The sequence below is a fragment of the Procambarus clarkii genome, unplaced genomic scaffold (assembly GCF_040958095.1).
Source record: "Procambarus clarkii isolate CNS0578487 unplaced genomic scaffold, FALCON_Pclarkii_2.0 HiC_scaffold_96, whole genome shotgun sequence".
Classification (NCBI taxonomy): domain Eukaryota; kingdom Metazoa; phylum Arthropoda; class Malacostraca; order Decapoda; family Cambaridae; genus Procambarus; species Procambarus clarkii.
The window spans coordinates 2,236,617-2,308,705 of NW_027189129.1; positions in this window are offsets into that span (position 1 = coordinate 2,236,617).

The window sequence follows — 72,089 nt, forward strand, 5'->3', positions numbered from 1 at the left end:
CATATATCGACGTTTCAGGCGGATTTGAGCGGTTTTACGTGTACATCTTCCATCGGTAATATAAACGGAAAATCAGGAACATTTTAGTTAATTCTAATGAAAACACATTGATTTTTATTATTTGTATTGGAAACAACATTGTCATATGTCTTTTCTTGGATCTAAATAATACGAAACCTCGCTCTATGATTTGAAGTTAAAATCCTCAAATGTGGTAAAATAGTGATTTTTTCAAGTTTCTCATGTAGTGGGATTTTACGTAAATATATTCGTTTTTACCAATACTTCGATACTACTTCATGTTTTCTCACGATATGTGATTTGGAATTCTTATCCCAGAATTTCGCAAATTTTTCATTTTTAAGCATGTTTCTTGCATTTTGTTTTGTACTAAAAATCATCGAATTCAGCAATATTTTAACGTTCATCATTCCCTTTTCCTTTATGTGATTTAAACAAAATATCATCGAATTAGGCATAATTTTGCCGTTTTTCCACGTTTTTGTGAATTTTCAGTTTATTGCTTTTAAATGATTAAATATACGATAAAAATGATGCAAACACATAATTGATTAGATAATAACCTTAAATACCTCATTTTTCAATCAACTATTTGTTTCTCGTTAAAATACTGAGTAAGACATTGAAAAGGGGAGAAGTTCTGTTTTTATTGCATATATCGACGTTTCAGCCGGATTAGAGCGGTTTTACGTGTACATCTTCCATCGGTATTATAAACGGAAAATCAGGAACATTTTAGTTAATTCTAATGAAAACACATTGATTTTTATTATTTGTATTGGAAACAACATTGTCATATGTCTTTTCTTGGATCTAAATAATACGAAACCTCGCTCTATGATTCGAAGTTAAAATCCTGAAATTTGGTATAATAGTGACTTTTTTCACGTTTTACATGTATTTTGATATTATGTAAATATATTCATTTTTACCAATATTTCGATACTATTTCATGTAGTATCACGATATGTTATTTGGCCTTCATATCTCAGAATTTCGCAGAATATTGCATTTTAAGCAAGTTTTTTCTTACATTTTGTTTCGTACTAAAAATCATCGAATTTAGCAATATTTTGACGTTTATCATCCCCTTTTCCTCTATGTGATTTAAACAAAATATCATCGATTTAGGCAATATTTTGCCGTTTTTCCACGTTTTTGTGAATTTTCAATTTATTTTTATTAATTCATTAAATATATGATAAAAATGATGCAAAAACATAATTGATTGAAAATTAACCTTAAATACTTAATTTTCAATCATCTATATGTTTCTCGTTAAAATACTGAATCAGATATTGAAAACTGGAGAAGTTCTGTTTTTATTGCATATATCGACGTTTCAGGCGGATTTGAGCGGTTTTACGTGTACATCTTCCATCGGTAATATAAACGGAAAATCAGGAACATTTTAGTTAATTCTAATGAAAACACATTGATTTTTATTATTTGTATTGGAAACAACATTGTCATATGTCTTTTCTTGGATCTAAATAATACGAAACCTCGCTCTATGATTCGAAGTTAAAATCCTGAAATTTGGTATAATAGTGACTTTTTTCACGTTTTACATGTATTTTGATATTATGTAAATATATTCATTTTTACCAATATTTCGATACTATTTCATGTAGTATCACGATATGTTATTTGGCCTTCATATCTCAGAATTTCGCAGAATATTGCATTTTAAGCAAGTTTTTTCTTGCATTTTGTTTCGTACTAAAAATCATCGAATTTAGCAATATTTTGACGTTTATCATCCCCTTTTCCTCAATGTGATTTAAACAAAATATCATCGATTTAGGCAATATTTTGCAGTTTTTCCACGTTTTTGTGAATTTTCAATTTATTTTTATTAATTCATTAAATAAATTATAAAAATGATGCAAAAACATAATTGATTAGAAATTAACCTTAAATACTTCATTTTCAATCATCTATATGTTTCTCGTTAAATACTGAATCGGATATTGAAAACTGGAGAAGTTCTGTTTTTATTGCATATATCGACGTTTCAGCCAGATTAGAGCGGTTTTACGTGTACATCTTCCATCGGTAATATAAACAGAAAATCAGGAACATTTTAGTTAATTCTAATGAAAACACATTGATATTTATCATTTGTATTGGAAACAACATTGTCATATGTCTTTTCTTGGATCTAAATAATACGAAACCTCGCTCTATGATTCGAAGTTAAAATCCTGAAATTTGGTATAACAGTGACTTTTTTCACTTATTTCATGTAGTTTGATATTACGTAAATATATTCATTTTTACCAATATTTCGATACTATTTCATGTAGTATCACGATATGTGATTTGGAATTCAAATCTCAGAATTTCGCATAATATTGCATTTTAAGCAAGTTTTTTCTTACATTTTGTTTCGTACTAAAAATCATCGAATTTAGCAATATTTTGACGTTTATCATCCCCTTTTCCTCTATGTGATTTAAACAAAATATCATCGATTTAGGCAATATTTTGCCTTTTTTCCACGTTATTGTGAAATTTCCGTTTATTGTTATTATTTCATTAAATATACGATAAAAAGGATGCAAACACATAATTGATTAGAAATTAATTTGTATTGGAAACAACATTGTCATGTCTTTTCTTGGATCTAAATAATACGAAACCTCGCTCTATGATTTGAAGTTAAAATCCTCAAATATGGTAAAATAGTGATTTTTTCACGTTTCTCATGTAGTGGGATTTTACGTAAATATGTTCGTTTTTACCAATATTTCGATACTACTTCATGTTTTCTCACGATATGTGATTTGGAATTCATATCTCAGAATTTCGCAAATTTTTCATTTTTAAGCATGTTTCTTGCGTTTTGTTTTGTACTAAAAATCATCGAATTCAGCAATATTTTAACGTTCATCATTCCCTTTTCCTTTATGTGATTTAAACAAAATATCATCGAATTAGGCATAACTTTGCCGTTTTTCCACGTTTTTGTGAATTTTCAGTTTATTGGTTTTAAATGATTAAATATACGATAAAAATGATGCAAACACATAATTGATTACATAATAACCTTAAATACTTCATTTTCAATCATCTATTTGTTTCTCGTTAAAATACTGAGTAAGATATTGAAAAGGGGAGAAGTTCGGTTTTTATTGCATATATCGACGTTTCAGCCGGATTAGAGCGGTTTTACGTGTGCATCTTCCATCGGTAATATAAACGGAAAATCAGGAACATTTTTGTTAATTCTAATGAAAACACATTGATTTTTATCATTTGTATTGGAAACAACATTGTCATGTCTTTTCTTGGATCTAAATAATACGAAACCTCGCTCTATGATTTGAAGTTAAAATCCTGAAATTTGGTATTATAGTGACTTTTTTCACTTTTTTCATGTAGTTTGATATTACGTAAATATATTTATTTTTACCAATATTTCGATACTATTTCATGTAGTATCACGATATGTGATTTGGCCTTCAAATCTCAGAATTTCGCATAATATTGCATTTTAAGCAAGTTTTCTTGCATTTTGTTTCGTACTAAAAATCATCGAATTTAGCAATATTTTGACGTTTATCATCCCCTTTTCCTCTATTTGATTTAAACAAAATATCATCGATTTAGGCAATATTTTGCCGTTTTTCCACGTTTTTGTGAATTTTCAGTTTATTGTTATTAATTCATTAAATATACGATAAAAAGTTTGCAAACACATAATTGATTAGAAATTAACCTTAAATACCTCTTTTTTCAATCAACTATTTGTTTCTCGTTAAAATACTGAGTAAGATATTGAAAAGGGGAGAAGTTCTGTTTTTATTGCATATATCGACGTTTTAGCCGGATTAGAGCGGTTTTACGTGTACATCTTCCTTCGGTAATATAAACGGAAAATCAGCAACATTTTAGTTAATTCTAATGAAAACACATTGATTTTTATCATTTGTATTGGAAACAACATTGTCATATGTCTTTTCTTGGATCTAAATAATAAGAAACCTCGCTCTATGATTCGAAGTTAAAAATCTGAAATTTGGTATAATAGTGATTTTTTCACGTTTCTCATGTAGTGTGATTATACGTAAATATATTCGTTTTTACCAATATTGCGATACTACTTCATGTTTTCTCACGATATGTGATTTGGAATTCATATCTCAGAATTTCGCAAATTTTGCATTTTTAAGCAAGTTTCTTGCATTTTCTTTTGTACTAAAAATCATCGAATTTAGCAATATTTAGACGTTTATCATCCCCTTTTCCTCTATGTGATTTAAACAAAATATCATCGATTTAGGCAATATTTTGCCGTTTTTCCACGTTTTTGTGAATTTTCAGTTTATTGTTATTAATTCATTAAATATACGATAAAAAGTTTGCAAACACATAATTGATTAGAAATTAACCTTAAATACCTCATTTTTCAATCAACTATTTGTTTCTCGTTAAAATACTGAGTAAGATATTGAAAAGGGGAGAAGTTCTGTTTTTATTGCATATATCGACGTTTCAGCCGGATTAGAGCGGTTTTACGTGTACATCTTCCATATGTATTATAAACGGAAAATCAGGAACATTTTAGTTAATTCTAATGAAAACACATTGATTTTTATTATTTCTATTGGAAACAACATTGTCATATGTCTTTTCTTGGATCTAAATAATACGAAACCTCGCTCTATGATTCGAAGTTAAAATCCTGAAATTTGGTATAATAGTGACTTTTTTCACGTTTTACATGTATTTTGATATTATGTAAATATATTCATTTTTACCAATATTTCGATACTATTTCATGTAGTATCACGATATGTTATTTGGCCTTCATATCTCAGAATTTCGCAGAATATTGCATTTTAAGCAAGTTTTTTCTTACATTTTGTTTCGTACTAAAAATCATCGAATTTAGCAATATTTTGACGTTTATCATCCCCTTTTCCTCTATGTGATTTAAACAAAATATCATCGATTTAGGCAATATTTTGCAGTTTTTCCACGTTTTTGTGAATTTTCAATTTATTTTTATTAATTCATTAAATATATGATAAAAAAATGCAAAAACATAATTGATTAGAAATTAACCTTAAATACTTCATTTTCAATCATCTATATGTTTCTCGTTAAAATACTGAATCAGATATTGAAAACTGGAGAAGTTCTGTTTTTATTGCATATATCGACGTTTCAGGCGGATTTGAGCGGTTTTACGTGTACATCTTCCATCGGTAATATAAACGGAAAATCAGGAACATTTTAGTTAATTCTAATGAAAACACATTGATTTTTATTATTTGTATTGGAAACAACATTGTCATATGTCTTTTCTTGGATCTAAATAATACGAAACCTCGCTCTATGATTCGAAGTTTAAATCCTGAAATTTGGTATAATAGTGACTTTTTTCACGTTTTACATGTATTTTGATATTATGTAAATATATTCATTTTTACCAATATTTCGATACTATTTCATGTAGTATCACGACATGTGATTTGGAATTCAAATCTCAGAATTTCGCAGAATATTGCATTTTAAGCAAGTTTTTTCTTACATTTTGTTTCGTACTAAAATTCATCGAATTTAGCAATATTTTGACGTTTATCATCCCCTTTTCCTCTATGTGATTTAAACAAAATATCATCGATTTAGGCAATATTTTGCCTTTTTTCCACTTTATTGTGAAATTTCCGTTTATTGTTATTATTTCATTAAATATACGATAAATAGGATGCAAACACATAATTGATTAGAAATTAATTTGTATTGGAAACAACATTGTCATGTCTTTTCTTGGATCTAAATAATACGAAACCTCGCTCTATGATTTGAAGTTAAAATCCTCAAATGTGGTAAAATAGTGATTTTTTCAAGTTTCTCATGTAGTGGGATTTTACGTAAATATATTCGTTTTTACCAATACTTCGATACTACTTCATGTTTTCTCACGATATGTGATTTGGAATTCTTATCCCAGAATTTCGCAAATTTTTCATTTTTAAGCATGTTTCTTGCATTTTGTTTTGTACTAAAAATCATCGAATTCAGCAATATTTTAACGTTCATCATTCCCTTTTCCTTTATGTGATTTAAACAAAATATCATCGAATTAGGCATAATTTTGCCGTTTTTCCACGTTTTTGTGAATTTTCAGTTTATTGCTTTTAAATGATTAAATATACGATAAAAATGATGCAAACACATAATTGATTAGATAATAACCTTAAATACCTCATTTTTCAATCAACTATTTGTTTCTCGTTAAAATACTGAGTAAGACATTGAAAAGGGGAGAAGTTCTGTTTTTATTGCATATATCGACGTTTCAGCCGGATTAGAGCGGTTTTACGTGTACATCTTCCATCGGTATTATAAACGGAAAATCAGGAACATTTTAGTTAATTCTAATGAAAACACATTGATTTTTATTATTTGTATTGGAAACAACATTGTCATATGTCTTTTCTTGGATCTAAATAATACGAAACCTCGCTCTATGATTCGAAGTTAAAATCCTGAAATTTGGTATAATAGTGACTTTTTTCACGTTTTACATGTATTTTGATATTATGTAAATATATTCATTTTTACCAATATTTCGATACTATTTCATGTAGTATCACGATATGTTATTTGGCCTTCATATCTCAGAATTTCGCAGAATATTGCATTTTAAGCAAGTTTTTTCTTACATTTTGTTTCGTACTAAAAATCATCGAATTTAGCAATATTTTGACGTTTATCATCCCCTTTTCCTCTATGTGATTTAAACAAAATATCATCGATTTAGGCAATATTTTGCCGTTTTTCCACGTTTTTGTGAATTTTCAATTTATTTTTATTAATTCATTAAATATATGATAAAAATGATGCAAAAACATAATTGATTGAAAATTAACCTTAAATACTTAATTTTCAATCATCTATATGTTTCTCGTTAAAATACTGAATCAGATATTGAAAACTGGAGAAGTTCTGTTTTTATTGCATATATCGACGTTTCAGGCGGATTTGAGCGGTTTTACGTGTACATCTTCCATCGGTAATATAAACGGAAAATCAGGAACATTTTAGTTAATTCTAATGAAAACACATTGATTTTTATTATTTGTATTGGAAACAACATTGTCATATGTCTTTTCTTGGATCTAAATAATACGAAACCTCGCTCTATGATTCGAAGTTAAAATCCTGAAATTTGGTATAATAGTGACTTTTTTCACGTTTTACATGTATTTTGATATTATGTAAATATATTCATTTTTACCAATATTTCGATACTATTTCATGTAGTATCACGATATGTTATTTGGCCTTCATATCTCAGAATTTCGCAGAATATTGCATTTTAAGCAAGTTTTTTCTTGCATTTTGTTTCGTACTAAAAATCATCGAATTTAGCAATATTTTGACGTTTATCATCCCCTTTTCCTCAATGTGATTTAAACAAAATATCATCGATTTAAGCAATATTTTGCAGTTTTTCCACGTTTTTGTGAATTTTCAATTTATTTTTATTAATTCATTAAATACATTATAAAAATGATGCAAAAACATAATTGATTAGAAATTAACCTTAAATACTTCATTTTCAATCATCTATATGTTTCTCGTTAAATACTGAATCGGATATTGAAAACTGGAGAAGTTCTGTTTTTATTGCATATATCGACGTTTCAGCCAGATTAGAGCGGTTTTACGTGTACATCTTCCATCGGTAATATAAACAGAAAATCAGGAACATTTTAGTTAATTCTAATGAAAACACATTGATATTTATCATTTGTATTGGAAACAACATTGTCATATGTCTTTTCTTGGATCTAAATAATACGAAACCTCGCTCTATGATTCGAAGTTAAAATCCTGAAATTTGGTATAATAGTGACTTTTTTCACTTATTTCATGTAGTTTGATATTACGTAAATATATTCATTTTTACCAATATTTCGATACTATTTCATGTAGTATCACGATATGTGATTTGGAATTCAAATCTCAGAATTTCGCATAATATTGCATTTTAAGCAAGTTTTTTCTTACATTTTGTTTCGTACTAAAAATCATCGAATTTAGCAATATTTTGACGTTTATCATCCCCTTTTCCTCTATGTGATTTAAACAAAATATCATCGATTTAGGCAATATTTTGCCTTTTTTCCACGTTATTGTGAAATTTCCGTTTATTGTTATTATTTCATTAAATATACGATAAAAAGGATGCAAACACATAATTGATTAGAAATTAATTTGTATTGGAAACAACATTGTCATGTCTTTTCTTGGATCTAAATAATACGAAACCTCGCTCTATGATTTGAAGTTAAAATCCTCAAATATGGTAAAATAGTGATTTTTTCACGTTTCTCATGTAGTGGGATTTTACGTAAATATGTTCGTTTTTACCAATATTTCGATACTACTTCATGTTTTCTCACGATATGTGATTTGGAATTCATATCTCAGAATTTCGCAAATTTTTCATTTTTAAGCATGTTTCTTGCGTTTTGTTTTGTACTAAAAATCATCGAATTCAGCAATATTTTAACGTTCATCATTCCCTTTTCCTTTATGTGATTTAAACAAAATATCATCGAATTAGGCATAACTTTGCCGTTTTTCCACGTTTTTGTGAATTTTCAGTTTATTGGTTTTAAATGATTAAATATACGATAAAAATGATGCAAACACATAATTGATTACATAATAACCTTAAATACTTCATTTTCAATCATCTATTTGTTTCTCGTTAAAATACTGAGTAAGATATTGAAAAGGGGAGAAGTTCGGTTTTTATTGCATATATCGACGTTTCAGCCGGATTAGAGCGGTTTTACGTGTGCATCTTCCATCGGTAATATAAACGGAAAATCAGGAACATTTTTGTTAATTCTAATGAAAACACATTGATTTTTATCATTTGTATTGGAAACAACATTGTCATGTCTTTTCTTGGATCTAAATAATACGAAACCTCGCTCTATGATTTGAAGTTAAAATCCTGAAATTTGGTATTATAGTGACTTTTTTCACTTTTTTCATGTAGTTTGATATTACGTAAATATATTTATTTTTACCAATATTTCGATACTATTTCATGTAGTATCACGATATGTGATTTGGCCTTCAAATCTCAGAATTTCGCATAATATTGCATTTTAAGCAAGTTTTCTTGCATTTTGTTTCGTACTAAAAATCATCGAATTTAGCAATATTTTGACGTTTATCATCCCCTTTTCCTCTATTTGATTTAAACAAAATATCATCGATTTAGGCAATATTTTGCCGTTTTTCCACGTTTTTGTGAATTTTCAGTTTATTGTTATTAATTCATTAAATATACGATAAAAAGTTTGCAAACACATAATTGATTAGAAATTAACCTTAAATACCTCTTTTTTCAATCAACTATTTGTTTCTCGTTAAAATACTGAGTAAGATATTGAAAAGGGGAGAAGTTCTGTTTTTATTGCATATATCGACGTTTTAGCCGGATTAGAGCGGTTTTACGTGTACATCTTCCTTCGGTAATATAAACGGAAAATCAGCAACATTTTAGTTAATTCTAATGAAAACACATTGATTTTTATCATTTGTATTGGAAACAACATTGTCATATGTCTTTTCTTGGATCTAAATAATAAGAAACCTCGCTCTATGATTCGAAGTTAAAAATCTGAAATTTGGTATAATAGTGATTTTTTCACGTTTCTCATGTAGTGTGATTATACGTAAATATATTCGTTTTTACCAATATTGCGATACTACTTCATGTTTTCTCACGATATGTGATTTGGAATTCATATCTCAGAATTTCGCAAATTTTGCATTTTTAAGCAAGTTTCTTGCATTTTCTTTTGTACTAAAAATCATCGAATTTAGCAATATTTAGACGTTTATCATCCCCTTTTCCTCTATGTGATTTAAACAAAATATCATCGATTTAGGCAATATTTTGCCGTTTTTTCACGTTTTTGTGAATTTTCATTTTATTTTTATTAATTCATTAAATATATGATAAAAATGATGCAAAAAACATAATTGATTAGAAATTAACCTTAAATACTTAATTTTCAATCATCTATATGTTTCTCGTTAAAATACTGAATCAAATATTGAAAACGGGAGAAGTTCTGTTTTTATTGCATACATCGACGTTTCAGCCGGATTAGAGCGGTTTTACGTGTACATCTTCCATCGGTAATATAAACGGAAAATCAGGAACATTTTAGTTAATTCTAATGAAAACACATTGATTTTTATCATTTGTATTGGAAACAGCATTGTCATATGTCTTTTCTTGGATCTAAATAATACGAAACCTCGCTCTCTGATTTGAAGTTAAAATCCTCATATATGGTAAAATAGTGATTTTTTCACTTTTATTATGTAGTGTGATTTTACGTAAATATATTCGTTTTTACCAATATATCGATACTACTTCATGTTTTCTCACGATATGTGATTTGGAATTCATATCTCAGAATTTCGCAAATTTTTCATTTTTAAGCATGTTTCTTGCATTTTGTTTTGTACTAAAAATCATCGAATTCAGCAATATTTTAACGTTCATCATTCCCTTTTACTTTATGTGATTTAAACAAAATATCATCGAATTAGGCATAATTTTGCCGTTTTTCCACGTTTTTGTGAATTTTCAGTTTATTGGTTTTAAATGATTAGATATACGATAAAAATGATGCAAACACATAATTGATTAGATAATAACCTTAAATACTTCATTTTCAATCATCTATTTGTTTCTCGTTAAAATACTGAGTAAGATATTGAAAAGGGGAGAAGTTCTGTTTTTATTGCTTATATCGACGTTTCAGCCGGATTAGAGCGGTTTTACGTGTACATCTTCCATCGGTATTATAAACGGAAAATCAGGAACATTTTAGTTAATTCTAATGAAAACACATTGATTTTTATTATTTGTATTGGAAACAACATTGTCATATGTCTTTTCTTGGATCTAAATAATACGAAACCTCGCTCTATGATTCGAAGTTAAAATCCTGAAATTTGGTATAATAGTGACTTTTTTCACGTTTTACATGTATTTTGATATTATGTAAATATATTCATTTCTACCAATATTTCGATACTATTTCATGTAGTATCACGATATGTTATTTGGCCTTCATATCTCAGAATTTCGCAGAATATTGCATTTTAAGCAAGTCTTTTCTTACATTTTGTTTCGTACTAAAAATCATCGAATTTAGCAATATTTTGACGTTTATCATCCCCTTTTCCTCTATGTGATTTAAACAAAATATCATCGATTTAGGCAATATTTTGCTGTTTTTCCACGTTTTTGTGACTTTTCAATTTATTTTTATTAATTCATTAAATATATGATAAAAATGATGCAAAAACATAATTGATTAGAAATTAACCTTAAAAACTTCATTTTCAATCATCTATATGTTTCTCGTTAAAATACTGAATCAGATATTGAAAACTGGAGTTCTGTTTTTATTGCATATATCGACGTTTCAGCCGGATTAGTGCGGTTTTACGTGTACATCTTCCATCGGTAATATAAACAGAAAATCAGGAACATTTTAGTTAATTCTAATGAAAACACATTGATTTTTATTATTTGTATTGGAAACAACATTGTCATATGTCTTTTCTTGGATCTAAATAATACGAAACCTCGCTCTATGATTCGAAGTTAAAATCCTGAAATTTGGTATAATAGTGACTTTTTTCACGTTTTACATGTATTTTGATATTATGTAAATATATTCATTTTTACCAATATTTCGATACTATTTCATGTAGTATCACGATATGTTATTTGGCCTTCATATCTCAGAATTTCGCAGAATATTGCATTTTAAGCAAGTTTTTTCTTACATTTTGTTTCGTACTAAAAATCATCGAATTTAGCAATATTTTGACGTTTATCATCCCCTTTTCCTCTATGTGATTTAAACAAAATATCATCGATTTAGGCAATATTTTGCCGTTTTTCCACGTTTTTGTGAATTTTCAATTTATTTTTATTAATTCATTAAATATATGATAAAAATGATGCAAAAACATAATTGATTGAAAATTAACCTTAAATACTTAATTTTCAATCATCTATATGTTTCTCGTTAAAATACTGAATCAGATATTGAAAACTGGAGAAGTTCTGTTTTTATTGCATATATCGACGTTTCAGGCGGATTTGAGCGGTTTTACGTGTACATCTTCCATCGGTAATATAAACGGAAAATCAGGAACATTTTAGTTAATTCTAATGAAAACACATTGATTTTTATTATTTGTATTGGAAACAACATTGTCATATGTCTTTTCTTGGATCTAAATAATACGAAACCTCGCTCTATGATTCGAAGTTAAAATCCTGAAATTTGGTATAATAGTGACTTTTTTCACGTTTTACATGTATTTTGATATTATGTAAATATATTCATTTTTACCAATATTTCGATACTATTTCATGTAGTATCACGATATGTTATTTGGCCTTCATATCTCAGAATTTCGCAGAATATTGCATTTTAAGCAAGTTTTTTCTTGCATTTTGTTTCGTACTAAAAATCATCGAATTTAGCAATATTTTGACGTTTATCATCCCCTTTTCCTCAATGTGATTTAAACAAAATATCATCGATTTAGGCAATATTTTGCAGTTTTTCCACGTTTTTGTGAATTTTCAATTTATTTTTATTAATTCATTAAATAAATTATAAAAATGATGCAAAAACATAATTGATTAGAAATTAACCTTAAATACTTCATTTTCAATCATCTATATGTTTCTCGTTAAATACTGAATCGGATATTGAAAACTGGAGAAGTTCTGTTTTTATTGCATATATCGACGTTTCAGCCAGATTAGAGCGGTTTTACGTGTACATCTTCCATCGGTAATATAAACAGAAAATCAGGAACATTTTAGTTAATTCTAATGAAAACACATTGATTTTTATTATTTGTATTGGAAACAACATTGTCATATGTCTTTTCTTGGATCTAAATAATACGAAACCTCGCTCTATGATTCGAAGTTAAAATCCTGAAATTTGGTATAATAGTGACTTTTTTCACTTATTTCATGTAGTTTGATATTACGTAAATATATTCATTTTTACCAATATTTCGATACTATTTCATGTAGTATCACGATATGTGATTTGGAATTCAAATCTCAGAATTTCGCATAATATTGCATTTTAAGCAAGTTTTTTCTTACATTTTGTTTCGTACTAAAAATCATCGAATTTAGCAATATTTTGACGTTTATCATCCCCTTTTCCTCTATGTGATTTAAACAAAATATCATCGATTTAGGCAATATTTTGCCTTTTTTCCACGTTATTGTGAAATTTCCGTTTATTGTTATTATTTCATTAAATATACGATAAAAAGGATGCAAACACATAATTGATTAGAAATTAATTTGTATTGGAAACAACATTGTCATGTCTTTTCTTGGATCTAAATAATACGAAACCTCGCTCTATGATTTGAAGTTAAAATCCTCAAATATGGTAAAATAGTGATTTTTTCACGTTTCTCATGTAGTGGGATTTTACGTAAATATGTTCGTTTTTACCAATATTTCGATACTACTTCATGTTTTCTCACGATATGTGATTTGGAATTCATATCTCAGAATTTCGCAAATTTTTCATTTTTAAGCATGTTTCTTGCGTTTTGTTTTGTACTAAAAATCATCGAATTCAGCAATATTTTAACGTTCATCATTCCCTTTTCCTTTATGTGATTTAAACAAAATATCATCGAATTAGGCATAACTTTGCCGTTTTTCCACGTTTTTGTGAATTTTCAGTTTATTGGTTTTAAATGATTAAATATACGATAAAAATGATGCAAACACATAATTGATTACATAATAACCTTAAATCCTTCATTTTCAATCATCTATTTGTTTCTCGTTAAAATACTGAGTAAGATATTGAAAAGGGGAGAAGTTCGGTTTTTATTGCATATATCGACGTTTCAGCCGGATTAGAGCGGTTTTACGTGTGCATCTTCCATCGGTAATATAAACGGAAAATCAGGAACATTTTTGTTAATTCTAATGAAAACACATTGATTTTTATCATTTGTATTGGAAACAACATTGTCATGTCTTTTCTTGGATCTAAATAATACGAAACCTCGCTCTATGATTTGAAGTTAAAATCCTGAAATTTGGTATTATAGTGACTTTTTTCACTTTTTTCATGTAGTTTGATATTACGTAAATATATTTATTTTTACCAATATTTCGATACTATTTCATGTAGTATCACGATATGTGATTTGGCCTTCAAATCTCAGAATTTCGCATAATATTGCATTTTAAGCAAGTTTTCTTGCATTTTGTTTCGTACTAAAAATCATCGAATTTAGCAATATTTTGACGTTTATCATCCCCTTTTCCTCTATTTGATTTAAACAAAATATCATCGATTTAGGCAATATTTTGCCGTTTTTCCACGTTTTTGTGAATTTTCAGTTTATTGTTATTAATTCATTAAATATACGATAAAAAGTTTGCAAACACATAATTGATTAGAAATTAACCTTAAATACCTCTTTTTTCAATCAACTATTTGTTTCTCGTTAAAATACTGAGTAAGATATTGAAAAGGGGAGAAGTTCTGTTTTTATTGCATATATCGACGTTTTAGCCGGATTAGAGCGGTTTTACGTGTACATCTTCCTTCGGTAATATAAACGGAAAATCAGCAACATTTTAGTTAATTCTAATGAAAACACATTGATTTTTATCATTTGTATTGGAAACAACATTGTCATATGTCTTTTCTTGGATCTAAATAATAAGAAACCTCGCTCTATGATTCGAAGTTAAAAATCTGAAATTTGGTATAATAGTGATTTTTTCACGTTTCTCATGTAGTGTGATTATACGTAAATATATTCGTTTTTACCAATATTGCGATACTACTTCATGTTTTCTCACGATATGTGATTTGGAATTCATATCTCAGAATTTCGCAAATTTTGCATTTTTAAGCAAGTTTCTTGCATTTTCTTTTGTACTAAAAATCATCGAATTTAGCAATATTTAGACGTTTATCATCCCCTTTTCCTCTATGTGATTTAAACAAAATATCATCGATTTAGGCAATATTTTGCCGTTTTTTCACGTTTTTGTGAATTTTCATTTTATTTTTATTAATTCATTAAATATATGATAAAAATGATGCAAAAAACATAATTGATTAGAAATTAACCTTAAATACTTCATTTTCAATCATCTATATGTTTCTCGTTAAAATACTGAATCAAATATTGAAAACGGGAGAAGTTCTGTTTTTATTGCATACATCGACGTTTCAGCCGGATTAGAGCGGTTTTACGTGTACATCTTCCATCGGTAATATAAACGGAAAATCAGGAACATTTTAGTTAATTCTAATGAAAACACATTGATTTTTATCATTTGTATTGGAAACAGCATTGTCATATGTCTTTTCTTGGATCTAAATAATACGAAACCTCGCTCTCTGATTTGAAGTTAAAATCCTCATATATGGTAAAATAGTGATTTTTTCACTTTTATTATGTAGTGTGATTTTACGTAAATATATTCGTTTTTACCAATATATCGATACTACTTCATGTTTTCTCACGATATGTGATTTGGAATTCATATCTCAGAATTTCGCAAATTTTTCATTTTTAAGCATGTTTCTTGCATTTTGTTTTGTACTAAAAATCATCGAATTCAGCAATATTTTAACGTTCATCATTCCCTTTTACTTTATGTGATTTAAACAAAATATCATCGAATTAGGCATAATTTTGCCGTTTTTCCACGTTTTTGTGAATTTTCAGTTTATTGGTTTTAAATGATTAGATATACGATAAAAATGATGCAAACACATAATTGATTAGATAATAACCTTAAATACTTCATTTTCAATCATCTATTTGTTTCTCGTTAAAATACTGAGTAAGATATTGAAAAGGGGAGAAGTTCTGTTTTTATTGCTTATATCGACGTTTCAGCCGGATTAGAGCGGTTTTACGTGTACATCTTCCATCGGTATTATAAACGGAAAATCAGGAACATTTTAGTTAATTCTAATGAAAACACATTGATTTTTATTATTTGTATTGGAAACAACATTGTCATATGTCTTTTCTTGGATCTAAATAATACGAAACCTCGCTCTATGATTCGAAGTTAAAATCCTGAAATTTGGTATAATAGTGACTTTTTTCACGTTTTACATGTATTTTGATATTATGTAAATATATTCATTTCTACCAATATTTCGATACTATTTCATGTAGTATCACGATATGTTATTTGGCCTTCATATCTCAGAATTTCGCAGAATATTGCATTTTAAGCAAGTCTTTTCTTACATTTTGTTTCGTACTAAAAATCATCGAATTTAGCAATATTTTGACGTTTATCATCCCCTTTTCCTCTATGTGATTTAAACAAAATATCATCGATTTAGGCAATATTTTGCCGTTTTTTCACGTTTTTGTGAATTTTCATTTTATTTTTATTAATTCATTAAATATATGATAAAAATGATGCAAAAAACATAATTGATTAGAAATTAACCTTAAATACTTCATTTTCAATCATCTATATGTTTCTCGTTTAAATACTGAATCAAATATTGAAAACGGGAGAAGTTCTGTTTTTATTGCATACATCGACGTTTCAGCCGGATTAGAGCGGTTTTACGTGTACATCTTCCATCGGTAATATAAACGGAAAATCAGGAACATTTTAGTTAATTCTAATGAAAACACATTGATTTTTATCATTTGTATTGGAAACAGCATTGTCATATGTCTTTTCTTGGATCTAAATAATACGAAACCTCGCTCTCTGATTTGAAGTTAAAATCCTCATATATGGTAAAATAGTGATTTTTTCACTTTTATTATGTAGTGTGATTTTACGTAAATATATTCGTTTTTACCAATATATCGATACTACTTCATGTTTTCTCACGATATGTGATTTGGAATTCATATCTCAGAATTTCGCAAATTTTTCATTTTTAAGCATGTTTCTTGCATTTTGTTTTGTACTAAAAATCATCGAATTCAGCAATATTTTAACGTTCATCATTCCCTTTTACTTTATGTGATTTAAACAAAATATCATCGAATTAGGCATAATTTTGCCGTTTTTCCACGTTTTTGTGAATTTTCAGTTTATTGGTTTTAAATGATTAGATATACGATAAAAATGATGCAAACACATAATTGATTAAATAATAACCTTAAATACTTCATTTTCAATCATCTATTTGTTTCTCGTTAAAATACTGAGTAAGATATTGAAAAGGGGAGAAGTTCTGTTTTTATTGCTTATATCGACGTTTCAGCCGGATTAGAGCGGTTTTACGTGTACATCTTCCATCGGTATTATAAACGGAAAATCAGGAACATTTTAGTTAATTCTAATGAAAACACATTGATTTTTATTATTTGTATTGGAAACAACATTGTCATATGTCTTTTCTTGGATCTAAATAATACGAAACCTCGCTCTATGATTCGAAGTTAAAATCCTGAAATTTGGTATAATAGTGACTTTTTTCACGTTTTACATGTATTTTGATATTATGTAAATATATTCATTTCTACCAATATTTCGATACTATTTCATGTAGTATCACGATATGTTATTTGGCCTTCATATCTCAGAATTTCGCAGAATATTGCATTTTAAGCAAGTCTTTTCTTACATTTTGTTTCGTACTAAAAATCATCGAATTTAGCAATATTTTGACGTTTATCATCCCCTTTTCCTCTATGTGATTTAAACAAAATATCATCGATTTAGGCAATATTTTGCCGTTTTTCCACGTTTTTGTGACTTTTCAATTTATTTTTATTAATTCATTAAATATATGATAAAAATGATGCAAAAACATAATTGATTAGAAATTAACCTTAAAAACTTCATTTTCAATCATCTATATGTTTCTCGTTAAAATACTGAATCAGATATTGAAAACTGGAGTTCTGTTTTTATTGCATATATCGACGTTTCAGCCGGATTAGTGCGGTTTTACGTGTACATCTTCCATCGGTAATATAAACAGAAAATCAGGAACATTTTAGTTAATTCTAATGAAAACACATTGATATTTATCATTTGTATTGGAAACAACATTGTCATATGTCTTTTCTTGGATCTAAATAATACGAAACCTCGCTCTATGATTCGAAGTTTAAATCCTGAAATTTGGTATAATAGTGACTTTTTCACTTTTTTCATGTAGTTTGATATTACGTAAATATATTCATTTTTACCAATATTTCGATACTATTTCATGTAGTATCACGATATGTGATTTGGAATTCAAATCTCAGAATTTCGCATAATATTGCATTTTAAGCAAGTTTTTTCTTACATTTTGTTTCGTACTAAAAATCATCGAATTTAGCAATATTTTGACGTTTATCATCCCCTTTTCCTCTATGTGATTGAAACAAAATATCATCGATTTAGGCAATATTTTGCCTTTTTTCCACGTTATTGTGAAATTTCCGTTTATTGTTATTATTTCATTAAATATACGATAAAAAGGATGCAAACACATAATTGATTAGAAATTAATTTGTATTGGAAACAACATTGTCATGTCTTTTCTTGGATCTAAATAATACGAAACCTCGCTCTATGATTTGAAGTTAAAATCCTCAAATATGGTAAAATAGTGATTTTTTCACGTTTCTCATGTAGTGGGATTTTACGTAAATATATTCGTTTATACCAATATTTCGATACTACTTCATGTTTTCTCACGATATATGATTTGGAATTCATATCTCAGAATTTCGCAAATTTTTCATTTTTAAGAATGTTTCTTGCATTTTGTTTTGTACTAAAAATCATCGAATTCAGCAATATTTTAACGTTCATCATTCCCTTTTCCTTATGTGATTTAAACAAAATATCATCGAATTAGGCATAATTTTGCCGTTTTTCCACGTTTTTGTGAATTTTCAGTTTATTGGTTTTAAATTATTAAATATACGATAAAAATGATGCAAACACATAATTGATTAGATAATAACCTTAAATACTTAATTTTCAATCATCTATTTGTTTCTCGTTAAAATACTGAGTAAGATATTGAAAAGGGGAGAAGTTCGGTTTTTATTGCATATATCGACGTTTCAGCCGGATTAGAGCGGTTTTACGTTTATATCTTCCATCGGTAATATGAACGGAAAATCAGGAACATTTTTGTTAATTCTAATGAAAACACATTGATTTTTATCATTTGTATTGGAAACAACATTGTCATATGTCTTTTCTTGGATCTAAATAATACGAAACCTCGCTCTATGATTCGAAGTTTAAATCCTGAAATTTGGTATAATAGTGACTTTTTTCACTTTTTTCACGTAGTTTGATATTACGTAAATATATTCATTTTTACCAATATTTCGATACTATTTCATGTAGTATCACGATATGTGATTTGGCCTTCAAATCTCAGAATTTCGCACAATATTGCATTTTAAGCAAGTTTTCTTGCATTTTGTTTCGTACTAAAAATCATCGAATTTAGCAATATTTTGACGTTTATCATCCCCTTTTCCTCTATGTGATTTAATTAAAATATCATCGATATAGGCAATATTTTGCCGTTTTTCCACGTTTTTGTGAATTTTCAGTTTATTGTTATTAATTCATTAAATATACGATAAAAAGGATGCAAACACATAATTGATTAGAAATTAACCTTAAATACCTCATTTTCACTCAACTATTTGTTTCTCGTTAAAATACTGAGTAAGATATTGAAAAGGGGAGAAGTTCTGTTTTTATTGCATATATCGACGTTTCTGCCGGTTTTACGTGTACGTCTTCCATCGGTATTATAAACGGAAAATCAAGAACATTTTAGTTAATTGTAATGAAAACACATTGATTTTTATTATTTGTATTGGAAACAACATTGTCATATGTCTTTTCTTGGATCTAAATAATACGAAACCTCGCTCTATGATTCGAAGTTAAAATCCTGAAATTTGGTATAATAGTGACTTTTTTCACGTTTTACATGTATTTTGATATTATGTAAATATATTCATTTCTACCAATATTTCGATACTATTTCATGTAGTATCACGATATGTTATTTGGCCTTCATATCTCAGAATTTCGCAGAATATTGCATTTTAAGCAAGTCTTTTCTTACATTTTGTTTCGTACTAAAAATCATCGAATTTAGCAATATTTTGACGTTTATCATCCCCTTTTCCTCTATGTGATTTAAACAAAATATCATCGATTTAGGCAATATTTTGCCGTTTTTCCACGTTTTTGTGACTTTTCAATTTATTTTTATTAATTCATTAAATATATGATAAAAATGATGCAAAAACATAATTGATTAGAAATTAACCTTAAAAACTTCATTTTCAATCATCTATATGTTTCTCGTTAAAATACTGAATCAGATATTGAAAACTGGAGTTCTGTTTTTATTGCATATATCGACGTTTCAGCCGGATTAGTGCGGTTTTACGTGTACATCTTCCATCGGTAATATAAACAGAAAATCAGGAACATTTTAGTTAATTCTAATGAAAACACATTGATATTTATCATTTGTATTGGAAACAACATTGTCATATGTCTTTTCTTGGATCTAAATAATACGAAACCTCGCTCTATGATTCGAAGTTTAAATCCTGAAATTTGGTATAATAGTGACTTTTTCACTTTTTTCATGTAGTTTGATATTACGTAAATATATTCATTTTTACCAATATTTCGATACTATTTCATGTAGTATCACGATATGTGATTTGGAATTCAAATCTCAGAATTTCGCATAATATTGCATTTTAAGCAAGTTTTTTCTTACATTTTGTTTCGTACTAAAAATCATCGAATTTAGCAATATTTTGACGTTTATCATCCCCTTTTCCTCTATGTGATTGAAACAAAATATCATCGATTTAGGCAATATTTTGCCTTTTTTCCACGTTATTGTGAAATTTCCGTTTATTGTTATTATTTCATTAAATATACGATAAAAAGGATGCAAACACATAATTGATTAGAAATTAATTTGTATTGGAAACAACATTGTCATGTCTTTTCTTGGATCTAAATAATACGAAACCTCGCTCTATGATTTGAAGTTAAAATCCTCAAATATGGTAAAATAGTGATTTTTTCACGTTTCTCATGTAGTGGGATTTTACGTAAATATATTCGTTTATACCAATATTTCGATACTACTTCATGTTTTCTCACGATATATGATTTGGAATTCATATCTCAGAATTTCGCAAATTTTTCATTTTTAAGAATGTTTCTTGCATTTTGTTTTGTACTAAAAATCATCGAATTCAGCAATATTTTAACGTTCATCATTCCCTTTTCCTTATGTGATTTAAACAAAATATCATCGAATTAGGCATAATTTTGCCGTTTTTCCACGTTTTTGTGAATTTTCAGTTTATTGTTATTAATTCATTAAATATACGATAAAAAGGATGCAAACACATAATTGATTAGAAATTAACCTTAAATACCTCATTTTCACTCAACTATTTGTTTCTCGTTAAAATACTGAGTAAGATATTGAAAAGGGGAGAAGTTCTGTTTTTATTGCATATATCGACGTTTCTGCCGGTTTTACGTGTACGTCTTCCATCGGTATTATAAACGGAAAATCAAGAACATTTTAGTTAATTGTAATGAAAACACATTGATTTTTATTATTTGTATTGGAAACAACATTGTCATATGTCTTTTCTTGGATCTAAATAATACGAAACCTCGCTCTATGATTCGAAGTTAAAATCCTGAAATTTGGTATAATAGTGACTTTTTTCACGTTTTACATGTATTTTGATATTATGTAAATTTCATGTAGTATCACGATATGTTATTTGGCCTTCATATCTTAGAATTTCGCAGAATATTGCATTTTAAGCAAGTTTTTTCTTACATTTTGTTTCGTACTAAAAATCATCGAATTTAGCAATATTTTGACGTTTATCATCCCCTTTTCCTCTATGTGATTTAAACAAAATATCATCGATTTAGGCAATATTTTGCCTTTTTTCCACGTTATTGAGAAATTTCCGTTTATTGTTATTATTTCATTAAATATACGATAAAAAGGATGCAAATACATAATTGATTAGAAATTAATTTGCATTGGAAACAACATTTTCTTGGATCTAAATAATACGAAACCTCGCTCTATGATTTGAAGTTAAAATCCTCATATATGGTAAAATAGTGATTTTTTCACGTTTCTCATGTAGTGGGATTTTACGTAAATATATTCGTTTTTACCAATATTTCGATACTACTTCATGTTTTCTCACGATATGTGACTTGGAATTCATATCTCAGAATTTCGCAAATTTTTCATTTTTAAGCATGTTTCTTGCATTTTGTTTTGTACTAAAAATCATCGAATTTAGCAATATTTTAACGTTCATCATTCCCTTTTCCTTTATGTGATTTAAACAAAATATCATCGAATTAGGCATAATTTTGCCGTTTTTAAACGTTTTTGTGAATTTTCAGTTTATTGGTTTTAAATGATTAAATATACGATAAAAATGATGCAAACACATAATTGATTAGATAATAACCTTAAATACTTCATTTTCAATCATCTATTTGTTTCTCGTTAAAATACTGAGTAAGATATTTAAAAGGGGAGAAGTTCGGTTTTTATTGCATATATCGACGTTTCAATCGGATTAGAGCGATTTTACGTTTATATCTTCCATCGGTAATATAAACGGAAAATCAGGAACATTTTTGTTAATTCTAATGAAAACACATTGATTTTTATCATTTGTATTGGAAACAACATTGTCATATGTCTTTTCTTGGATCTAAATAATACGAAACCTCGCTCTATGATTCGAAGTTAAAATCCTGAAATTTGGTATTATAGTGACTTTTTTCATGTAGTTTGATATTACGTAAATATATTTATTTTTACCAATATTTCGATACTATTTCATGTAGTATCACGATATGTGATTTGGCCTTCAAATCTCAGAATTTCGCATAATATTGCATTTTAAGCATGTTTTCTTGCATTTTGTTTCGTACTAAAAATCATCGAATTTAGCAATATTTTGACGTTTATCATCCCCTTTTCCTCTATGTGATTTAAACAAAATATCATCGATTTTGGCAATATTTTGCCGTTTTTCCACGTTTTTGTGAATTTTCAGTTTATTGTTATTAATTCATTATATATACGATAAAAAGGTTGCAAACACATAATTGATTAGAAATTAACCTTAAATACCTCATTTTTCAATCAACTATTTGTTTCTCGTTAAAATACTGAGTAAGATATTGAAAAGGGGAGAAGTTCTGTTTTTATTGCATATATCGACGTTTCAGCCGGATTAGAGCGGTTTTACGTGTACATCATCCATCGGTATTATAAACGGAAAATCAGGAACATTTTAGTTAATTCTAATGAAAACACATTGATTTTTATTATTTGTATTGAAAACAACATTGTCATATGTCTTTTCTTGGATCTAAATAATACGAAACCTCGCTCTATGATTCGAAGTTAAAATCCTGAAATTTGGTATAATAGTGACTTTTTCACGTTTTACATGTATTTTGATATTATGTAAATATATTCGTTTTTACCAATATTTCGATACTACTTCATGTTTTCTCACGATATGTGATTTGGAATTCATATCTCAGAATTTCGCAAATTTTTCATTTTTAAGCATGTTTCTTGCATTTTGTTTTGTACTAAAAATCATCGAATTCAGCAATATTTTAACGTTCATCATTCCCTTTTCCTTTATGTGATTTAAACAAAATATCATCAATTTAGGCAATATTTTGCCTTTTTTCCACGCTATTGTGAAATTTCCGTTTATTGTTATTATTTCATTAAATATATGATAAAAAGGTTGCAAACACATAATTGATTAGAAATTAATTTGTATTGGAAACAACATTGTCATGTCTTTTCTTGGATCTAAATAATACGAAACCTCGCTCTATGATTTGAAGTTAAAATCCTCAAATATGGTAAAATAGTGATTTTTTCACGTTTCTCATGTAGTGGGATTTTACGTAAATATATTCGTTTTTACCAATATTTCGATACTACTTCATGTTTTCTCACGATATATGATTTGGAATTCATATCTCACAATTTCGCAAATTTTTCATTTTTAAGAATGTTTCTTGCATTTTGTTTTGTACTAAAAATCATCGAATTCAGCAATATTTTAACGTTCATCATTCCCTTTTCCTTATGTGATTTAAACAAAATATCATCGAATTAGGCATAATTTTGCCGTTTTTCCACGTTTTTGTGAATTTTCAGTTTATTGGTTTTAAATGATTAAATATACGATAAAAATGATGCAAACACATAATTGATTAGATAATAACCTTAAATACTTAATTTTCAATCATCTATTTGTTTCTCGTTAAAATACTGAGTAAGATATTGAAAAGGGGAGAAGTTCGGTTTTTATTGCATATATCGACGTTTCAGCCGGATTAGAGCGGTTTTACGTTTATATCTTCCATCGGTAATATGAACGGAAAATCAGGAACATTTTTGTTAATTCTAATGAAAACACATTGATTTTTATCATTTGTATTGGAAACAACATTGTCATATGTCTTTTCTTGGATCTAAATAATACGAAACCTCGCTCTATGATTCGAAGTTTAAATCCTGAAATTTGGTATAATAGTGACTTTTTTCACTTTTTTCACGTAGTTTGATATTACGTAAATATATTCATTTTTACCAATATTTCGATACTATTTCATGTAGTATCACGATATGTGATTTGGCCTTCAAATCTCAGAATTTCGCACAATATTGCATTTTAAGCAAGTTTTCTTGCATTTTGTTTCGTACTAAAAATCATCGAATTTAGCAATATTTTGACGTTTATCATCCCCTTTTCCTCTATGTGATTTAATTAAAATATCATCGATATAGGCAATATTTTGCCGTTTTTCCACGTTTTTGTGAATTTTCAGTTTATTGTTATTAATTCATTAAATATACGATAAAAAGGATGCAAACACATAATTGATTAGAAATTAACCTTAAATACCTCATTTTCACTCAACTATTTGTTTCTCGTTAAAATACTGAGTAAGATATTGAAAAGGGGAGAAGTTCTTTTTTTATTGCATATATCGACGTTTCAGCCGGAATAGAGCGGTTTTACGTGTACGTCTTCCATCGGTATTATAAACGGAAAATCAAGAACATTTTAGTTAATTGTAATGAAAACACATTGATTTTTATTATTTGTATTGGAAACAACATTGTCATATGTCTTTTCTTGGATCTAAATAATACGAAACCTCGCTCTATGATTCGAAGTTAAAATCCTGAAATTTGGTATAATAGTGACTTTTTTCACGTTTTACATGTATTTTGATATTATGTAAATTTCATGTAGTATCACGATATGTTATTTGGCCTTCATATCTAAGAATTTCGCAGAATATTGCATTTTAAGCAAGTTTTTTCTTACATTTTGTTTCGTACTAAAAATCATCGAATTTAGCAATATTTTGACGTTTATCATCCCCTTTTCCTCTATGTGATTTAAACAAAATATCATCGATTTAGGCAATATTTTGCCGTTTTTTCACGTTTTTGTGAATTTTCATTTTATTTTTATTAATTCATTAAATATATGATAAAAATGATGCAAAAACATAATTGATTAGAAATTAACCTTAAATACTTCATTTTCAATCATCTATATGTTTCTCGTTAAAATACTGAATCAAATATTGAAAACGGGAGAAGTTCTGTTTTTATTGCATATATCGACGTTTCAGCCGGATTAGAGCGGTTTTACGTGTACATCTTCCATCGGTAATATAAACGGAAAATCAGGAACATTTTAGTTAATTCTAATGAAAACACATTGATTTTTATCATTTGTATTGGAAACAGCATTGTCATATGTCTTTTCTTGGATCTAAATAATACGAAACCTCGCTCTCTGATTTGAAGTTAAAATCCTCATATATGGTAAAATAGTGATTTTTTCACTTTTATTATGTAGTGTGATTTACGTAAATATATTCGTTTTTACCAATATATCGATACTACTTCATGTTTTCTCACGATATGTGATTTGGAATTCATATCTCAGAATTTCGCAAATTTTTCATTTTTAAGCATGTTTCTTGCATTTTGTTTTGTACTAAAAATCATCGAATTCAGCAATATTTTAACGTTCATCATTCCCTTTTCCTTTATGTGATTTAAACAAAATATCATCGAATTAGGCATAATTTTGCCGTTTTTCCACGTTTTTGTGAATTTTCAGTTTATTGGTTTTAAATGATTAGATATACGATAAAAATGATGCAAACACATAATTGACTAGATAATAACCTTAAATACTTCATTTTCAATCATCTATTTGTTTCTCGTTAAAATACTGAATCAGATATTGAAAACTGGAGAAGTTCTGTTTTTATTGCATATATCGACGTTTCAGCCGGATTAGAGCGGTTTTACGTGTTAATCTTCCATCGGTAATATAAACAGAAAATCAGGAACATTTTAGTTAATTCTAATGAAAACACATTGATTTTTATCATTTGTATTGGAAACAACATTGTCTTTTCTTGGATCTAAACAATACGAAACCTCGCTCTATGATTCGAAGTTAAAATCCTGAAATTTGGTATTATAGTGACTTTTTTCATGTAGTTTGATATTACGTAAATATATTCATTTTTACCAATATTTCGATACTATTTGATGTAGTATCACGATATGTGATTTGGAATTCAAATCTCAGAATTTCGCATAATATTGCATTTTAAGCAAGTTTTTTCTTACATTTTGTTTCGTACTAAAAATCATCGAATTTAGCAATATTTTGACGTTTATCATCCCCTTTTCCTCTATGTGATTTAAACAAAATATCATCGATTTAGGCAATATTTTGCCTTTTTTCCACGTTATTGAGAAATTTCCGTTTATTGTTATTATTTCATTAAATATACGATAAAAAGGATGCAAATACATAATTGATTAGAAATTAATTTGCATTGGAAACAACATTTTCTTGGATCTAAATAATACGAAACCTCGCTCTATGATTTGAAGTTACAATCCTCATATATGGTAAAATAGTGATTTTTTCACGTTTCTCATGTAGTGGGATTTTACGTAAATATATTCGTTTTTACCAATATTTCGATACTACTTCATGTTTTCTCACGATATGTGACTTGGAATTCATATCTCAGAATTTCGCAAATTTTTCATTTTTAAGCATGTTTCTTGCATTTTGTTTTGTACTAAAAATCATCGAATTTAGCAATATTTTAACGTTCATCATTCCCTTTTCCTTTATGTGATTTAAACAAAATATCATCGAATTAGGCATAATTTTGCCGTTTTTCCACGTTTTTGTGAATTTTCAGTTTATTGGTTTTAAATGATTAAATATACGATAAAAATGATGCAAACACATAATTGATTAGATAATAACCTTAAATACTTCATTTTCAATCATCTATTTGTTTCTCGTTAAAATACTGAGTAAGATATTTAAAAGGGGAGAAGTTCGGTTTTTATTGCATATATCGACGTTTCAGTCGGATTAGAGCGATTTTACGTTTATATCTTCCATCGGTAATATAAACGGAAAATCAGGAACATTTTTGTTAATTCTAATGAAAACACATTGATTTTTATCATTTGTATTGGAAACAACATTGTCATATGTCTTTTCTTGGATCTAAATAATACGAAACCTCGCTCTATGATTCGAAGTTAAAATCCTGAAATTTGGTATTATAGTGACTTTTTTCATGTAGTTTGATATTACGTAAATATATTTATTTTTACCAATATTTCGATACTATTTCATGTAGTATCACGATATGTGATTTGGCCTTCAAATCTCAGAATTTCGCATAATATTGCATTTTAAGCATGTTTTCTTGCATTTTGTTTCGTACTAAAAATCATCGAATTTAGCAATATTTTGACGTTTATCATCCCCTTTTCCTCTATGTGATTTAAACAAAATATCATCGATTTTGGCAATATTTTGCCGTTTTTCCACGTTTTTGTGAATTTTCAGTTTATTGTTATTAATTCATTATATATACGATAAAAAGGTTGCAAACACATAATTGATTAGAAATTAACCTTAAATACCTCATTTTTCAATCAACTATTTGTTTCTCGTTAAAATACTGAGTAAGATATTGAAAAGGGGAGAAGTTCTGTTTTTATTGCATATATCGACGTTTCAGCCGGATTAGAGCGGTTTTACGTGTACATCATCCATCGGTATTATAAACGGAAAATCAGGAACATTTTAGTTAATTCTAATGAAAACACATTGATTTTTATTATTTGTATTGAAAACAGTATTGTCATATGTCTTTTCTTGGATCTAAATAATACGAAACCTCGCTCTATGATTCGAAGTTAAAATCCTGAAATTTGGTATAATAGTGACTTTTTCACGTTTTACATGTATTTTGATATTATGTAAATATATTCGTTTTTACCAATATTTCGATACTACTTCATGTTTTCTCACGATATGTGATTTGGAATTCATATCTCAGAATTTCGGAAATTTTTCATTTTTAAGCATGTTTCTTGCATTTTGTTTTGTACTAAAAATCATCGAATTCAGCAATATTTTAACGTTCATCATTCCCTTTTCCTTTATGTGATTTAAACAAAATATCATCAATTTAGGCAATATTTTGCCTTTTTTCCACGCTATTGTGAAATTTCCGTTTATTGTTATTATTTCATTAAATATATGATAAAAAGGTTGCAAACACATAATTGATTAGAAATTAATTTGTATTGGAAACAACATTGTCATGTCTTTTCTTGGATCTAAATAATACGAAACCTCGCTCTATGATTTGAAGTTAAAATCCTCAAATATGGTAAAATAGTGATTTTTTCACGTTTCTCATGTAGTGGGATTTTACGTAAATATATTCGTTTTTACCAATATTTCGATACTACTTCATGTTTTCTCACGATATATGATTTGGAATTCATATCTCACAATTTCGCAAATTTTTCATTTTTAAGAATGTTTCTTGCATTTTGTTTTGTACTAAAAATCATCGAATTCAGCAATATTTTAACGTTCATCATTCCCTTTTCCTTATGTGATTTAAACAAAATATCATCGAATTAGGCATAATTTTGCCGTTTTTCCACGTTTTTGTGAATTTTCAGTTTATTGGTTTTAAATGATTAAATATACGATAAAAATGATGCAAACACATAATTGATTAGATAATAACCTTAAATACTTAATTTTCAATCATCTATTTGTTTCTCGTTAAAATACTGAGTAAGATATTGAAAAGGGGAGAAGTTCGGTTTTTATTGCATATATCGACGTTTCAGCCGGATTAGAGCGGTTTTACGTTTATATCTTCCATCGGTAATATGAACGGAAAATCAGGAACATTTTTGTTAATTCTAATGAAAACACATTGATTTTTATCATTTGTATTGGAAACAACATTGTCATATGTCTTTTCTTGGATCTAAATAATACGAAACCTCGCTCTATGATTCGAAGTTTAAATCCTGAAATTTGGTATAATAGTGACTTTTTTCACTTTTTTCACGTAGTTTGATATTACGTAAATATATTCATTTTTACCAATATTTCGATACTATTTCATGTAGTATCACGATATGTGATTTGGCCTTCAAATCTCAGAATTTCGCACAATATTGCATTTTAAGCAAGTTTTCTTGCATTTTGTTTCGTACTAAAAATCATCGAATTTAGCAATATTTTGACGTTTATCATCCCCTTTTCCTCTATGTGATTTAATTAAAATATCATCGATATAGGCAATATTTTGCCGTTTTTCCACGTTTTTGTGAATTTTCAGTTTATTGTTATTAATTCATTAAATATACGATAAAAAGGATGCAAACACATAATTGATTAGAAATTAACCTTAAATACCTCATTTTCACTCAACTATTTGTTTCTCGTTAAAATACTGAGTAAGATATTGAAAAGGGGAGAAGTTCTTTTTTTATTGCATATATCGACGTTTCAGCCGGAATAGAGCGGTTTTACGTGTACGTCTTCCATCGGTATTATAAACGGAAAATCAAGAACATTTTAGTTAATTGTAATGAAAACACATTGATTTTTATTATTTGTATTGGAAACAACATTGTCATATGTCTTTTCTTGGATCTAAATAATACGAAACCTCGCTCTATGATTCGAAGTTAAAATCCTGAAATTTGGTATAATAGTGACTTTTTTCACGTTTTACATGTATTTTGATATTATGTAAATTTCATGTAGTATCACGATATGTTATTTGGCCTTCATATCTAAGAATTTCGCAGAATATTGCATTTTAAGCAAGTTTTTTCTTACATTTTGTTTCGTACTAAAAATCATCGAATTTAGCAATATTTTGACGTTTATCATCCCCTTTTCCTCTATGTGATTTAAACAAAATATCATCGATTTAGGCAATATTTTGCCGTTTTTTCACGTTTTTGTGAATTTTCATTTTATTTTTATTAATTCATTAAATATATGATAAAAATGATGCAAAAACATAATTGATTAGAAATTAACCTTAAATACTTCATTTTCAATCATCTATATGTTTCTCGTTAAAATACTGAATCAAATATTGAAAACGGGAGAAGTTCTGTTTTTATTGCATATATCGACGTTTCAGCCGGATTAGAGCGGTTTTACGTGTACATCTTCCATCGGTAATATAAACGGAAAATCAGGAACATTTTAGTTAATTCTAATGAAAACACATTGATTTTTATCATTTGTATTGGAAACAGCATTGTCATATGTCTTTTCTTGGATCTAAATAATACGAAACCTCGCTCTCTGATTTGAAGTTAAAATCCTCATATATGGTAAAATAGTGATTTTTTCACTTTTATTATGTAGTGTGATTTACGTAAATATATTCGTTTTTACCAATATATCGATACTACTTCATGTTTTCTCACGATATGTGATTTGGAATTCATATCTCAGAATTTCGCAAATTTTTCATTTTTAAGCATGTTTCTTGCATTTTGTTTTGTACTAAAAATCATCGAATTCAGCAATATTTTAACGTTCATCATTCCCTTTTCCTTTATGTGATTTAAACAAAATATCATCGAATTAGGCATAATTTTGCCGTTTTTCCACGTTTTTGTGAATTTTCAGTTTATTGGTTTTAAATGATTAGATATACGATAAAAATGATGCAAACACATAATTGACTAGATAATAACCTTAAATACTTCATTTTCAATCATCTATTTGTTTCTCGTTAAAATACAGAATCAGATATTGAAAACTGGAGAAGTTCTGTTTTTATTGCATATATCGACGTTTCAGCCGGATTAGAGCGGTTTTACGTGTTAATCTTCCATCGGTAATATAAACAGAAAATCAGGAACATTTTAGTTAATTCTAATGAAAACACATTGATTTTTATCATTTGTATTGGAAACAACATTGTCTTTTCTTGGATCTAAACAATACAAAACCTCGCTCTATGATTCGAAGTTAAAATCCTGAAATTTGGTATTATAGTGACTTTTTTCATGTAGTTTGATATTACGTAAATATATTCATTTTTACCAATATTTCGATACTATTTGATGTAGTATCACGATATGTGATTTGGAATTCAAATCTCAGAATTTCGCATAATATTGCATTTTAAGCAAGTTTTTTCTTACATTTTGTTTCGTACTAAAAATCATCGAATTTAGCAATATTTTGACGTTTATCATCCCCTTTTCCTCTATGTGATTTAAACAAAATATCATCGATTTAGGCAATATTTTGCCTTTTTTCCACGTTATTGAGAAATTTCCGTTTATTGTTATTATTTCATTAAATATACGATAAAAAGGATGCAAATACATAATTGATTAGAAATTAATTTGCATTGGAAACAACATTTTCTTGGATCTAAATAATACGAAACCTCGCTCTATGATTTGAAGTTACAATCCTCATATATGGTAAAATAGTGATTTTTTCACGTTTCTCATGTAGTGGGATTTTACGTAAATATATTCGTTTTTACCAATATTTCGATACTACTTCATGTTTTCTCACGATATGTGACTTGGAATTCATATCTCAGAATTTCGCAAATTTTTCATTTTTAAGCATGTTTCTTGCATTTTGTTTTGTACTAAAAATCATCGAATTTAGCAATATTTTAACGTTCATCATTCCCTTTTCCTTTATGTGATTTAAACAAAATATCATCGAATTAGGCATAATTTTGCCGTTTTTCCACGTTTTTGTGAATTTTCAGTTTATTGGTTTTAAATGATTAAATATACGATAAAAATGATGCAAACACATAATTGATTAGATAATAACCTTAAATACTTCATTTTCAATCATCTATTTGTTTCTCGTTAAAATACTGAGTAAGATATTTAAAAGGGGAGAAGTTCGGTTTTTATTGCATATATCGACGTTTCAGTCGGATTAGAGCGATTTTACGTTTATATCTTCCATCGGTAATATAAACGGAAAATCAGGAACATTTTTGTTAATTCTAATGAAAACACATTGATTTTTATCATTTGTATTGGAAACAACATTGTCATATGTCTTTTCTTGGATCTAAATAATACGAAACCTCGCTCTATGATTCGAAGTTAAAATCCTGAAATTTGGTATTATAGTGACTTTTTTCACTTTTTTCATGTAGTTTGATATTACGTAAATATATTTATTTTTACCAATATTTCGATACTATTTCATGTAGTATCACGATATGTGATTTGGCCTTCAAATCTCAGAATTTCGCATAATATTGCATTTTAAGCATGTTTTCTTGCATTTTGTTTCGTACTAAAAATCATCGAATTTAGCAATATTTTGACGTTTATCATCCCCTTTTCCTCTATGTGATTTAAACAAAATATCATCGATTTTGGCAATATTTTGCCGTTTTTCCACGTTTTTGTGAATTTTCAGTTTATTGTTATTAATTCATTATATATACGATAAAAAGGTTGCAAACACATAATTGATTAGAAATTAACCTTAAATACCTCATTTTTCAATCAACTATTTGTTTCTCGTTAAAATACTGAGTAAGATATTGAAAAGGGGAGAAGTTCTGTTTTTATTGCATATATCGACGTTTCAGCCGGATTAGAGCGGTTTTACGTGTACATCATCCATCGGTATTATAAACGGAAAATCAGGAACATTTTAGTTAATTCTAATGAAAACACATTGATTTTTATTATTTGTATTGAAAACAACATTGTCATATGTCTTTTCTTGGATCTAAATAATACGAAACCTCGCTCTATGATTCGAAGTTAAAATCCTGAAATTTGGTATAATAGTGACTTTTTCACGTTTTACATGTATTTTGATATTATGTAAATATATTCGTTTTTACCAATATTTCGATACTACTTCATGTTTTCTCACGATATGTGATTTGGAATTCATATCTCAGAATTTCGCAAATTTTTCATTTTGAAGCATGTTTCTTGCATTTTGTTTTGTACTAAAAATCATCGAATTCAGCAATATTTTAACGTTCATCATTCCCTTTTCCATTATGTGATTTAAACAAAATATCATCGATTTAGGCAATATTTTGCCTTTTCTCCACGTTATTGTGAAATTTCCGTTTATTGTTATTATTTCATTAAATATATGATAAAAAGGTTGCAAACACATAATTGATTAGAAATTAATTTGTATTGGAAACAACATTGTCATGTCTTTTCTTGGATCTAAATAATACGAAACCTCGCTCTATGATTTGAAGTTAAAATCCTCAAATATGGTAAAATAGTGATTTTTTCACGTTTCTCATGTAGTGGGATTTTACGTAAATATATTCGTTTTTACCAATATTTCGATACTACTTCATGTTTTCTCACGATATATGATTTGGAATTCATATCTCACAATTTCGCAAATTTTTCATTTTTAAGAATGTTTCTTGCATTTTGTTTTGTACTAAAAATCATCGAATTCAGCAATATTTTAACGTTCATCATTCCCTTTTCCTTATGTGATTTAAATAAAATATCATCGAATTAGGCATAATTTTGCCGTTTTTCCACGTTTTTGTGAATTTTCAGTTTATTGGTTTTAAATGATTAAATATACGATAAAAATGATGCAAACACATAATTGATTAGATAATAACCTTAAATACTTAATTTTCAATCATCTATTTGTTTCTCGTTAAAATACTGAGTAAGATATTGAAAAGGGGAGAAGTTCGGTTTTTATTGCATATATCGACGTTTCAGCCGGATTAGAGCGGTTTTACGTTTATATCTTCCATCGGTAATATGAACGGAAAATCAGGAACATTTTTGTTAATTCTAATGAAAACACATTGATTTTTATCATTTGTATTGGAAACAACATTGTCATATGTCTTTTCTTGGATCTAAATAATACGAAACCTCGCTCTATGATTCGAAGTTTAAATCCTGAAATTTGGTATAATAGTGACTTTTTTCACTTTTTTCACGTAGTTTGATATTACGTAAATATATTCATTTTTACCAATATTTCGATACTATTTCATGTAGTATCACGATATGTGATTTGGCCTTCAAATCTCAGAATTTCGCACAATATTGCATTTTAAGCAAGTTTTCTTGCATTTTGTTTCGTACTAAAAATCATCGAATTTAGCAATATTTTGACGTTTATCATCCCCTTTTCCTCTATGTGATTTAATTAAAATATCATCGATATAGGCAATATTTTGCCGTTTTTCCACGTTTTTGTGAATTTTCAGTTTATTGTTATTAATTCATTAAATATACGATAAAAAGGATGCAAACACATAATTGATTAGAAATTAACCTTAAATACCTCATTTTCACTCAACTATTTGTTTCTCGTTAAAATACTGAGTAAGATATTGAAAAGGGGAGAAGTTCTGTTTTTATTGCATATATCGACGTTTCAGCCGGAATAGAGCGGTTTTACGTGTACGTCTTCCATCGGTATTATAAACGAAAAATCAAGAACATTTTAGTTAATTGTAATGAAAACACATTGATTTTTATTATTTGTATTGGAAACAACATTGTCATATGTCTTTTCTTGGATCTACATAATACGAAACCTCGCTCTATGATTCGAAGTTAAAATCCTGAAATTTGGTATAATAGTGACTTTTTTCACGTTTTACATGTATTTTGATATTATGTAAATTTCATGTAGTATCACGATATGTTATTTGGCCTTCATATCTTAGAATTTCGCAGAATATTGCATTTTAAGCAAGTTTTTTCTTACATTTTGTTTCGTACTAAAAATCATCGAATTTAGCAATATTTTGACGTTTATCATCCCCTTTTCCTCTATGTGATTTAAACAAAATATCATCGATTTAGGCAATATTTTGCCGTTTTTTCACGTTTTTGTGAATTTTCATTTTATTTTTATTAATTCATTAAATATATGATAAAAATGATGCAAAAATATAATTGACTAGAAATTAACCTTAAATACTTTATTTTCAATCATCTATATGTTTCTCGTTAAAATACTGAATCAAATATTGAAAACGGGAGAAGTTCTGTTTTTATTGCATATATCGACGTTTCAGCCGGATTAGAGCGGTTTTACGTGTACATCTTCCATCGGTAATATAAACGGAAAATCAGGAACATTTTAGTTAATTCTAATGAAAACACATTGACTTTTATCATTTGTATTGGAAACAGCATTGTCATATGTCTTTTCTTGGATCTAAATAATACGAAACCTCGCTCTCTGATTTGAAGTTAAAATCCTTATATATGGTAAAATAGTGATTTTTTCACTTTTATTATGTAGTGTGATTTTACGTAAATATATTCGTTTTTACCAATATATCGATACTACTTCATGTTTTCTCACGATATGTGATTTGGAATTCATATCTCAGAATTTCGCAAATTTTTCATTTTTAAGCATGTTTCTTGCATTTTGTTTTGTACTAAAAATCATCGAATTCAGCAATATTTTAACGTTCATCATTCCCTTTTCCTTTATGTGATTTAAACAAAATATCATCGAATTAGGCATAATTTTGCCGTTTTTCCACGTTTTTGTGAATTTTCAGTTTATTGGTTTTAAATGATTAGATATACGATAAAAATGATGCAAACACATAATTGATTAGATAATAACCTTAAATACTTCATTTTCAATCATCTATTTGTTTCTCGTTAAAATACTGAATCAGATATTGAAAACTGGAGAAGTTCTGTTTTTATTGCATATATCGACGTTTCAGCCGGATTAGAGCGGTTTTACGTGTTAATCTTCCATCGGTAATATAAACAGAAAATCAGGAACATTTTAGTTAATTCTAATGAAAACACATTGATATTTATCATTTGTATTGGAAACAACATTGTCTTTTCTTGGATCTAAACAATACGAAACCTCGCTCTATGATTCGAAGTTAAAATCCTGAAATTTTGTATTATAGTGACTTTTTTCACTTTTTTCATGTAGTTTGATATTACGTAAATATATTCATTTTTACCAATATTTCGATACTATTTGATATAGTATCACGATATGTGATTTGGAATTCAAATCTCAGAATTTCGCATAATATTGCATTTTAAGCAAGTTTTTTCTTACATTTTGTTTCGTACTAAAAATCATCGAATTTAGCAATATTTTGACGTTTATCATCCCCTTTTCCTCTATGTGATTTAAACAAAATATCATCGATTTAGGCAATATTTTGCCTTTTTTCCACGTTATTGAGAAATTTCCGTTTATTGTTATTATTTCATTAAATATACGATAAAAAGGATGCAAATACATAATTGATTAGAAATTAATTTGCATTGGAAACAACATTTTCTTGGATCTAAATAATACGAAACCTCGCTCTATGATTTGAAGTTAAAATCCTCATATATGGTAAAATAGTGATTTTTTCACGTTTCTCATGTAGTGGGATTGTACGTAAATATATTCGTTTTTACCAATATTTCGATACTACTTCATGTTTTCTCACGATATGTGATTTGGAATTCATATCTCAGAATTTCGCAAATTTTTCATTTTTAGGCATGTTTCTTGCATTTTGTTTTGTGCTAAAAATCATCGAATTTAGCAATATTTTAACGTTCATCATTCCCTTTTCCTTTATGTGATTTAAACAAAATATCATCGAATTAGGCATAATTTTGCCGTTTTTCCACGTTTTTGTGAATTTTCAGTTTATTGGTTTTAAATGATTAAATATACGATAAAAATGATGCAAACACATAATTGATTAGATAATAACCTTAAATACTTCATTTTCAATCATCTATTTGTTTCTCGTTAAAATACTGAGTAAGATATTTAAAAGGGGAGAAGTTCGGTTTTTATTGCATATATCGACGTTTCAGTCGGATTAGAGCGATTTTACGTTTATATCTTTCATCGGTAATATAAACGGAAAATCAGGAACATTTTTGTTAATTCTAATGAAAACACATTGATTTTTATTATTTGTATTGAAAACAACATTGTCATATGTCTTTTCTTGGATCTAAATAATACGAAACCTCGCTCTATGATTCGAAGTTAAAATCCTGAAATTTGGTATAATAGTGACTTTTTTCACGTTTTACATGTATTTTGATATTATGTAAATATATTCATTTTTACCAATATTTAGATACTATTTCATGTAGTATCACGATATGTGATTTGGCCTTCAAATCTCAGAATTTCGCATAATATTGCATTTTAAGCAAGTTTTCTTGCATTTTGTTTCGTACTAAAAATCATCGAATTTAGCAATATTTTGACGTTTATCATCCCCTTTTCCTCTATGTGATTTAAACAAAATATCATCGATTTTGGCAATATTTTGCCGTTTTTCCACGTTTTTGTGAATTTTCAGTTTATTCTTATTAATTCATTATATATACGATAAAAAGGTTGCAAACACATAATTGATTAGAAATTAACCTTAAATACCACATTTTTCAATCAACTATTTGTTTCTCGTTAAAATACTGAGTAAGATATTGAAAAGGGAAGAAGTTCTGTTTTTATTGCATATATCGACGTTTCAGCCGGATTAGAGCGGTTTTACGTGTACATCATCCATCGGTATTATAAACGGAAAATCAGGAACATTTTAGTTAATTCTAATGAAAACACATTGATTTTTATTATTTGTATTGAAAACAACATTGTCAAATGTCTTTTCTTGGATCTAAATAATACGAAACCTCGCTCTATGATTCGCAGTTAAAATCCTGAAATTTGGTATAATAGTGACTTTTTCACGTTTTACATGCATTTTAATATTATGTAAATATATTCATTTTTACCAATATTTCGATACTATTTCATGTAGTATCACGATATGTTATTTGGCCTTCATATCTCAGAATTTCGCAGAATATTGCATTTTAAGCAAGTTTTTTCTTACATTTTGTTTCGTACTAAAAATCATCGAATTTAACAATATTTTGACGTTTATCATCCCCTTTTCCTCTATGTGATTTAAACAAAATATCATCGATTTAGGCAATATTTTGCCGTTTTTCCACGTTTTTGTGAATTTTCAGTTTATTGTTATTAATTCATTAAATATACGATAAAAAGGTTGCAAACACATAATTGATTAGAAATTAACCTTAAATACCTCATTTTTCAATCAACTATTTGTTTCTCGTTAAAATACTGAATCAGATATTGAAAACTGGAGAAGTTCTGTTTTTATTGCATATATCGACGTTTCAGCTGGAATAGAGCGGTTTTACGTGTACGTCTTCCATCGGTATTATAAACGGAAAATCAAGAACATTTTAGTTAATTGTAATGAAAACACATTGATTTTTATTATTTGTATTGGAAACAACATTGTCATATGTCTTTTCTTGGATCTAAATAATACGAAACCTCGCTCTATGATTCGAAGTTAAAATCCTGAAATTTGGTATAATAGGGACTTTTTTCACGTTTTACATGTATTTTGATATTATGTAAATTTCATGTAGTATCACGATATGCTATTTGGCCTTCATATCTTAGAATTTCGCAGAATATTGCATTTTAAGCAATTTTTTCTTACATTTTGTTTCGTACTAAAAATCATCGAATTTAGCAATATTTTGACGTTTATCATCCCCTTTTCCTCTATGTGATTTAAACAAAATATCATCGATTTAGGCAATATTTTGCCGTTTTTCCACGTTTTTGTTAATTTTCAATTTATTTTTATTAATTCATTAAATATATAATAAAAATGATGCAAAAACATAATTGATTGAAAATTAACCTTAAATACTTCATTTTCAATCGTCCATATGTTTCTCGTTAAAATACTGAATCAGATATTGAAAACTGGAGAAGTTCTGTTTTTATTGCATTTTTTGACGTTTCAGCCGGATTAGAGCGGTTTTACGTGTACATCTTCTATCGGTAATATAAACGGAAAATCAGGAACATTTTAGTTAATTCTAATGAAAACACATTGATTTTTATTATTTGTATTGGAGACAACATTGTCATATGTCTTTTCTTGGATCTAAATAATACGAAACCTCGCTCTATGATTCGAAGTTAAAATCCTGAAATTTGGTATAATAGTGACTTTTTTCACGTTTTACATGTATTTTGATATTATGTAAATATATTCATTTTTACCAAAATTTCGATACTATTTCATGTAGTATCACGATATGTGATTTGGCCTTCAAATCTCAGAATTTCGCATAATATTGCATTTTAAGCAAGTTTTCTTGCATTTTGTTTCGTACTAAAAATCATCGAATTTAGCAATATTTTGACGTTTATCATCCCCGTTTCCTCTATGTGATTTAAACAAAATATCATCGATTTTGGCAATATTTTGCCGTTTTTCCACGTTTTTGTGAATTTTCAGTTTATTCTTATTAATTCATTATATATACGATAAAAAGGTTGCAAACACATAATTGATTAGAAATTAACCTTAAATACCGCATTTTTCAATCAACTATTTGTTTCTCGTTAAAATACTGAGTAAGATATTGAAAAGGGAAGAAGTTCTGTTTTTATTGCATATATCGACGTTTCAGCCGGATTAGAGCGGTTTTACGTGTACATCATCCATCGGTATTATAAACGGAAAATCAGGAACATTTTAGTTAATTCTAATGAAAACACATTGATTTTTATTATTTGTATTGAAAACAACATTGTCAAATGTCTTTTCTTGGATCTAAATAATACGAAACCTCGCTCTATGATTCGAAGTTAAAATCCTGAAATTTGGTATAATAGTGACTGTTTCACGTTTTACATGTATTTTGATATTATGTAAATATATTCATTTTTACCAATATTTCGATACTATTTCATGTAGTATCACGATATGTTATTTGGCCTTCATATCTCAGAATTTCGCAGAATATTGCATTTTAAGCAAGTTTTTTCTTACATTTTGTTTCGTACTAAAAATCATCGAATTTAGCAATATTTTGACGTTTATCATCCCCTTTTCCTCTATGTGATTTAAACAAAATATCATCGATTTAGGCAATATTTTGCCGTTTTTCCACGTTTTTGTGAATTTTCAGTTTATTGTTATTAATTCATTAAATATACGATAAAAAGGTTGCAAACACATAATTGATTAGAAATTAACCTTAAATACCTCATTTTTCAATCAACTATTTGTTTCTCGTTAAAATACTGAATCAGATATTGAAAACTGGAGAAGTTCTGTTTTTATTGCATATATCGACGTTTCAGCTGGAATAGAGCGGTTTTACGTGTACGTCTTCCATCGGTATTATAAACGGAAAATCAAGAACATTTTAGTTAATTGTAATGAAAACACATTGATTTTTATTATTTGTATTGGAAACAACATTGTCATATGTCTTTTCTTGGATCTAAATAATACGAAATCTCGCTCTATGATTCGAAGTTAAAATCCTGAAATTTGGTATAATAATGACTTTTTTCACGTTTTACATGTATTTTGATATTATGTAAATTTCATGTAGTATCACGATATGTGATTTGGCCTTCAAATCTCAGAATTTCGCATAATATTGCATTTAAGCAAGTTTTCTTGCATTTTGTTTCGTACTAAAAATCATCGAATTTAGCAATATTTTGACGTTTATCATCCCCTTTTCCTCTATGTGATTTAAACAAAATATCATCGATTTTGGCAATATTTTGCCGTTTTTCCACGTTTTTGTGAATTTTCAGTTTATTCTTATTAATTCATTATATATACGAAAAAAAGGTTGCAAACACATAATTGATTAGAAATTAACCTTAAATACCACATTTTTCAATCAACTATTTGTTTCTCGTTAAAATACTGAGTAAGATATTGAAAAGGGAAGAAATTCTGTTTTTATTGCATATATCGACGTTTCAGCCGGATTAGAGCGGTTTTACGTGTACATCATCCATCGGTATTATAAACGGAAAATCAGGAACATTTTAGTTAATTCTAATGAAAACACATTGATTTTTATTATTTGTATTGAAAACAACATTGTCATATGTCTTTTCTTGGATCTAAATAATACGAAACCTCGCTCTATGATTCGAAGTTAAAATCCTGAAATTTGGTATAATAGTGACTTTTTCACGTTTTACATGTATTTTGATACTATGTAAATATATTCATTTTTACCAATATTTCGATACTATTTCATGTAGTATCACGATATGTTATTTGGCCTTCATATCTCAGAATTTCGCAGAATATTGCATCTTAAGCAAGTTTTTTCTTACATTTTGTTTCGTACTAAAAATCATCGAATTTAGCAATATTTTGACGTTTATCATCCCCTTTTCCTCTATGTGATTTAAACAAAATATCATCGATTTAGGCAATATTTTGCCGTTTTTCCACGTTTTTGTGAATTTTCAGTTTATTGTTATTATTTCATTAAATATATGATAAAAATGATGCAAACACATAATTGATTAGAAATTAACCTTAAATACCTCATTTTTCAATCAACTATTTGTTTCTCGTTAAAATACTGAATCAGATATTGAAAACTGGAGAAGTTCTGTTTTTATTGCATATATCGACGTTTCAGCCGGAATAGAGCGGTTTTACGTATACGTTTTCCATCGGTATTATAAACGGAAAATCAAGAACATTTTAGTTAATTGTAATGAAAACACATTGATTTTTATTATTTGTATTGGAAACAACATTGTCATATGTCTTTTCTTGGATCTAAATAATACGAAACCTCGCTCTATGATTCGAAGTTAAAATCCTGAAATTTGGTATAATAGTGACTTTTTTCACGTTTTACATGTATTTTGATATTATGTAAATTTCATGTAGTATCACGATATGTTATTTGGCCTTCATATCTTAGAATTTCGCAGAATATTGCATTTTAAGCAAGTTTTTTCTTACATTTTGTTTCGTACTAAAAATCATCGAATTTAGCAATATTTTGACGTTTATCATCCCCTTTTCCTCTATGTGATTTAAACAAAATATCATCGATTTAGGCAATATTTTGCCGTTTTTCCACGTTTTTGTGAATTTTCAGTTTATTGTTATTAATTCATTAAATATACGATAAAAAGGTTGCAAACACATAATTGATTAGAAATTAACCTTAAATACCTCATTTTTCAATCAACTATTTGTTTCTCGTTAAAATACTGAATCAGAAATTGAAAACTGGAGAAGTTCTGTTTTTATTGCATATATCGACGTTTCAGCCGGAATAGAGCGGTTTTACGTGCACGTCTTCCATCGGTATTATAAACGGAAAATCAAGAACATTTTAGTTAATTGTAATGAAAACACATTGATTTTTATTATTTGTATTGGAAACAACATTGTCATATGTCTTTTCTTGGATCTAAATAATACGAAATCTCGCTCTATGATTCGAAGTTAAAATCCTGAAATTTGGTATAATAATGACTTTTTTCACGTTTTACATGTATTTTGATATTATGTAAATTTCATGTAGTATCACGATATGTTATTTGGCCTTCATATCTTAGAATTTCGCAGAATATTGCATTTTAAGCAAGTTTTTTCTTACATTTTGTTTCGTACTAAAAATCATCGAATTTAGCAATATTTTGACGTTTATCATCCCCTTTTCCTCTATGTGATTTAAACAAAATATCATCGATTTAGGCAATATTTTGCCGTTTTTCCACGTTTTTGTGAATTTTCAATTTATTTTTATTATTTCATTAAATATATGATAAAAATGATGCAAAAACATAATTGATTGAAAATTAACCTTAAATACTTCATTTTCAATCGTCTATATGTTTCTCGTTAAAATACTGAATCAGATATTGAAAACTGGAGAAGTTCTGTTTTTATTGCATATATCGACGTTTCAGCCGGATTAGAGCGGTTTTACGTGTAAATCATCCATCGGTATTATAAACGGAAAATCAGGAACATTTTAGTTAATTCTAATGAAAACACATTGATTTTTATTATTTGTATTGAAAACAACATTGTCATATGTCTTTTCTTGGATCTAAATAATACGAAACCTCCCTCTATGATTCGAAGTTAAAATCCTGAAATTTGGTATAATAGTGACTTTTTCACGTTTTACATGTATTTTGATATTATGTAAATATATTCATTTTTACCAATATTTCGATACTATTTCATGTAGTATCACGATATGTTATTTGGCCTTCATATCTCAGAATTTCGCAGAATATTGCATTTTAAGCAAGTTTTTTCTTACATTTTGTTTCGTACTAAAAATCATCGAATTTAGCAATATTTTGACGTTTATCATCCCCTTTTCCTCTATGTGATTTAAGCAAAATATCATCGATTTAGGCAATATTTTGCCGTTTTTCCACGTTTTTGTGAATTTTCAGTTTATTGTTATTATTTCATTAAATATATGATAAAAAAGATGCAAACACATAATTGATTAGAAATTAACCTTAAATACCTCATTTTTCAATCAACTATTTGTTTCTCGTTAAAATACTGAATCAGATATTGAAAACTGGAGAAGTTCTGTTTTTATTGCATATATCGACGTTTCAGCCGGAATAGAGCGGTTTTACGTGTACGTCTTCCATCGGTATTATAAACGGAAAATCAAGAACATTTTAGTTAATTGTAATGAAAACACATTGATTTTTATTATTTGTATTGGAAACAACATTGTCATATGTCTTTTCTTGGATCTAAATAATACGAAACCTCGCTCTATGATTCGAAGTTAAAATCCTGAAATTTGGTATAATAGTGACTTTTTTCACGTTTTACATGTATTTTGATATTATGTAAATTTCATGTAGTATCACGATATGTTATTTGGCCTTCATATCTCAGAATTTCGCAGAATATTGCATTTTAAGCAAGTTTTTTCTTACATTTTGTTTCGTACTAAAAATCATCGAATTTAGCAATATTTTGACGTTTATCATCCCCTTTTCCTCTATGTGATTTAAACAAAATATCATCGATTTTGGCAATATTTTGCCGTTTTTCCACGTTTTTGTGAATTTTCAGTTTATTCTTATTAATTCATTATATATACGATAAAAAGGTTGCAAACACATAATTGATTAGAAATTAACCTTAAATACCACATTTTTCAATCAACTATTTGTTTCTCGTTAAAATACTGAGTAAGATATTGAAAAGGGAAGAAGTTCTGTTTGTATTGCATATATCGACGTTTCAGCCGGATTAGAGCGGTTTTACGTGTACATCATCCATCGGTATTATAAACGGAAAATCAGGAACATTTTAGTTAATTCTAATGAAAACACATTGATTTTTATTATTTGTATTGAAAACAACATTGTCAAATGTCTTTTCTTCGATCTAAATAATACGAAACCTCGCTCTATGATTCGAAGTTAAAATCCTGAAATTTGGTATAATAGTGACTTTTTCACGTTTTACATGTATTTTGATATTATGTAAATTTCATGTAGTATCACGATATGTTATTTGGCCTTCATATCTTAGAATTTCGCAGAATATTGCATTTTAAGCAAGTTTTTTCTTACATTTTGTTTCGTACTAAAAATCATCGAATTTAGCAATATTTTGACGTTTATCATCCCCTTTTCCTCTATGTGATTTAAACAAAATATCATCGATTTAGGCAATATTTTGCCGTTTTTCCACGTTTTTGTGAATTTTCAATTTATTTTTATTATTTCATTAAATATATGATAAAAATGATGCAAAAACATAATTGATTGAAAATTAACCTTAAATACTTCATTTTCAATCGTCTATATGTTTCTCGTTAAAATACTGAATCAGATATTGAAAACTGGAGAAGTTCTGTTTTTATTGCATATATCGACGTTTCAGCCGGATTAGAGCGGTTTTACGTGTACATCATCCATCGGTATTATAAACATAAAATCAGGAACATTTTAGTTAATTCTAATGAAAACACATTGATTTTTATTATTTGTATTGAAAACAACATTGTCATATGTCTTTTCTTGGATCTAAATAATACGAAACCTCCCTCTATGATTCGAAGTTAAAATCCTGAAATTAGGTATAATAGTGACTTTTTCACGTTTTACATGTATTTTGATATTATGTAAATATATTCATTTTTACCAATATTTCGATACTATTTCATGTAGTATCACGATATGTTATTTAGCCTTCATATCTCAGAATTTCGCAGAATATTGCATTTTAAGCAAGTTTTTTCTTACATTTTGTTTCGTACTAAAAATCATCGAATTTAGCAATATTTTGACGTTTATCATCCCCTTTTCCTCTATGTGATTTAAGCAAAATATCATCGATTTAGGCAATATTTTGCCGTTTTTCCACGTTTTTGTGAATTTTCAGTTTATTGTTATTATTTCATTAAATATATGATAAAAATGATGCAAACACATAATTGATTAGAAATTAACCTTAAATACCTCATTTTTCAATCAACTATTTGTTTCTCGTTAAAATACTGAATCAGATATTGAAAACTGGAGAAGTTCTGTTTTTATTGCATATATCGACGTTTCAGCCGGAATAGAGCGGTTTTACGTGTACGTCTTCCATCGGTATTATAAACGGAAAATCAAGAACATTTTAGTTAATTGTAATGAAAACACATTGATTTTTATTATTTGTATTGGAAACAACATTGTCATATGTCTTTTCTTGGATCTAAATAATACGAAACCTCGCTCTATGATTCGAAGTTAAAATCCTGAAATTTGGTATAATAGTGACTTTTTTCACGTTTTACATGTATTTTGATATTATGTAAATTTCATGTAGTATCACGATATGTTATTTGGCCTTCATATCTTAGAATTTCGCAGAATATTGCATTTTAAGCAAGTTTTTTCTTACATTTTGTTTCGTACTAAAAATCATCGAATTTAGCAATATTTTGACGTTTATCATCCCCTTTTCCTCTATGTGATTTAAACAAAATATAATCGATTTAGGCAATATTTTGCCGTTTTTCCACGTTTTTGTTAATTTTCAATTTATTTTTATTAATTCATTATATATATGATAAAAATGATGCAAAAACATAATTGATTGAAAATTAACCTTAAATACTTCATTTTCAATCGTCCATATGTTTCTCGTTAAAATACTGAATCAGATATTGAAAACTGGAGAAGTTCTGTTTTTATTGCATATATCGACGTTTCAGCCGGATTAGAGCGGTTTTACGTGTACATCTTCTATCGGTAATATAAACGGAAAATCAGGAACATTTTAGTTAATTCTAATGAAAACACATTGATTTTTATTATTTGTATTGGAGACAACATTGTCATATGTCTTTTCTTGGATCTAAATAATACGAAACCTCGCTCTATGATTCGAAGTTAAAATCCTGAAATTTGGTATAATAGTGACTTTTTCACGTTTTACATGTATTTTGATATTATGTAAATATATTCATTTTTACCAATATTTCGATACTATTTCATGTAGTATCACGATATGTTATTTGGCCTTCATATCTCAGAATTTCGCAGAATATTGCATTTTAAGCAAGTTTTTTCTTACATTTTGTTTCGTACTAAAAATCATGGAATTTAGCAATATTTTGACGTTTATCATCCCCTTTTCCTCTATGTGATTTAAACAAAATATCATCGATTTTGGCAATATTTTGCCGTTTTTCCACGTTTTTGTGAATTTTCAGTTTATTCTTATTAATTCATTATATATACGATAAAAAGGTTGCAAACACGTAATTGATTAGAAATTAACCTTAAATACCACATTTTTCAATCAACTATTTGTTTCTCGTTAAAATACTGAGTAAGATATTGAAAAGGGAAGAAGTTCTGTTTTTATTGCATATATCGACGTTTCAGCCGGCTTAGAGCGGTTTTACGTGTACATCATCCATCGGTATTATAAACGGAAAATCAGGAACATTTTAGTTAATTCTAATGAAAACACATTGATTTTTATTATTTGTATTGAAAACAACATTGTCAAATGTCTTTTCTTGGATCTAAATAATACGAAACCTCGCTCTATGATTCGAAGTTAAAATCCTGAAATTTGGTATAATAGTGACTTTTTCACGTTTTACATGTATTTTGATATTATGTAAATATATTCATTTTTACCAATATTTCGATACTATTTCATGTAGTATCACGATATGTTATTTGGCCTTCATATCTCAGAATTTCGCAGAATATTGCATTTTAAGCAAGTTTTTTCTTACATTTTGTTTCGTACTAAAAATCATCGAATTTAGCAATATTTTGACGTTTATCATCCCCTTTTCCTCAATGTGATTTAAACAAAATATCATCGATTTAGGCAATATTTTGCCGTTTTTCCACGTTTTTGTGAATTTTCAGTTTATTGTTATTAATTCATTAAATATACGATAAAAAAGTTGCAAACACATAATTGATTAGAAATTAACCTTAAATACCTCATTTTTCAATCAACTATTTGTTTCTCGTTAAAATACTGAATCAGATATTGAAAACTGGAGAAGTTCTGTTTTTATTGCATATATCGACGTTTCAGCCGGAATAGAGCGGTTTTACGTGTACGTCTTCCATCGGTATTATAAACGGAAAATCAAGAACATTTTAGTTAATTGTAATGAAAACACATTGATTTTTATTATTTGTATTGGAAACAACATTGTCATATGTCTTTTCTTGGATCTAAATAATACGAAATCTCGCTCTATGATTCGAAGTTAAAATCCTGAAATTTGGTATAATAATGACTTTTTTCACGTTTTACATGTATTTTGATATTATGTAAATTTCATGTAGTATCACGATATGTTATTTGGCCTTCATATCTTAGAATTTCGCAGAATATTGCATTCTAAGCAAGTTTTTTCTTACATTTTGTTTCGTACTAAAAATCATCGAATTTAGCAATATTTTGACGTTTATCATCCCCTTTTCCTCTATGTGATTTAAACAAAATATCATCGATTTAGGCAATATTTTGCCGTTTTTCCACGTTTTTGTGAATTTTCAATTTATTTTTATTATTTCATTAAATATATGATAAAAATGATGCAAAAACATAATTGATTGAAAATTAACCTTAAATACTTCATTTTCAATCGTCTATATGTTTCTCGTTAAAATACTGAATCAGATATTGAAAACTGGAGAAGTTCTGTTTTTATTGCATATATCGACGTTTCAGCCGGATTAGAGCGGTTTTACGTGTACATCATCCATCGGTATTATAAACATAAAATCAGGAACATTTTAGTTAATTCTAATGAAAACACATTGATTTTTATTATTTGTATTGAAAACAACATTGTCATATGTCTTTTCTTGGATCTAAATAATACGAAACCTCCCTCTATGATTCGAAGTTAAAATCCTGAAATTAGGTATAATAGTGACTTTTTCACGTTTTACATGTATTTTGATATTATGTAAATATATTCATTTTTACCAATATTTCGATACTATTTCATGTAGTATCACGATATGTTATTTAGCCTTCATATCTCAGAATTTCGCAGAATATTGCATTTTAAGCAAGTTTTTTCTTACATTTTGTTTCGTACTAAAAATCATCGAATTTAGCAATATTTTGACGTTTATCATCCCCTTTTCCTCTATGTGATTTAAGCAAAATATCATCGATTTAGGCAATATTTTGCCGTTTTTCCACGTTTTTGTGAATTTTCAGTTTATTGTTATTATTTCATTAAATATATGATAAAAATGATGCAAACACATAATTGATTAGAAATTAACCTTAAATACCTCATTTTTCAATCAACTATTTGTTTCTCGTTAAAATACTGAATCAGATATTGAAAACTGGAGAAGTTCTGTTTTTATTGCATATATCGACGTTTCAGCCGGAATAGAGCGGTTTTACGTGTACGTCTTCCATCGGTATTATAAACGGAAAATCAAGAACATTTTAGTTAATTGTAATGAAAACACATTGATTTTTATTATTTGTATTGGAAACAACATTGTCATATGTCTTTTCTTGGATCTAAATAATACGAAACCTCGCTCTATGATTCGAAGTTAAAATCCTGAAATTTGGTATAATAGTGACTTTTTTCACGTTTTACATGTATTTTGATATTATGTAAATTTCATGTAGTATCACGATATGTTATTTGGCCTTCATATCTTAGAATTTCGCAGAATATTGCATTTTAAGCAAGTTTTTTCTTACATTTTGTTTCGTACTAAAAATCATCGAATTTAGCAATATTTTGACGTTTATCATCCCCTTTTCCTCTATGTGATTTAAACAAAATATAATCGATTTAGGCAATATTTTGCCGTTTTTCCACGTTTTTGTTAATTTTCAATTTATTTTTATTAATTCATTATATATATGATAAAAATGATGCAAAAACATAATTGATTGAAAATTAACCTTAAATACTTCATTTTCAATCGTCCATATGTTTCTCGTTAAAATACTGAATCAGATATTGAAAACTGGAGAAGTTCTGTTTTTATTGCATATATCGACGTTTCAGCCGGATTAGAGCGGTTTTACGTGTACATCTTCTATCGGTAATATAAACGGAAAATCAGGAACATTTTAGTTAATTCTAATGAAAACACATTGATTTTTATTATTTGTATTGGAGACAACATTGTCATATGTCTTTTCTTGGATCTAAATAATACGAAACCTCGCTCTATGATTCGAAGTTAAAATCCTGAAATTTGGTATAATAGTGACTTTTTCACGTTTTACATGTATTTTGATATTATGTAAATATATTCATTTTTACCAATATTTCGATACTATTTCATGTAGTATCACGATATGTTATTTGGCCTTCATATCTCAGAATTTCGCAGAATATTGCATTTTAAGCAAGTTTTTTCTTACATTTTGTTTCGTACTAAAAATCATGGAATTTAGCAATATTTTGACGTTTATCATCCCCTTTTCCTCTATGTGATTTAAACAAAATATCATCGATTTTGGCAATATTTTGCCGTTTTTCCACGTTTTTGTGAATTTTCAGTTTATTCTTATTAATTCATTATATATACGATAAAAAGGTTGCAAACACGTAATTGATTAGAAATTAACCTTAAATACCACATTTTTCAATCAACTATTTGTTTCTCGTTAAAATACTGAGTAAGATATTGAAAAGGGAAGAAGTTCTGTTTTTATTGCATATATCGACGTTTCAGCCGGCTTAGAGCGGTTTTACGTGTACATCATCCATCGGTATTATAAACGGAAAATCAGGAACATTTTAGTTAATTCTAATGAAAACACATTGATTTTTATTATTTGTATTGAAAACAACATTGTCAAATGTCTTTTCTTGGATCTAAATAATACGAAACCTCGCTCTATGATTCGAAGTTAAAATCCTGAAATTTGGTATAATAGTGACTTTTTCACGTTTTACATGTATTTTGATATTATGTAAATATATTCATTTTACCAATATTTCGATACTATTTCATGTAGTATCACGATATGTTATTTGGCCTTCATATCTCAGAATTTCGCAGAATATTGCATTTTAAGCAAGTTTTTTCTTACATTTTGTTTCGTACTAAAAATCATCGAATTTAGCAATATTTTGACGTTTATCATCCCCTTTTCCTCAATGTGATTTAAACAAAATATCATCGATTTAGGCAATATTTTGCCGTTTTTCCACGTTTTTGTGAATTTTCAGTTTATTGTTATTAATTCATTAAATATACGATAAAAAGGTTGCAAACACATAATTGATTAGAAATTAACCTTAAATACCTCATTTTTCAATCAACTATTTGTTTCTCGTTAAAATACTGAATCAGATATTGAAAACTGGAGAAGTTCTGTTTTTATTGCATATATCGACGTTTCAGCCGGAATAGAGCGGTTTTACGTGTACGTCTTCCATCGGTATTATAAACGGAAAATCAAGAACATTTTAGTTAATTGTAATGAAAACACATTGATTTTTATTATTTGTATTGGAAACAACATTGTCATATGTCTTTTCTTGGATCTAAATAATACGAAACCTCGCTCTATGATTCGAAGTTAAAATCCTGAAATTTGGTATATTAGTGACTTTTTTCACGTTTTACATGTATTTTGATATTATGTAAATTTCATGTAGTATCACGATATGTTATTTGGCCTTCATATCTTAGAATTTCGCAGAATATTGCATTTTAAGCAAGTTTTTTCTTACATTTTGTTTCGTACTAAAAATCATCGAATTTAGCAATATTTTGACGTTTATCATCCCCTTTTCCTCTATGTGATTTAAACAAAATATCATCGATTTAGGCAATATTTTGCCGTTTTTCACGTTTTTGTTAATTTTCAATTTATTTTTATTAATTCATTAAATATATGATAAAAATGATGCAAAAACATAATTGATTGAAAATTAACCTTAAATACTTCATTTTCAATCGTCCATATGTTTCTCGTTAAAATACTGAATCAGATATTGAAAACTGGAGAAGTTCTGTTTTTATTGCATATATCGACGTTTCAGCCGGATTAGAGCGGTTTTACGTGTACATCTTCTATCGGTAATATAAACGGAAAATCAGGAACATTTTAGTTAATTCTAATGAAAACACATTGATTTTTATTATTTGTATTGGAGACAACATTGTCATATGTCTTTTCTTGGATCTAAATAATACGAAACCTCGCTCTATGATTCGAAGTTAAAATCCTGAAATTTGGTATAATAGTGACTTTTTTCACGTTTTACATGTATTTTGATATTATGTAAATATATTCATTTTTACCAATATTTCGATACTATTTCATGTAGTATCACGATATGTGATTTGGCCTTCAAATCTCAGAATTTTGCATAATATTGCATTTTAAGCAAGTTTTCTTGCATTTTGTTTCGTACTAAAAATCATCGAATTTAGCAATATTTTGACGTTTTTTATCCCCTTTTCCTCTATGCGATATAAACAAAATATCATCGATTTTGGCAATATTTTGCCGTTTTTCCACGTTTTTGTGAATTTTCAGTTTATTCTTATTAATTCATTATATATACGATAAAAAGGTTGCAAACACATAATTGATTAGAAATTAACCTTAAATACCACATTTTTCAATCAACTATTTGTTTCTCGTTAAAATACTGAGTAAGATATTGAAAAGGGAAGAAGTTCTGTTTTTATTGCATATATCGACGTTTCAGCCGGATTAGAGCGGTTTTACGTGTACATCATCCATCGGTATTATAAACGGAAAATCAGGAACATTTTAGTTAATTCTAATGAAAACACATTGATTTTTATTATTTGTATTGAAAACAACATTGTCAAATGTCTTTTCTTGGATCTAAATAATATGAAACCTCGCTCTATGATTCGAAGTTAAAATCCTGAAATTTGGTATAATAATGACTTTTTTCACGTTTTACATGTATTTTGATATTATGTAAATTTCATGTAGTATCACGATATGTTATTTGGCCTTCATATCTTAGAATTTCGCAGAATATTGCATTCTAAGCAAGTTTTTTCTTACATTTTGTTTCGTACTAAAAATCATCGAATTTAGCAATATTTTGACGTTTATCATCCCCTTTTCCTCTATGTGATTTAAACAAAATATAATCGATTTAGGCAATATTTTGCCGTTTTTCCACGTTTTTGTGAATTTTCAGTTTATTGTTATTAATTCATTAAATATACGATAAAAAGGTTGCAAACACATAATTGATTAGAAATTAACCTTAAATACCTCATTTTTCAATCAACTATTTGTTTCTCGTTAAAATACTGAATCAGAAATTGAAAACTGGAGAAGTTCTGTTTTTATTGCATATATCGACGTTTCAGCCGGAATAGAGCGGTTTTACGTGCACGTCTTCCATCGGTATTATAAACGGAAAATCAAGAACATTTTAGTTAATTGTAATGAAAACACATTGATTTTTATTATTTGTATTGGAAACAACATTGTCATATGTCTTTTCTTGGATCTAAATAATACGAAATCTCGCTCTATGATTCGAAGTTAAAATCCTGAAATTTGGTATAATAATGACTTTTTTCACGTTTTACATGCATTTTGATATTATGTAAATTTCATGTAGTATCACGATATGTTATTTGGCCTTCATATCTTAGAATTTCGCAGAATATTGCATTCTAAGCAAGTTTTTTCTTACATTTTGTTTCGTACTAAAAATCATCGAATTTAGCAATATTTTGACGTTTATCATCCCCTTTTCCTCTATGTGATTTAAACAAAATATCATCGATTTAGGCAATATTTTGCCGTTTTTCCACGTTTTTGTGAATTTTCAATTTATTTTTATTATTTCATTAAATATATGATAAAAATGATGCAAAAACATAATTGATTGAAAATTAACCTTAAATACTTCATTTTCAATCGTCTATATGTTTCTCGTTAAAATACTGAATCAGATATTGAAAACTGGAGAAGTTCTGTTTTTATTGCATATATCGACGTTTCAGCCGGATTAGAGCGGTTTTACGTGTACATCATCCATCGGTATTATAAACATAAAATCAGGAACATTTTAGTTAATTCTAATGAAAACACATTGATTTTTATTATTTGTATTGAAAACAACATTGTCATATGTCTTTTCTTGGATCTAAATAATACGAAACCTCCCTCTATGATTCGAAGTTAAAATCCTGAAATTAGGTATAATAGTGACTTTTTCAAGTTTTACATGTATTTTGATATTATGTAAATATATTCATTTTTACCAATATTTCGATACTATTTCATGTAGTATCACGATATGTTATTTAGCCTTCATATCTCAGAATTTCGCAGAATATTGCATTTTAAGCAAGTTTTTTCTTACATTTTGTTTCGTACTAAAAATCATCGAATTTAGCAATATTTTGACGTTAATCATCCCCTTTTCCTCTATGTGATTTAAGCAAAATATCATCGATTTAGGCAATATTTTGCCGTTTTTCCACGTTTTTGTGAATTTTCAGTTTATTGTTATTATTTCATTAAATATATGATAAAAATGATGCAAACACATAATTGATTAGAAATTAACCTTAAATACCTCATTTTTCAATCAACTATTTGTTTCTCGTTAAAATACTGAATCAGATATTGAAAACTGGAGAAGTTCTGTTTTTATTGCATATATCGACGTTTCAGCCGGAATAGAGCGGTTTTACGTGTACGTCTTCCATCGGTATTATAAACGGAAAATCAAGAACATTTTAGTTAATTGTAATGAAAACACATTGATTTTTATTATTTGTATTGGAAACAACATTGTCATATGTCTTTTCTTGGATCTAAATAATACGAAACCTCGCTCTATGATTCGAAGTTAAAATCCTGAAATTTGGTATAATAGTGACTTTTTTCACGTTTTACATGTATTTTGATATTATGTAAATTTCATGTAGTATCACGATATGTTATTTGGCCTTCATATCTTAGAATTTCGCAGAATATTGCATTTTAAGCAAGTTTTTTCTTACATTTTGTTTCGTACTAAAAATCATCGAATTTAGCAATATTTTGACGTTTATCATCCCCTTTTCCTCTATGTGATTTAAACAAAATATAATCGATTTAGGCAATATTTTGCCGTTTTTCCACGTTTTTGTTAATTTTCAATTTATTTTTATTAATTCATTATATATATGATAAAAATGATGCAAAAACATAATTGATTGAAAATTAACCTTAAATACTTCATTTTCAATCGTCCATATGTTTCTCGTTAAAATACTGAATCAGATATTGAAAACTGGAGAAGTTCTGTTTTTATTGCATATATCGACGTTTCAGCCGGATTAGAGCGGTTTTACGTGTACATCTTCTATCGGTAATATAAACGGAAAATCAGGAACATTTTAGTTAATTCTAATGAAAACACATTGATTTTTATTATTTGTATTGGAGACAACATTGTCATATGTCTTTTCTTGGATCTAAATAATACGAAACCTCGCTCTATGATTCGAAGTTAAAATCCTGAAATTTGGTATAATAGTGACTTTTTCACGTTTTACATGTATTTTGATATTATGTAAATATATTCATTTTTACCAATATTTCGATACTATTTCATGTAGTATCACGATATGTTATTTGGCCTTCATATCTCAGAATTTCGCAGAATATTGCATTTTAAGCAAGTTTTTTCTTACATTTTGTTTCGTACTAAAAATCATGGAATTTAGCAATATTTTGACGTTTATCATCCCCTTTTCCTCTATGTGATTTAAACAAAATATCATCGATTTTGGCAATATTTTGCCGTTTTTCCACGTTTTTGTGAATTTTCAGTTTATTCTTATTAATTCATTATATATACGATAAAAAGGTTGCAAACACGTAATTGATTAGAAATTAACCTTAAATACCACATTTTTCAATCAACTATTTGTTTCTCGTTAAAATACTGAGTAAGATATTGAAAAGGGAAGAAGTTCTGTTTTTATTGCATATATCGACGTTTCAGCCGGCTTAGAGCGGTTTTACGTGTACATCATCCATCGGTATTATAAACGGAAAATCAGGAACATTTTAGTTAATTCTAATGAAAACACATTGATTTTTATTATTTGTATTGAAAACAACATTGTCAAATGTCTTTTCTTGGATCTAAATAATACGAAACCTCGCTCTATGATTCGAAGTTAAAATCCTGAAATTTGGTATAATAGTGACTTTTTCACGTTTTACATGTATTTTGATATTATGTAAATATATTCATTTTTACCAATATTTCGATACTATTTCATGTAGTATCACGATATGTTATTTGGCCTTCATATCTCAGAATTTCGCAGAATATTGCATTTTAAGCAAGTTTTTTCTTACATTTTGTTTCGTACTAAAAATCATCGAATTTAGCAATATTTTGACGTTTATCATCCCCTTTTCCTCAATGTGATTTAAACAAAATATCATCGATTTAGGCAATATTTTGCCGTTTTTCCACGTTTTTGTGAATTTTCAGTTTATTGTTATTAATTCATTAAATATACGATAAAAAGGTTGCAAACACATAATTGATTAGAAATTAACCTTAAATACCTCATTTTTCAATCAACTATTTGTTTCTCGTTAAAATACTGAATCAGATATTGAAAACTGGAGAAGTTCTGTTTTTATTGCATATATCGACGTTTCAGCCGGAATAGAGCGGTTTTACGTGTACGTCTTCCATCGGTATTATAAACGGAAAATCAAGAACATTTTAGTTAATTGTAATGAAAACACATTGATTTTTATTATTTGTATTGGAAACAACATTGTCATATGTCTTTTCTTGGATCTAAATAATACGAAACCTCGCTCTATGATTCGAAGTTAAAATCCTGAAATTTGGTATAATAGTGACTTTTTTCACGTTTTACATGTATTTTGATATTATGTAAATTTCATGTAGTATCACGATATGTTATTTGGCCTTCATATCTTAGAATTTCGCAGAATATTGCATTTTAAGCAAGTTTTTTCTTACATTTTGTTTCGTACTAAAAATCATCGAATTTAGCAATATTTTGACGTTTATCATCCCCTTTTCCTCTATGTGATTTAAACAAAATATCATCGATTTAGGCAATATTTTGCCGTTTTTCACGTTTTTGTTAATTTTCAATTTATTTTTATTAATTCATTAAATATATGATAAAAATGATGCAAAAACATAATTGATTGAAAATTAACCTTAAATACTTCATTTTCAATCGTCCATATGTTTCTCGTTAAAATACTGAATCAGATATTGAAAACTGGAGAAGTTCTGTTTTTATTGCATATATCGACGTTTCAGCCGGATTAGAGCGGTTTTACGTGTACATCTTCTATCGGTAATATAAACGGAAAATCAGGAACATTTTAGTTAATTCTAATGAAAACACATTGATTTTTATTATTTGTATTGGAGACAACATTGTCATATGTCTTTTCTTGGATCTAAATAATACGAAACCTCGCTCTATGATTCGAAGTTAAAATCCTGAAATTTGGTATAATAGTGACTTTTTTCACGTTTTACATGTATTTTGATATTATGTAAATATATTCATTTTTACCAATATTTCGATACTATTTCATGTAGTATCACGATATGTGATTTGGCCTTCAAATCTCAGAATTTCGCATAATATTGCATTTTAAGCAAGTTTTCTTGCATTTTGTTTCGTACTAAAAATCATCGAATTTAGCAATATTTTGACGTTTATCATCCCCTTTTCCTCTATGCGATTTAAACAAAATATCATCGATTTTGGCAATATTTTGCCGTTTTTCCACGTTTTTGTGAATTTTCAGTTTATTCTTATTAATTCATTATATATACGATAAAAAGGTTGCAAACACAGAATTGATTAGAAATTAACCTTAAATACCACATTTTTCAAACAACTATTTGTTTCTCGTTAAAATACTGAGTAAGATATTGAAAAGGGAAGAAGTTCTGTTTTTATTGCATATATCGACGTTTCAGCCGGATTAGAGCGGTTTTACGTGTACATCATCCATCGGTATTATAAACGGAAAATCAGGAACATTTTAGTTAATTCTAATGAAAACACATTGATTTTTATTATTTGTATTGAAAACAACATTGTCAAATGTCTTTTCTTGGATCTAAATAATATGAAACCTCGCTCTATGATTCGAAGTTAAAATCCTGAAATTTGGTATAATAGTGACTTTTTCACGTTTTACATGTATTTTGATATTATATAAATATATTCATTTTTACCAATATTTCGATACTATTTCATGTAGTATCACGATATGTTATTTGGCCTTCATATCTCAGAATTTCGCAGAATATTGCATTTTAAGCAAGTTTTTTCTTACATTTTGTTTCGTACTAAAAATCATCGAATTTAGCAATATTTTGACGTTTATCATCCCCTTTTCCTCTATGTGATTTAAACAAAATATCATCGATTTAGGCAATATTTTGCCGTTTTTCCACGTTTTTCTGAATTTTCAGTTTATTGTTATTAATTCATTAAATATACGATAAAAAGGTTGCAAACACATAATTGATTAGAAATTAACCTTAAATACCTCATTTTTCAATCAACTATTTGTTTCTCGTTAAAATACTGAATCAGATATTGAAAACTGGAGAAGTTCTGTTTTTATTGCATATATCGACGTTTCAGCCGGAATAGAGCGGTTTTACGTGTACGTCTTCCATCGGTATTATAAACGGAAAATCAAGAACATTTTAGTTAATTGTAATGAAAACACATTGATTTTTATTATTTGTATTGGAAACAACATTGTCATATGTCTTTTCTTGGATCTAAATAATACGAAATCTCGCTCTATGATTCGAAGTTAAAATCCTGAAATTTGGTATAATAATGACTTTTTTCACGTTTTACATGTATTTTGATATTATGTAAATTTCATGTAGTATCACGATATGTGATTTGGCCTTCAAATCTCAGAATTTCGCATAATATTGCATTTTAAGCAAGTTTTCTTGCATTTTGTTTCGTACTAAAAATCATCGAATTTAGCAATATTTTGACGTTTATCATCCCCTTTTCCTCTATGTGATTTAAACAAAATATCATCGATTTTGGCAATATTTTGCCGTTTTTCCACGTTTTTGTGAATTTTCAGTTTATTCTTATTAATTCATTATATATACGATAAAAAGGTTGCAATCACATAATTGATTAGAAATTAACCTTAAATGCCACATTTTTCAATCAACTATTTGTTTCTCGTTAAAATACTGAGTAAGATATTGAAAAGGGAAGAAGTTCTGTTTATATTGCATATATCGACGTTTCAGCCGGATTAGAGCGGTTTTACGTGTACATCATCCATCGGTATTATAAACGGAAAATCAGGAACATTTTAGTTAATTCTAATGAAAACACATTGATTTTTATTATTTGTATTGAAAACAACATTTTCATATGTCTTTTCTTGGATCTAAATAATACGAAACCTCGCTCTATGATTCGAAGTTAAAATCCTGAAATTTGGTATAATAGTGACTTTTTCACGTTTTACATGTATTTTGATATTATGTAAATATATTCATTTTTACCAATATTTCGATACTATTTCATGTAGTATCACGATATGTTATTTGGCCTTCATATCTCAGAATTTCGCAGAATATTGCATTTTAAGCAAGTTTTTTCTTACATTTTGTTTCGTACTAAAAATCATCGAATTTAGCAATATTTTGACGTTTATCATCCCCTTTTCCTCTATGTGATTTAAACAAAATATCATCGATTTAGGCAATATTTTGCCGTTTTTCACGTTTTTGTTAATTTTCAATTTATTTTTATTAATTCATTAAATATATGATAAAAATGATGCAAAAACATAATTGATTGAAAATTAACCTTAAATACTTCATTTTCAATCGTCCATATGTTTCTCGTTAAAATACTGAATCAGATATTGAAAACTGGAGAAGTTCTGTTTTTATTGCATATATCGACGTTTCAGCCGGATTAGAGCGGTTTTACGTGTACATCTTCTATCGGTAATATAAACGGAAAATCAGGAACATTTTAGTTAATTCTAATGAAAACACATTGATTTTTATTATTTGTATTGGAGACAACATTGTCATATGTCTTTTCTTGGATCTAAATAATACGAAACCTCGCTCTATGATTCGAAGTTAAAATCCTGAAATTTGGTATAATAGTGACTTTTTTCACGTTTTACATGTATTTTGATATTATGTAAATATATTCATTTTTACCAATATTTCGATACTATTTCATGTAGTATCACGATATGTGATTTGGCCTTCAAATCTCAGAATTTCGCATAATATTGCATTTTAAGCAAGTTTTCTTGCATTTTGTTTCGTACTAAAAATCATCGAATTTAGCAATATTTTGACGTTTATCATCCCCTTTTCCTCTATGCGATTTAAACAAAATATCATCGATTTTGGCAATATTTTGCCGTTTTTCCACGTTTTTGTGAATTTTCAGTTTATTCTTATTAATTCATTATATATACGATAAAAAGGTTGCAAACACAGAATTGATTAGAAATTAACCTTAAATACCACATTTTTCAAACAACTATTTGTTTCTCGTTAAAATACTGAGTAAGATATTGAAAAGGGAAGAAGTTCTGTTTTTATTGCATATATCGACGTTTCAGCCGGATTAGAGCGGTTTTACGTGTACATCATCCATCGGTATTATAAACGGAAAATCAGGAACATTTTAGTTAATTCTAATGAAAACACATTGATTTTTATTATTTGTATTGAAAACAACATTGTCAAATGTCTTTTCTTGGATCTAAATAATATGAAACCTCGCTCTATGATTCGAAGTTAAAATCCTGAAATTTGGTATAATAGTGACTTTTTCACGTTTTACATGTATTTTGATATTATATAAATATATTCATTTTTACCAATATTTCGATACTATTTCATGTAGTATCACGATATGTTATTTGGCCTTCATATCTCAGAATTTCGCAGAATATTGCATTTTAAGCAAGTTTTTTCTTACATTTTGTTTCGTACTAAAAATCATCGAATTTAGCAATATTTTGACGTTTATCATCCCCTTTTCCTCTATGTGATTTAAACAAAATATCATCGATTTAGGCAATATTTTGCCGTTTTTCCACGTTTTTCTGAATTTTCAGTTTATTGTTATTAATTCATTAAATATACGATAAAAAGGTTGCAAACACATAATTGATTAGAAATTAACCTTAAATACCTCATTTTTCAATCAACTATTTGTTTCTCGTTAAAATACTGAATCAGATATTGAAAACTGGAGAAGTTCTGTTTTTATTGCATATATCGACGTTTCAGCCGGAATAGAGCGGTTTTACGTGTACGTCTTCCATCGGTATTATAAACGGAAAATCAAGAACATTTTAGTTAATTGTAATGAAAACACATTGATTTTTATTATTTGTATTGGAAACAACATTGTCATATGTCTTTTCTTGGATCTAAATAATACGAAATCTCGCTCTATGATTCGAAGTTAAAATCCTGAAATTTGGTATAATAATGACTTTTTTCACGTTTTACATGTATTTTGATATTATGTAAATTTCATGTAGTATCACGATATGTGATTTGGCCTTCAAATCTCAGAATTTCGCATAATATTGCATTTTAAGCAAGTTTTCTTGCATTTTGTTTCGTACTAAAAATCATCGAATTTAGCAATATTTTGACGTTTATCATCCCCTTTTCCTCTATGTGATTTAAACAAAATATCATCGATTTTGGCAATATTTTGCCGTTTTTCCACGTTTTTGTGAATTTTCAGTTTATTCTTATTAATTCATTATATATACGATAAAAAGGTTGCAATCACATAATTGATTAGAAATTAACCTTAAATGCCACATTTTTCAATCAACTATTTGTTTCTCGTTAAAATACTGAGTAAGATATTGAAAAGGGAAGAAGTTCTGTTTATATTGCATATATCGACGTTTCAGCCGGATTAGAGCGGTTTTACGTGTACATCATCCATCGGTATTATAAACGGAAAATCAGGAACATTTTAGTTAATTCTAATGAAAACACATTGATTTTTATTATTTGTATTGAAAACAACATTTTCATATGTCTTTTCTTGGATCTAAATAATACGAAACCTCGCTCTATGATTCGAAGTTAAAATCCTGAAATTTGGTATAATAGTGACTTTTTCACGTTTTACATGTATTTTGATATTATGTAAATATATTCATTTTTACCAATATTTCGATACTATTTCATGTAGTATCACGATATGTTATTTGGCCTTCATATCTCAGAATTTCGCAGAATATTGCATTTTAAGCAAGTTTTTTCTTACATTTTGTTTCGTACTAAAAATCATCGAATTTAGCAATATTTTGACGTTTATCATCCCCTTTTCCTCTATGTGATTTAAACAAAATATCATCGATTTAGGCAATATTTTGCCGTTTTTCCACGTTTTTGTGAATTTTCAGTTTATTGTTATTAATTCATTAAATATACGATAAAAAGGTTGCAAACACATAATTGATTAGAAATTAACCTTAAATACCTCATTTTTTCAATCAACTATTTGTTTCTCGTTAAAATACTGAATCAGATATTGAAAACTGGAGAAGTTCTGTTTTTATTGCATATATCGACGTTTCAGCCGGAATAGAGCGGTTTTACGTGTACGTCTTCCATCGGTATTATAAACGGAAAATCAAGAACATTTTAGTTAATTGTAATGAAAACACATTGATTTTTATTATTTGTATTGGAGACAACATTGTCATATGTCTTTTCTTGGATCTAAATAATACGAAACCTCGCTCTATGATTCGAAGTTAAAATCCTGAAATTTGGTATAATAGTGACTTTTTTCACGTTTTACATGTATTTTGATATTATGTAAATATATTCATTTTTACCAATATTTCGATACTATTTCATGTAGTATCACGATATGTTATTTGGCCTTCATATCTCAGAATTTCGCAGAATATTGCATTTTATGCAAGTTTTTTCTTACATTTTGTTACGTACTAAAAATCAACGAATTTAGCAATATTTTGACGTTTATCATCCCCTTTTCCTCTATGTGATTTAAACAAAATATCATCGATTTAGGCAATATTTTGCCGTTTTTCCACGTTTTTGTGAATTTTCAATTATTTTTATTAATTCATTAAATATATGATAAAAATGATGCAAAAACATAATAGATTGAAAAATAACCTTAAATACTTCATTTTCAATCATCTATATGTTTCTCGTTAAAATACTGAATCAGATATTGAAAACTGGAGAAGTTCTGTTTTTATTGCATATATCGACGTTTCAGCCGGATTAGAGCGGTTTTACGTGTACATCTTCCATCGGTAATATAAACGGAAAATCAGGAACATTTTAGTTAATTCTAATGAAAACACATTGATTTTTATTATTTGTATTGGAAACAACATTGTCATATGTCTTTTCTTGGATCTAAATAATACGAAACCTCCCTCTATGATTCGATGTTAAAATCCTGAAATTTGGTATAATAGTGACTTTTTTCACGTTTCACATGTATTTTGATATTATGTAAATATATTCATTTTTACCAATATTTCGATACTATTTCATGTAGTATCACGATATGTTATTTGGCCTTCATATCTCAGAATTTCGCAGAATATTGCATTTTAAGCAAGTTTTTTCTTACATTTTGTTTCGTTCTAAAAATCATCGAATTTAGCAATATTTTGACGTTAATCATCCCCTTTTCCTCTATGTGATTTAAACAAAATATCATCGATTTAGGCAATATTTTGCCGTTTATCCACGGTTTTGTGAATTTTCAATTTATTTTAATTAATTCATTAAATATATGATAAAAATGATGCAAAAACATAATTGATTAGAAATTAATTTTAAATACTTCATTTTCAATCATCTATATGTTTCTCGTTAAAATACTGAATCAGATATTGAAAACTGGAGAAGTTCTGTTTTTATTGCATATATCGACGTTTCAATCGGATTAGAGCGATTTTACGTTTATATCTTCCATCGGTAATATAAACGGAAAATCAGGAACATTTTTGTTAATTCTAATGAAAACACATTGATTTTTATCATTTGTATTGGAAACAACATTGTCATATGTCTTTTCTTGGATCTAAATAATACGAAACCTCGCTCTATGATTCGAAGTTAAAATCCTGAAATTTGGTATTATAGTGACTTTTTTCACTTTTTTCATGTAGTTTGATATTACGTAAATATATTTATTTTTACCAATATTTCGATACTATTTCATGTAGTATCACGATATGTGATTTGGCCTTCATATCTCAGAATTTCGCATAATATTGCATTTTAAGCAAGTTTTCTTGCATTTTTTTCGTACTAAAAATCATCGAATTTAGCAATATTTTGACGTTTATCATCCCCTTTTCCTCTATGTGATTTAAACAAAATATCATCGATTTTGGCAATATTTTGCCGTTTTTCCACGTTTTTGTGAATTTTCAGTTTATTCTTATTAATTCATTATATATACGATAAAAAGGTTGCAAACACATAATTGATTAGAAATTAACCTTAAATACCTCATTTTTCAATCAACTATTTGTTTCTCGTTAAAATACTGAGTAAGATATTGAAAAGGGGAGAAGTTCTGTTTTTATTGCATATATCGACGTTTCAGCCGGATTAGAGCGGTTTTACGTGTACATCATCCATCGGTATTATAAACGGAAAATCAGGAACATTTTAGTTAATTCTAATGAAAACACATTGATTTTTATTATTTGTATTGAAAACAACATTGTCATATGTCTTTTCTTGGATCTAAATAATACGAAACCTCGCTCTATGATTCGAAGTTAAAATCCTGAAATTTGGTATTATAGTGACTTTTTCACGTTTTACATGTATTTTGATATTATGTAAATATATTCATTTTTACCAATATTTCGATACTATTTCATGTTGTATCACGATATGTTATTTGGCCTTCATATCTCAGAATTTCGCAGAATATTGCATTTTAAGCAAGTTTTTTCTTGCATTTTGTTTCGTACTAAAAATCAACGAATTTAGCAATATTTTGACGTTTATCATCCCCTTTTCCTCTATGTGATTTAAACAAAATATCATCGATTTAGGCAATATTTTGCCGTTTTTCCACGTTTTTGTGAATTTTCAGTTTATTCTTATTAATTCATTATATATACGATAAAAAGGTTGCAAACACATAATTGATTAGAAATTAACCTTAAATACCTCATTTTTCAATCAACTATTTGTTTCTCGTTAAAATACTGAGTAAGATATTGAAAAGGGGAGAAGTTCTGTTTTTATTGCATATATCGACGTTTCAGCCGGATTAGAGCGGTTTTACGTGTACATCATCCATCGGTATTATAAACGGAAAATCAGGAACATTTTAGTTAATTCTAATGAAAACACATTGATTTTTATTATTTGTTTTGAAAACAACATTGTCATATGTCTTTTCTTGGATCTAAATAATACGAAACCTCGCTCTATGATTCGAAGTTAAAATCCTGAAATTTGGTATAATAGTGACTTTTTCACGTTTTACATGTATTTTGATATTATGTAAATATATTCATTTTTACCAATATTTCGATACTATTTCATGTAGTATCACGATATGTTATTTGGCCTTCATATCTCAGAATTTCGCAGAATATTGCATTTTAAGCAAGTTTTTTCTTACATTTTGTTTCGTACTAAAAATCAACGAATTTAGCAATATTTTGACGTTTATCATCCCCTTTTCCTCTATGTGATTTAAACAAAATATCATCGATTTAGGCAATATTTTGCCGTTTATCCACGGTTTTGTGAATTTTCAATTTATTTTTATTAATTCATTAAATATATGATAAAAATGATGCAAAAACATAATTGATTAGAAATTAATTTTAAATACTTCATTTTCAATCATCTATATGTTTCTCGTTAAAATACTGAATCAGATATTGAAAACTGGAGAAGTTCTGTTTTTATTGCATATATCGACGTTTCAGTCGGATTAGAGCGATTTTACGTTTATATCTTCCATCGGTAATATAAACGGAAAATCAGGAACATTTTTGTTAATTCTAATGAAAACACATTGATTTTTATCATTTGTATTGGAAACAACATTGTCATATGTCTTTTCTTGGATCTAAATAATACGAAACCTCGCTCTATGATTCGAAGTTAAAATCCTGAAATTTGGTATTATAGTGACTTTTTTCACTTTTTTCATGTAGTTTGATATTACGTAAATATATTTATTTTTACCAATATTTCGATACTATTTCATGTAGTATCACGATATGTGATTTGGCCTTCATATCTCAGAATTTCGCATAATATTGCATTTTAAGCAAGTTTTCTTGCATTTTTTTCGTACTAAAAATCATCGAATTTAGCAATATTTTGACGTTTATCATCCCCTTTTCCTCTATGTGATTTAAACAAAATATCATCGATTTTGGCAATATTTTGCCGTTTTTCCACGTTTTTGTGAATTTTCAGTTTATTCTTATTAATTCATTATATATACGATAAAAAGGTTGCAAACACATAATTGATTAGAAATTAACCTTAAATACCTCATTTTTCAATCAACTATTTGTTTCTCGTTAAAATACTGAGTAAGATATTGAAAAGGGGAGAAGTTCTGTTTTTATTGCATATATCGACGTTTCAGCCGGATTAGAGCGGTTTTACGTGTACATCATCCATCGGTATTATAAACGGAAAATCAGGAACATTTTAGTTAATTCTAATGAAAACACATTGATTTTTATTATTTGTATTGAAAACAACATTGTCATATGTCTTTTCTTGGATCTAAATAATACGAAACCTCGCTCTATGATTCGAAGTTAAAATCCTGAAATTTGGTATAATAGTGACTTTTTCACGTTTTACATGTATTTTGATATTATGTAAATATATTCATTTTTACCAATATTTCGATACTATTTCATGTTGTATCACGATATGTTATTTGGCCTTCATATCTCAGAATTTCGCAGAATATTGCATTTTAAGCAAGTTTTTTCTTGCATTTTGTTTCGTACTAAAAATCAACGAATTTAGCAATATTTTGACGTTTATCATCCCCTTTTCCTCTATTTGATTTAAACAAAATATCATCGATTTAGGCAATATTTTGCCGTTTTTCCACGTTTTTGTGAATTTTCAGTTTATTCTTATTAATTCATTATATATACGATAAAAAGGTTGCAAACACATAATTGATTAGAAATTAACCTTAAATACCTCATTTTTCAATCAACTATTTGTTTCTCGTTAAAATACTGAGTAAGATATTGAAAAGGGGAGAAGTTCTGTTTTTATTGCATATATCGACGTTTCAGCCGGATTAGAGCGGTTTTACGTGTACATCATCCATCGGTATTATAAACGGAAAATCAGGAACATTTTAGTTAATTCTAATGAAAACACATTGATTTTTATTATTTGTTTTGAAAACAACATTGTCATATGTCTTTTCTTGGATCTAAATAATACGAAACCTCGCTCTATGATTCGAAGTTAAAATCCTGAAATTTGGTATAATAGTGACTTTTTCACGTTTTACATGTATTTTGATATTATGTAAATACATTCATTTTTACCAATATTTCGATACTATTTCATGTAGTATCACGATATGTTATTTGGCCTTCATATCTCAGAATTTCGCAGAATATTGCATTTTAAGCAAGTTTTTTCTTACATTTTGTTTCGTACTAAAAATCAACGAATTTAGCAATATTTTGACGTTTATCATCCCCTTTTCCTCTATGTGATTTAAACAAAATATCATCGATTTAGGCAATATTTTGCCGTTTATCCACGGTTTTGTGAATTTTCAATTTATTTTTATTAATTCATTAAATATATGATAAAAATGATGCAAAAACATAATTGATTAGAAATTAATTTTAAATACTTCATTTTCAATCATCTATATGTTTCTCGTTAAAATACTGAATTAGATATTGAAAACTGGAGAAGTTCTGTTTTTATTGCATATATCGACGTTTCAGTCGGATTAGAGCGATTTTACGTTTATATCTTCCATCGGTAATATAAACGGAAAATCAGGAACATTTTTGTTAATTCTAATGAAAACACATTGATTTTTATCATTTGTATTGGAAACAACATTGTCATATGTCTTTTCTTGGATCTAAATAATACGAAACCTCGCTCTATGATTCGAAGTTAAAATCCTGAAATTTGGTATTATAGTGACTTTTTTCACTTTTTTCATGTAGTTTGATATTACGTAAATATATTTATTTTTACCAATATTTCGATACTATTTCATGTAGTATCACGATATGTGATTTGGCCTTCATATCTCAGAATTTCGCATAATATTGCATTTTAAGCAAGTTTTCTTGCATTTTGTTTCGTACTAAAAATCATCGAATTTAGCAATATTTTGACGTTTATCATCCCCTTTTCCTCTATGTGATTTAAACAAAATATCATCGATTTTGGCAATATTTTGCCGTTTTTCCACGTTTTTGTGAATTTTCAGTTTATTCTTATTAATTCATTATATATACGATAAAAAGGTTGCAAACACATAATTGATTAGAAATTAACCTTAAATACCTCATTTTTCAATCAACTATTTGTTTCTCGTTAAAATACTGAGTAAGATATTGAAAAGGGGAGAAGTTCTGTTTTTATTGCATATATAGACGTTTCAGCCGGATTAGAGCGGTTTTACGTGTACATCATCCATCGGTATAATAAACGGAAAATCAGGAACATTTTAGTTAATTCTAATGAAAACACATTGATTTTTATTATTTGTATTGGAAACAACATTGTCATGTCTTTTCTTGGATCTAAATAATACGAAACCTCGCTCTATGATTCGAAGTTAAAATCCTGAAATTTGGTATTATAGTGACTTTTTTCACTTTTTTCATGTAGTTTGATATTACGTATATATATTTATATTTACCAATATTTCGATACTATTTCATGTAGTATCACGATATGTGATTTGGCCTTCAAATCTCAGAATTTCGCATAATATTGCATTTTAAGCAAGTTTTCTTGCATTTTGTTTCGTACTAAAAATCATCGAATTAAGCAATATTTTGACGATTATAATCCCCTTTTCCTCTATGTGATTTAAACAATATATCATCGATTTTGGCAATATTTTGCCGTTTTTCCACGTTTTTGTGAATTTTCAGTTTATTGTTATTAATTCATTAAATATACGATAAAAAGGTTGCAAACACATAATTGATTAGAAATTAACCTTAAATACCTCATTTTTCAATCAACTATTTGTTTCTCGTTAAAATACTGAGTAAGATATTGAAAAGGGGAGAAGTTCTGTTTTTATTGCATATATCGACGTTTCAGCCGGATTAGAGCGGTTTTACGTGTACATCTTCCATCGGTAATATAAACGGAAAATCAGGAACATTTTAGTTAATTCTAATGAAAACACATTGATTTTTATTATTTGTATTGGAAACAACATTGTCATATGTCTTTTCTTGGATCTAAATAATACGAAACCTCGCTCTATGATTCGAAGTTAAAATCCTGAAATTTGGTATAATAGTGACTTTTTTCACGTTTTACATGTATTTTGATATTATGTAAATATATTCATTTTTACCAATATTTCGATACTATTTCATGTAGTATCACGATATGTTATTTGGCCTTCATATCTCAGAATTTCGCAGAATATTGCATTTTAAGCAAGTTTTTTCTTACATTTTGTTTCGTACTAAAAATCATCGAATTTAGCAATATTTTGACGTTTATCATCCCCTTTTCCTCTATGTGATTTAAACAAAATATCATCGATTTAGGCAATATTTTGCAGTTTTTCCACGTTTTTGTGAATTTTCAATTTATTTTTATTAATTCATTAAATAAATGATAAAAATGATGCAAAAACATAATTGATTAGAAATAAACCTTAAATACTTCATTTTCAATCATCTATATGTTTCTCGTTAAAATACTGAATCGGATATTGAAAACTGGAGAAGTTCTGTTTTTATTGCATATATCGACGTTTCAGCCGGATTAGAGCGGTTTTACGTGTACATCTTCCATCGGTAATATAAACAGAAAAACAGGAACATTTTAGTTAATTCTAATGAAAACACATTGATATTTATCATTTGTATTGGAAACAACATTGTCATATGTCTTTTCTTGGATCTAAATAATACGAAACCTCGCTCTATGATTCGAAGTTAAAATCCTGAAATTTGGTATAATAGTGACTTTTTTCACTTTTTTCATGTAGTTTGATATTACGTAAATATATTCATTTTTACCAATATTTCGATACTATTTCATGTAGTATCACGATATGTGATTTGGAATTCAAATCTCAGAATTTCGCATAATATTGCATTTTAAGCAAGTTTTTTCTTACATTTTGTTTCGTACTAAAAATCATCGAATTTAGCAATATTTTGACGTTTATCATCCCCTTTTCCTCTATGTGATTTAAACAAAATTTCATCGATTTAGGCAATATTTTGCCGTTTTTCCACATTTTTGTTAATTTTCAATTTATTTTTATTAATTCATTAAATATATGATAAAAATGATGCAAAAACATAATTGATTGAAAATTAACCTTAAATACTTCATTTTCAATCGTCTATATGTTTCTCGTTAAAATACTGAATCAGATATTGAAAACTGGAGAAGATCTGTTTTTATTGCATATATCGACGTTTCAGCCGGATTAGAGCGGTTTTACGTGTACATCTTCCATCGGTAATATAAACGGAAAATCAGGAACATTTTAGTTAATTCTAATGAAAACACATTGATTTTTATTATTTGTATTGGAAACAACATTGTCATATGTCTTTTCTTGGATCTAAATAATACGAAACCTCGCTCTATGATTCGAAGTTAAAATCCTAAAATTTGGTATAATAGTGACTTTTTTCACTTTTTTCATGTAGTTTGATATTACGTAAATATATTTATTTTTACCAATATTTCGATACTATTTCATGTAGTATCGCGATATGTGATTTGGCTTTCAAATCTCAGAATTTCGCAAAATATTGCATTTTAAGCAAGTTTTCTTGCATTTTGTTTCGTACTAAAAATCATCGAATTTAGCAATATTTTGACGATTATAATCCCCTTTTCCTCTATGTGATTTAAACAAAATATCATCGATTTTGGCAATATTTTGCCGTTTTTCCACGTTTTTGTGAATTTTCAGTTTATTGTTATTAATTCATTAAATATACGATAAAAAGGTTGCAAACACATAATTGATTAGAAATTAACCTTAAATACCTCATTTTTCAATCAACTATTTGTTTCTCGTTAAAATACTGAGTAAGATATTGAAAAGGGGAGAAGTTCTGTTTTTATTGCATATATCGACGTTTCAGCCGGATAAGAGCGGTTTTACGTGTACATCTTCCATCGGTAATATAAACGGAAAATCAGGAACATTTTAGTTAATTCTAATGAAAACACATTGATTTTTATTATTTGTATTGGAAACAACATTGTCATATGTCTTTTCTTGGATCTAAATAATACGAAACCTCGCTCTATGATTCGAAGTTAAAATCCTGAAATTTGGTATAATAGTGACTTTTTTCACGTTTTACATGTATTTTGATATTATGTAAATATATTCATTTTTACCAATATTTCGATACTATTTCATGTAGTATCACGATATGTTATTTGACCTTCATATCTCAGAATTTCGCAGAATATTGCATTTTAAGCAAGTTTTTTCTTACATTTTGTTTCGTACTAAAAATCATCGAATTTAGCAATATTTTGACGTTTATCATCCCCTTTTCCTCTATGTGATTTAAACAAAATATCATCGATTTAGGCAATATTTTGCAGTTTTTCCACGTTTTTGTGAATTTTCAATTTATTTTTATTAATTCATTAAATAAATGATAAAAATGATGCAAAAACATAATTGATTAGAAATTAACCTTAAATACTTCATTTTCAATCATCTATATGTTTCTCGTTAAAATACTGAATCGGATATTGAAAACTGGAGAAGTTCTGTTTTTATTGAATATATCGACGTTTCAGCCG